At 39.4% G+C, this 52500-nt stretch overlaps 2 protein-coding genes across 4 annotated transcripts in view; both read left to right on the plus strand.

Moving 5' to 3' along the window:
* Positions 1-15424: 15424 nt before the first annotated feature.
* On the plus strand, positions 15425-45055 carry LOC127655342 (interleukin-1 receptor type 1-like). Of its 2 annotated transcripts, none has more exons than XM_052143102.1 (11): positions 15425-15595; positions 17084-17227; positions 22291-22516; positions 22876-23038; positions 27833-27992; positions 33456-33512; positions 37277-37391; positions 39041-39171; positions 39671-39814; positions 41287-41445; positions 41829-45055. In XM_052143102.1, the coding sequence occupies exons 1-11, from the start codon at positions 15577-15579 to the stop codon at positions 42239-42241; spliced, it is 1731 nt and encodes a 576-aa protein (XP_051999062.1). In that variant the 5' UTR covers positions 15425-15576; the 3' UTR covers positions 42242-45055. The 2 variants fall into 2 exon arrangements, with proteins under 2 accessions (XP_051999062.1, XP_051999063.1); XM_052143103.1 differs by having other exon boundaries at positions 15586-15595; positions 17115-17227.
* Positions 45056-47592: 2537 nt separating this feature from the next.
* il1rl1 (interleukin 1 receptor-like 1) overlaps positions 47593-52500 on the plus strand; it is a 24984-nt gene continuing 20076 nt past the window's right edge. Inside the window, exons 1-3 of one of the 2 annotated variants that reach the window (XM_052142025.1) lie at positions 47593-47702; positions 47806-47835; positions 49538-49946. The gene's annotated coding sequence lies outside the window, so the exon portion shown is untranslated. Of the gene's footprint in view, positions 47703-47805; positions 47836-49198; positions 49947-52500 lie in introns of those variants that run through there. The other variant, XM_052142024.1, reaches the window with a different exon arrangement.

The following is a 52500-nucleotide window of genomic DNA, read 5'->3' on the forward strand; positions in this document are numbered from 1 at the left end:
CTAAACTGTTGTACACATTTTACTTCGATATTTATTCTCATTTTGTGGCTTTAATGAGTATTCATTATTTTCTTTGTCTACAGTTATGGGTCATTTGCACCTCATTTAGTTTGTTTGTTTGTTTATTTATTATCAATATTATTATTATTATAAAAAATATATTTAAAACAAATTTGAAAACATGCATCAAGTTGGTAGAAGTGTATTCTTTGTGTCCTGTTTGGTTTCGTAAAGGTTAAAAGACCTAAGATAATTTATTGCCTTTAAAAATGTCATGGGGTGTGACCGTCAAGTAAAAGGTATTAAAAGACTTTCCTCTTGAATACACGTGAATGTACCATGACTGTCATGGATTTTTGAGTCCGGATTATCAATACGTTTTCTCAGTGTCACATGACCTGAACAAAATATGCCTTTTCATAAACATTTCAAAATATCACGACTCTGGCAGCGGCCCTGACAGCTCCAGGTGGTCGGTTAGGAGCCCCTTCTCCCTTCACGGTCGGCGGCCGTTCGTCCACTCTCAGGCGGCCGGGCTCCTCTGTCTCCTGGCGGATGGCCGCGGCTGCTCCGTTGGGGTGGATGGTAGTAGCGAGGACTCTACAACGGCACATCCCTCCTCCTTCCCGGGTTTCGGCACCAGTGTAAAGGGGTTAATGGAAAGGAGGCGGCGAGAAACTGCTTGAGAATATAAATAATATTTGAATAATAAACTGAACCAAAAAGACAAACACACACACACACACAGGTGTCGGACAGCTGCCCGTAACACTGCCGTCTTCGGTCGACCTTTATCCCTCTTGAGTGCTTATTAGCCTGAATAGGGGCCGGATGTGTGGAATCACGACCCGCCCTCCGTCCCGTCACATCTATATATTGGCATTTTATCAGCCATCGAGGAATCGATCGGCTCTCGATTGTCATTCGCCATTAAAAAACCCGTAAACTTCGACTTATGCAATATGAGTGAATCATATAAAGTGAAAGTGAGTCAATTAAATGAAGCATTTTGAACCAAATAAAACTCAATTATAGCTCATTGAGTATGTTTGAGGTGCGTGCTGAGACGCTTATTAACCAGTCCCAATTCATCCAATTGAAAGACATAAAGGGTCCTTTTGTAAAGACATATATGTAGACAGAAGGCAATTAATGCGCGTGATTGCATCAGTCAAGTGCATTAACTGCAAGGTAAAGGCAATCCAGTTGGAGAATACCCACACACACTATCCAGACACGAACGTTTGAAACAGACTTGAGTAGATGAGAACTGAAGAAAATTGAGGCTGAATGTGAGAAGGACCGAAGCTTTCTTCTAAATGTGAGCAGGGATAGGTTGGTAAGTTTTACTCATAATGGGTAAAAGATTAAACATGAGCAAACACACGGGAGAGGTTGGGGACGCCCCATGGATTTAACTGAAATGCCGAGAGGGGTGGGGGAATTCAGGAGGAGTTCAGAGTTTTATTTGACACATGCAGCTGGAGTATATAAATGTATATAAACATATATGTAAGATTGTTTAGATTTCCTAATTCACAATATATTTTTTGATTTTGGTATGTTTTGTGATCTGGACATGTTTTCCATGAGATTCACCCTTCTACTGCAGCCGTCTGTTGACCAAAGAGATAAATGGAAAGATCAGGAAAGGTTGGTATATGGAGTTTCCAGGATGCTGTGCTGTTAACCTGTTGAACAGAGGTTAAGTGTTTGGCTGGTGTGAAGATGGTGACCTTTAAACAATCTGCTGCTACTAAACCACCACTCACTCACTGCAGTGCAGGCAATACATGTAAACAAGCACAAGGTTAAGAAAAAAAGCTTTCTATGTTTTTAAAATGACAAAAATACAGATTTTAAAATGAAGCATTTTATTTGTTAATGCTTTTTCTGAGAAAAGTTGAGACCACACTGCTGGATTCCTAACTTCTTATTTACAGTACTGTTAGAGGTCAGTCACACGGAGCATGATTTTGCATCTGTCTTTGCTGTTTTTCAATAGTTTTTCTATGTGAACATGAACTAGAAAGATTGACTCGTTTTTGCCTTCACTCGCAATATGTTTTGCGTTCACTTGCAATGTGTTGCCTTCACTCGCAATATATTTTGCGTTCACTTGCAATGTGTTGCCTTCACTCGCAATATGTTTTGCGTTCACTTGCAATGTGTTGCCTTCACTCGCAATAAGTTTTGCGTTCACTCGCAATAAGTTTTGCCTTCACTCGCAATATGTTTTTCATTCCCTCGCAATATGTTTTGCCTTCACTCGCAATATGTTTTTCATTCCCTCGCAATATGTTTTTCGTTCCCGCGCAATATGTTTTGCCTTCACTCGCAATATGTTTTTCATTCCCTCGCAATATGTTTTTCGTTCCCTCGCAATATGTTTTGCGTTCACTCGCAATATGTTTTGCGTTCACTCGCAATATGTTTTGCGTTCACTCACAATATGTTTTGCCTTCACTTGCAATATGTTTTGCCTTCACTCGCAATATGTTTTGCCTTCACTCGCAATATGTTTTGCCTTCACTTGCAATATGTTTTGCCTTCACTTGCAATATGTTTTGCCTTCACTCGCAATATGTTTTGCCTTCACTCGCAATATGTTTTGCGTTCACTTGCAATGTGTTGCCTTCACTCGCAATATATTTTGCGTTCACTTGCAATGTGTTGCCTTCACTCGCATTATGTTTTGCGTTCACTTGCAATGTGTTGCCTTCACTCGCAATAAGTTTTGCGTTCACTCGCAATAAGTTTTGCCTTCACTCGCAATATGTTTTTCATTCCCTCGCAATATGTTTTGCCTTCACTCGCAATATGTTTTTCATTCCCTCGCAATATGTTTTTCGTTCCCTCGCAATATGTTTTTCGTTCCCGCGCAATATGTTTTGCCTTCACTCGCAATATGTTTTATGCTCACTGCTAATATGTTTTTCGCTCCTCGTAATATGTTTTATGCTCACTGCATAATATGTTTTATGCTCACTGCAATATGTTTTATGTTCACTGCAATATGTTTTGCCTTCACTGCAATATGTTTTGCCTTCACTCGCAATATGTTTTGCCTTCACTGCTAATATGTTTTATGCTCACTGCAATATGTTTTATGCTCACTGCAATATGTTTTATGCTCACTGCTAATATGTTTTATGCTCACTGCAATATGTTTTGCCTTCACTCGCAATATGTTTTGCCTTCACTCGCAATATGTTTTGCCTTCACTCGCAATATGTTTTGCCTTCACTCGCAATATGTTTTGCCTTCACTCGCAATATGTTTTGCCTTCACTCGCAATATGTTTTATGCTCACTGCAATATGTTTTATGCTCACTGCAATATGTTTTATGCTCACTGCAATATGTTTTGCCTTCACTGCAATATGTTTTGCCTTCACTGCAATATGTTTTATGTTCCTCATAATATGTTTTATGCTCCTCATAAAACATATTTTTATGTTTTTGCCTTCACTGCAATATGTTTTGCCTTCACTGCAATATGTTTTGCCTTCACTGCAATATGTTTTACGTTCTTTCATAATATGTTTTATGCTCACTTGCAATATGTTTTATGCTCACTTGCAATATGTTTTATGCTCACTGCATAATATGTTTTATGCTCACTCGCAATATGTTTTGCCTTCACTCGCAATATGTTTTGCCTTCACTCGCAATATGTTTTGCCTTCACTCGCAATATGTTTTATGCTCCTCGTAATATGTTTTATGCTCCTCTAATATGTTTTATGCTCCTCGCAATATGTTTTTCGTTCCTCGTAATATGTTTTCGTTCACTCGCAATATGTTTTATGCTCCTCAGATTATGTTTTATGCTCCTCGATTATGTTTTATGCTCACTGCATTATGTTTTATGCTCACTGCAATATGTTTTGTGTTCTTAATTTAATTAATTTAATACATTTTGGAATAATAAAACATAACAAAATGTGGAAAAAGTGAAGTGCTGTGAATACTTTCCGGATGCGCTGTATGTTGTTGGAAAGCTCTCAAAGAGAGTAGAATATGTTGGTGTTGCTTATATGCAGCATTTTCAGTCATAACTTCATGAAAATTAAACAGAACATAACATTTCCCATACTAGTATTTAGAGGAGGTGATTATCTTTCAATCGAGTCCACACACAAGATAATCAGATGTATAGATCATTAGATAATCCACATGAAGCACAAAGTTACATATGGCCACCAGGAGATGGCGCCAAATACACGACACAGACTCAATGATGACTCAAATGACACAGACTCGGGGTGTGCTCCATTCTGAAGAGCTCATCTCTATGCCCTAATCATATCAGATGTTTCACCCTCCAGAGTGAGAGCTTCGGAGGATTGAAGGGTGTAGGGCTAAAAAACAGGTCATTCGGAACGCACCTCAGCATCATCTGTCCAAGCAAAATGAGCCACTGCTGTCGCACAAAGGCTGACACTAATGAACATCAACTACACATTTAATTACATTTATGCATTTGGCAGACGCTTTTATCCAAAGCGACTTACAGTACTATTATTACAGGGACAATCCCCCCGGAGCAACCTGGAGTTAAGTGCCTTGCTCAAGGACACAATGGTGGTGGCTGTGGGGATCGAACCAGCAACCTTCTGATTAACAGTTTAGTGCTTTAGCCCACTACGCCACCACCACTCCTACAACTACACCTAATCAGAAATATGATTTTAAAACACAGGAAAGGGCGAAGGGCACACTCACAAACCTATCGGCTCCAATTTAAGTTGACCTCTAATTTATATTAAAGCTCTAATTACATTCTTATCATTCTTTTAATTTGGTCATTTTAAGTTATTGATTACTCTAAATCCTCTTAATTTTGATTATCCTTTCATTCAGGTCCCAATTGTCACTTAGAGTCATATACTGTACCGGCTGATTAATTGCATAGATCTCACAGACACAAAATCGCCAGTCCCGTTCATAGTCAGCGGTTGCAGGGTTTAATAATATCATCTGATTCGGCCACCTACTGCTCGCTCATAACCACATGATGAGTTTTATTATTAAACCAATTTCACAAATTATCAGAATAAACAAACATTACTAAAAATAAGAATCAAGAGACATACTTGACAAAACAATTTCACACCTCAATATGTGAGATCGTCAGACTACAGAGAACCATGAACAGTGTGTCACATTTCATTAAATACCCAAACCATAAACAAAGGGAATTTTGGGAGTGGTTAGGTTTGGAAGCTTTTGGGTCATACCTCATTAACATACAGGCAGGGATGGGGACAGACCTCCAGAATTATACAGCAGTTGGCAAAGACCTTAGTTACCATTAGTTTTATCAACATGGGAAAGAGACCATTATACCAGTCGCACTGAGACATTTTAAATGATACCAAACATGCCTATTTATATTATTTGTTTTCATGGTTTTCTTTGATATATTTCTCACAGGTACATTTTGTGTGTCTGTGTGTGTGCTTTGTGGGGGAGACAAGGGTGGAGAGAAAATACAGATGAGTGAGTTTTAGCAGAATGAGGTGAGATTTATGATTTATGGTCTTTGCTCAGTAGGATGCGTTGACTCAGGTGGAGATGCTCATCTGTGTAGGAGTTTTATGACGTTGGTTCTTGCAGAGTTCTTTGTCTTTTCCGGAAGTGATGCAGACAGTTTGAAGCCAGTCCTACAATCACTATCTACTTGAAGAATGCAAACTGAAAATAAATTTTTTAAAGCTTTATGAAAAATGTAAATTTCATTTTTAAAATGTTGTTTTATGTACTTTTAAAACACATTGACAAAATATTAATAATTACAGTCGTGACCAACACAAAAACTTTACAATGCATGTAGACATTATGAACAAAACACAACATGTGTTTTGAAATTTACTGACAAATCAGAATTGTTCAGTTTTGATCATTTATTAAAAAAGAATGCACTGTACATATTATTACAATCAGTAACGATATCAAACTGATGAAATAGTTATGTGTCATATATCATTGTATAGCTCTTATAAAACCAGCATATTGTTTTACTTACAGACACAAATATAAAGTAATAGCTCTGATGTTTTTGACAATTATGTTGATGTTGCTTATATGCCGTATTTTTGCTTATAACTTCATGAAAAATAAACAGAACATGAAATATCTTACTATTACTATTCAGAGGTGGTGATTATCTTTCAATCGAGTCCACACACAAGATAATCAGATGTATAGATCATTAGATAATCCACATGAAGCACAATGTTACATATGACCACCAGGAGATGGCGCCAAATACACGACACAGACTCAATGATGACTCAAATGACACAGAATGAAACTCATTCTGTGAAATCTCATGACTAAAATCATGTCTGCATGCTATGCAAACCTTTAGTCATTGTTGTGTTTGCATGTGTAATTAGTTCTTATGTACAATTATTATCTTTTATTTGTTTGGAGATGTTTTTGGACACCATGATAATTATTTCTCTAATGTTGTAACTTTTAATTGCTTTATTGTATCAACACAATTTTTTTCTCAGATACAGTCGACATGATTGAGAACAAAACAAAAGCAGTTTTTCAGAGCCCCCTTATTTACACCCGGAGATATATAATGACAAATCAGGAAAATATGGGAAAAAAAAAAGTAAATTTTTGGCTCAATTGTTTTTGTGATTTTTCCGCAGGCTGAGAGTCTCAGAATGTATCATAATCTACATCATTGATGTTTTCTTTTCAATGATACCAATCCCACACCCTCCTTGTTTTTTGTTTGTTTTTTTAGTTATAAGCCAGGAAATATAAAGTGTTAAACTGTATAGGCTTGGGCGGGGCAGTATGATGTATAGCATACAAGAGTAGAAATGTGTCAACTGATTTTGCTATAACGTTTACAGCGGTATATGAGCACGGCTGTCATGCGATATAGCGAATATTCATAGTATATTATGATGAATTTGCTCACAATCTAAAATTCCACAACATGAATTTTACAATATTTTTAATGCGCTTTTTAGAGCACGTCATTAGTTTAGTTTTGCAATCCGTCCTGGAGTATAAAAACTGATGTTTTAGTAGCATTCCGGATTTAAATGTCAATAGCAATAATGCTATTATAGTTGGGAAGTTTAATTAGTTTCATTGAATCAATTAATGACTATGATTATAAATTGATTTGTGCTATTATTCAATAATGTTTAAGGAAGTGTCCTAATGGTATTTTTCTTAAAAATAAATATATATATATATATATATATATATATATATATATATATATATATATATATGTGTGTGTGTGTGTGTGTGTGTTGCATATGAACTAAATGGTTTAAAGTTTTAAAGCTATATTCTTGGATCAATACAAGTTTAGCTCAATCAACAGCATGTGTGTCATAATGTTGATTATCACAAAAAAATAAATAAAAAAACATTATTAACTCGTCCCTTTTCTTTAAAAAAAACAGAGGCAAATTTTGAGGTTACATTTACAATGGAAGATTTTTACTGTATTTAAATTGTTTGCATTCAATTATTTGAATTAAGCAACACTGGCTGTTTGGTTAAAATTATGATTCCTCTGATATAATTGTAATTTTATTTTTTAAATCACCTATTTAAGCTGTTACAAAATACATAAAAGTAGAGATATATTTTGAGATATTCAGCCCACCCGTAGATGACACTCCCAATCATTATTGCAAACTAATCTAAATATTAATCGAATTTTCACGCATTATTGCATCATTATGTCTGCAATGACACGCCTCTTCAACATTGCGTGGAAATCTGGGACAGTGCCTAAGGAGTGGCAGAACGGGGTGGTGGTTCCCCTCTTCAAAAAGGGGGATCAGAGAGTGTGTGCCAACTACAGGGGTATCACACTTCTCAGCCTCCCTGGTAAAGTTTACTCCAAGGTGCTGGAGAGGAACAATGCGGTTTTCGTCCTGGCCGTGGAACGACGGACCAGATCTTTACTCTCGCAAGGATCCTGGAGGGGGCCTGGGAGAATGCCCATCCAGTCTACATGTGTTTTGTGGATCTGGAGAAGGCGTATGTCCGGGTCCCCCATGAGAGACTGGGAGGTGCTGCGGGAGTACAGGGTGGGGGGGGGTCCCTTCTTAGGGCGATCCAATCCCTGTACGTCCAAAGCGAGAGCTGTGTCCGGGTCATCGGCACGAAGTCGAGTTCATTCCATGTGGGGGTTGGTCTCCGCCAAGGCTGCGCTTTGTCACCAATCCTGTTTGTGATATTCATGGACAGGATATCGAGGCGTAGTCGGGGTGGGGAAGGTGTGCGGTTCGGTGGGCTGGGGATCTCATCGCTGCTTTTTGCAGATGATGTTGTCTTCATGTCATCATCAGTCCGTGACCTTCAGCTCTCACTGGATCACTTGGCAGTCGAGTGTGAAGCGGCTGGGATGAGGATTAGCACCTCTAAATCTGAGGCCATGGTTCTCAGCAGGAAACCGATGGAGTGCGTACTCCAGGTAGGGAAGGAGGTATTGCCCCAAGTGAAGGAGTTCAAGTAAGAATCAGGGCAGCGGGGGCGGTATGGCACTCGCTCTATCGCACCATTGTCACGAAAAGAGAGCTGAGCCGAAAGGCAAAGCTCTCGATCTACCGGTCAATTTTTGTTCCTACCCTCACCTATGGTCATGAAGGCTGGGTCATGACCGAAAGAACTAGGTCGCGAGTACAAGCGGCCGAAATGGGTTTCCTCAGAAGGGTGGCGGGCTTCTCCCTTAGAGATAGGGTGAGGAGCTCAGTCATCCGTGAGGAGCTCGGAGTAGAGCCGCTGCTCCTTTGCGTCGAAAGGAGTCAGTAGAGGTGGTTTGGGCATCTGGTAAGGATGCCCCCTGGCCGCCTCCCTAGGGAGGTGTTTCAGGAGGCCTCGGGGAAGACCCAGATTAGGTGGAGAGATTACATCTCCTCACTGGCCTGGGAACGCCTCGGGGTCCCCCAGTCAGAGCTGGTTAATGTGGCTTGGGATACGGAAGTTTTGGGGCCCCCTGCTGGAGCAGCTGCCCCCGCGACCCGACTTCGGATAAGCGGTTGAAGATGGATGGATGGATGGATATGTCTGCTCTGTGAAAGTGTTAATGTGTCATTTCCTTTTAAAGTGAAATTCGAGTGGATGACGGTATGAGAGGATGATTATAATCTGAATTTCGCCTGTATGGCGTTCAGCTCGCGATGACTGATCACTGGTCAATTCACACTCTTCCCTGCAGGTGCAGGAGTTCAATTTACTATACTAGCCATTTTATCACCAGTCAGTACCTTAAAACACCCTTTGCTTGGAGTAAAATCACTGTTATTTATTGCTTTTTTTAACTGTGTTTAATTCATAAATACTACTCTTTGGGAATTTTCTCTTTTTCAACAGATCCAAACATTGTTTGGAAACACTGCTGTTCATTATCGGAGATCTTCGGTGCCGATCAGTCAAGGTGGAGCTGACCTTGAGGGTCAGGAAGATGTTTCCATTCTTCTACAAAGCCACCGGTAGGCATATAAACAGGAAATGTCTTTTACACTGTCACAGTTACTTGGAATTTACCTACATTACACCAACTAGAATTCACACCTTCAGATGCACAGCATTCTTAACTGTTGTAATGTGTTATTACTATGTTATAAGTATAGTTTTGGAATCAAGAACTTGTTCTTATTCAGAACTGGTTCCATATTTAAATATATATACATATATATATACACACACCGTATGGTTTTCATGATGTTCAGTTTGGATCGTCTGCATTCTGTAACAGTAATGAAATATGCAATAAAAGCATCAGTGACATTGTCATGTGCAGTTATAATCGAGCAACAGCTGTTTTTAGCCTGGTCGAGCAACAGCCGTCCGAGTATACACGAAACAATGCATAATCGAATATTCAAAGGAAGGAGAAGTGACTCGAAGTGGCCGTCCAGCCAAAATGACTCAAAGGGAACACTGCAGAATGCTCAATGAGGTAAAGAAGAACCCTAGAGTGACAGATAAAGACTTGAAGGAATCATTGGAACTGGTTAACATCTCTAATCATGAGTCTACTATATGGAAAACATTAAACAGGAGTGTGTTCATGGCAGGACATCACGAAGGAAGCCGCTACTTTCCAACAAAAAGCACTGCATGACTGAAGTTTGCCAAAGACAACCTTGGAAAAAAAAACACCTTGGGGAAAATGAATTCCCAAGTTTATCAAGATGTCCTACAGGATAATATCAGGGTGTCTGTGCACAGCTGAAGCTCAGTAGAAGTTGGGCGATACAGCAGGACAATTTAAAGTTATGAAATCCAAGGGTTCACTTACTTTTTCCACATCACTGTGAATGTTTCATGGGATGTGTTCAATAAAGACATGAAAGACTATAATTGTTTGTGTGTTGTTATCTTAAGCACACTGTGTTTGTCTATACTTGTGATCTCATCTTCATCAAAGTCACATTTGATGACCAATTAATGCAGAAAACCAGCTAATTCCAAAGGGTTCACATACTTTGAACCAAAAACACACCGTAGTTTATGCACCTGTTATTTTACCTGTATGTAATAATATTCTTAGTTCTGTTTAAAGTATTCTTAATTATTTTACCTGTTTAATAATTTTCCTACTTGCACTGTAATAAAAATCCTGTTGTTTTTACAAAAACAATTTGTGAGCTGTGGTTGCCAGAATAATTCTGTATAAAAATAGTTAAATGTAAACCACTTTACAGAACAACCTGTACATGTTACAGTTAAAAATGGTTGTAATTTACATGCTGGCACTGTAAAAAAAAAAATGTAATCTGTTAAATTTACAGTTAAATAAAATAGGCTACAATTAACATGCCTTCTTAAACTGTAAAAATCAGTTGTTTACTTTATAATGTTTTGTTAATCACTGTAGTAACTTCAGAAGGTCACATGATGACATGAAGGTCATAAATAGAGTCTCTTCCAGGAGCAATGATCCATAAATATATAGTGACATCATCACTCACACAAACACTGAACACCATCAGAGCAACACACAGTAAACATGAACTAAACTACATTAAATATAATACAGAACACCCCGATGTACAGACCCCAACTGATATTACAAATAAGAAAAAACACAACTATTTAAAATATAATGAAATATGACGGGTCATGCAGGGAAATGTGGGAACAATCGATTATTGTTTTTTACTGTAATTTTAACAATAATTTACTGTAAAAAAAAAAGTACATCTACTCTTGTTCTTTTTACCATTAATTATACAGGAAAATTGTTCTTTTTACATTTAAATTATTTAATTTTTACACCATTTTATTGTAAAAACTACTGTATTGACTTTTAAAATATATTAAAACGTTTTACTGTATATTTTACAGTTAATATTTGTTAATAAAGCATTTTTACACTTTTACTGTTAAAATGACTGACATTTTTTACCGTGTACAGTTGAAGTCAGAAGTTTACTTAGGTTGAAGTCATAACAAACTATAGTTTTGAGAAGTCGTTTAGGACAGCTAATTTGTGTATGATAGGAGTTATTTTTCCAACAATTGTTTACAGACCGATTGTTTCACTTTTAAATGACTATAACACAATTCCAGTGGGTCAGAAGATAACATACAGTAAGGTAACTGTGCCTTTAAGCATCTTGGATAATTCCAGAAAATTATGTCAAGCTAGTTAGCCAGTTAGGAGGTGTACTGAATTGGAGGTGTACCTGTGGATGCATTTTAAGGCCTACCTTCAAAGTCAGTGCCTCTTTGCTTGACATCATGGGAAAATCAAAAGAAATCAACAAAGACCTCAGAAAAAAAATGGTGGACCTCCACAAGTCTGATTCATCCTTGGGAGCAATTTTCAAACACCTGAAAGTCCCACGTTCATCTGTACAAACAATAGCACGCAAGTATAAACACCATGTGACCGAAACAGAAATTGAACTGTTTGGCCATAATGACCATCGTTATGTTTGGAGGAAAAAGGGTGAGGCTTGCAAGCTGAAGAACACCATTTACATTCACATTTATGCATTTGGCAGACGCTTTTATCCAAAGTGACTTACAGTGCACTTATTACAGGGACAATCCCCCCGGAGCAACCTGGAGTTAAGTGCCTTGCTCAAGCACACAATGGTGGTGACTGTGGAGATCGAACCAGCAACCTTCTGATTAACAGTTTAGTGCTTTAGCCCACTACACCACCACCACTCCATTCCACTCCACCACCATGACACACCATCCCAACCGTGAAGCAGGAAGGGAAGAAACATCTCAAGACATCAGCCAGGAAGTTAAAGCTTGGTCACAAATGGGTGTTCCAAATGGACAATGACCCCAAAGCACACCTTTTTACAAAAACAAGGATTGAGGCGAGTTACTACACCAGCACGAGGACTTGGAGTGCATTGGGATTTAGGCATTCCAAATTGGGGAGAAAAAAACTAATGACAATGAAATTTGAAGTAATCTCTACAGTAATCAAAACAGTTTTAGAATGTAAATGTATTCTGAATTAAATTCAGTTGCATAGAAGAAAGAAAGTGTCTTTCAAACAGGTTCTATAATGTTCTTACACGTCTTCTTCATCGCTGAACCGTTCAATTGAAGTTTCACAGGTGGTTTTAAAAAGTTCAGTAACCACAAATAAGTTGAGAAGCAAGAACATGTTTTTGAGGTCAGTATCTGAACTGTCATTTGAAGCCTCGCTCACATTTGTTAACCGCAGAACAAGTAAAACTTTAACACCTTCATAATCCGAAGAAGGAAATAAGTGCAATTCGACAGAATAAAAAAATACAAAGAGTCACATTTGAGCACTTTCAAACTATGCAATTAATCTCGATGAACTATGAAAAATGATGTGATTAATCACGATTATTTAATTGACTCTCAGCACCAGTAAAATCAGACCGAGATAAAGAAGAAACCTCATCCATCCGACTTCAGTAGCTGTGCTTAATAAATAGAGAGGATAATAAAACTATTATTATAACTATAAGATATAATGGCAAGTGATTTTCTAGTACCAAATTAGCAATTTAGCATGATTGCGCAAGGATACTCATTTTTATTGTCTCTGACAACCTTATTTTTAGAATATATTAGGGAGACTGTCTCAGTTTCATGGAAGCAGATGAACTTTGACTCTGATTTCCATTTTACATTAACAATGATTACTCTAATTGGTTTGAGATCACATCAGAATCTCCTCACTGGGAATTTGGAAAAGTTAATATCACTCTGGCTTGTGGCTTCTACAGAAGCATATATCAGTGCTATAAATATATAGTCTTGGTTACTGTAAATGGCCATCCACACTCACATTCACACACCAATGGCGGCAGAGCTGCTATGCAAGGCGCTAGCCTGCCATTGGGAGCAACTCGGGGTTCAGTGTCTTGCCCAAGGATACTTCGGCATGTGGAGTCATGTGGGCCAGGATTCAAACCACCAACCCTGCAATTGGTAGCCGACCCACTCTACCATCTCAGCCACAGCCGCCCACAACTTACTATGGTAACCTCCGTTCCCTGAGGGACGGGACGAGACGTTGTGTCGATGAAGTGACACTATGGGTCGCTCCTTGGAGCCCCAGAAATCTCTGATCTTTGAGAAAAGTCCAATGAAATTGGTGAGTGGAATTTGCATGCCACTCCCCCGGACATACAGGTATATAAGAAGCTGAAATGCATACACTCATTCAAGTTTCGCACTGAGGAGCCGAGACAAGGTCCCGGCCGATTCAGTGGGTAGTTCGGTGTTGTGGCAGGTGGGACACAATGGCCTTATATACCTGTATGTCCGGGGGAGTGGCATGAAAATTCCACTTGTCCTTGTCCAAATTTCATTGGCCTTTTCTCAAAGATCAGAGATGTTTGGGGCTCCAAGGAACGACCCATAGTGTCACTTCATCAACACAATGTCAAGTGAGTGACATAAGTGGAACTACAGTATTCATGTATTTATTTGTAAACAATGAATGCAATTTTCACTTTTGGTCGGACTCCACTGTTGCGCTCCATGTACATGTACAGTCGGCTCCGATCACAAAACTTTCCATACGATTACTCCAGAACATTGTTGTCTAATGAACACAAATCCAAAGCTCCACAAAGTGAGAGTTAAAGCATCTGTTTTTAGGTTTACACGAGAGACGTGTTGAAAACTTGGAACTGTTGCATAACCAGAATTTGTAAATATGTAACAAAGAAAGATCAGATGTGAAATATCACACAAACAATTGAACTTTTCTTTCTTTTCTGTTTGTTCTGTTTGGGGAAACTTGTTTGAAAACACTAAATTGCACCAGTTGCCTTTAAATGCAACATACAAATATTTTCAGAAAGCCACAGATCACAGTTTCCTCTAGTTTCAGTTCAGTGTGGCCTGATCTTTATCTCTCTATTGGAGTTTCTGTGGTGTTGCGACGCACAGATTTCAGTCAGATCATGCAAAATATTCCCAGTCTTGAGGTATAAATCAGGATAAGCTTTTGATATACTAAACATCATATAGATTTATACAACTGATCTCTGAACAAGGGATATAATTAGAGGCTAAAGAGCAATAATCTATGAATCTCTTTTAAACTGAGAAACCTCTTTCCAATGACCATTTTTCACTATAACTTAAGCTAAATTGAGCTTTACAGCTTGACATTCTTGATGTTTCATCACAGGTTCTTCAGTTTGAACATAATATAGTGGGTTGTTACCCATAGCAACAAAATTGCAACAATTATTTTGCTCTATTTTTAAACAAAATATGGGTTAAAACTACATAAAACATCTGATTAATCATTGCAACAAATTTGGAAGAAAAATATTTCCCAACATGCAAAAGTCACACATGGTCACTAGTCTAATCACACTGTTTTGAGTCCATCTTATTGGACTTATAATAGCCTATTTATTTACTTAAAGTATTTGACTAGCAAGCTAATATTTTCCCCAAAATGTTTAGTTAGATAAATGCATTTAAAATTGCATTTGAGATGTTGCAAAAAAAAAAACATAAGTTATTTTTCCACTAAATTATTTTAAATGTTAGCCAATGAAACTTTAGAGGTGTCAGAGGGATGCTCAACGTCAAAAGCAACCATACAGATCAAATTCTGCAACGTTTACCCCCTGATTTTATATCCAGTGTCTTGCTTGAAACACTTTTAAAAGGGGGAAATAAATCTGTCAAGCAGTGCTTGGGCTCTCCGTTGAGGTTAAAGCATGGACTTCTAAAGGACTAAAGGATAAGTTATTTGAACATAGATTCTCTTATGTCAAAAAGCAGTAAAATCCTTTTGGGTTTAAACTGGAACATTTGATTTCCATGCCCTCTCAGGATCCTTTTATGATTCAAAAATCCCCTGATTGAGCATTTTCATAAACAGAAGTCACACACATATTTCCTGAGGTAGCAGGAACGGATGCTGTACTCTCCACAGATGGGGGAGTGAATCGTGGTGTCTAAACCACCGCAGTATTGTGAAGAAGTGCAGGACATAATGCAGTGTGCTGCAGCGGAAAACAGTCGAAACGAATGCGGGGGGAAATTCCAAGAAGGCACGAGAGCAGTTTTGAAAGCGCGCGCATCTACAGTGAGTTCACTGTATGATCATTACAACACAAGGTAAGACTCTTTCCCTCTTACACGTGTTTGCAATGTAATTTTTGTTATTGTATTTTACTTGTAGTATTATAACTAATCATGTTGCATTTATGTGATTGCACATTTTATTATCTTTTAATCTATTAATCCGTAGCGCGTTGAAACCAACGGAGAACGTTTCGCAACATCATACTTTAAACGCGTTTTTGTGCAACAACATCAACAACAACAACAACAACAAAGCTAGTCGCAGGTGTTTCGAGACGCGTTTTTTGACAAGGAACGCGTTTTTGCATCAGTCTGTGCTAACATAATCTTAAAGTTCTCAAAGTTATGAGCAGACGTTTTTTCAATGTTTTCCGTTTATAAACGTTCTCAAAACGGTTGCATGAAAACGTTATTCATACTTTGCTAGTGGAACGTTTTTTTAAACGTTACTAAATTACTGTAGCCTATATATATTTCCACAATTTGTCATCACAACTTTTTTCTTGAGTTAAATTTATACTTACAGCTAATGTTTTTAATGCTAATGTTGTTCAACTAACAAGAAAATGTTTGTACAATGAGAAAATAATGTTTTAATAACGTTCCTATAATCATGCAACGTTCCCCGGGAGAAGGTGAGGGAGCGTTTGCAGAACGAAAAAAGTAACGTTCCAATATATTTTCCAGAACGTTCCTATAACAAAGAAAAAACATTTCTTAAAACGTTTAAAAAACTGGACGTTTATAACGTTCTTAGATCTTTCAGAAATAAAGTTTTCATAACATAATTGTAACGTTAAGAAAACGCTCTTAGAACATAAAATTGTTAGCCGCTTAGACGGGCGTCTCGGGAAGGAGCGCGTCTTTATTGTTGAACGGCCCTCAAGTTCTTTTTAACCTGTTAAAACCTGTCTTTTGAAATGTGGCATTTCTGCGCTCGATGCTAAGAAAACAATAAGTAGACGCGTCACAATGGTAAAAACGTCCCTCTAGCGCATGTTTACATAAAAGAACAATATAAAAACAAATCGGATGGACACAAAAAACGTGTTTGGTGTGAACGGCCCCCGAGTTCTTTTTAACCTTTGACAGCACTTCTAAAAATGCAGCGTTTCTGCACAAGATGCATCGCAACGGTTAAAACGTCCCTCTAGCGCATGTTTACACAGAACACCAAATGAAACCGAATCTGACGCCATTAAGTTCTGAACAGCCCACAAGTTCTTGTGTCATGCTAATGTTTCATTTTAGGTTTTATTCTTTATTACCAAAAACAAACATTCTTAGAACGTTAAAGAGAGATTATCCAATATGAGAACTTGGGAGGGTAACCCCCAAATAATCAAAACAAGCAGATATACATTTGCTTTGTCAAATTCCTCAGAAGATAAGAGGAAATAACACAAGTAGATATTTTTATGAGAAAATTGTCAGACTCCTCGACGGATGAGGTGTCTTTGGACGATCTTACATTCAAAGAGTAATGAATAATAGGCTAATGTGCTTTCTGACACTTTCCAGGCATTGTGATCACTCTCTTCAAACCCGACAGATCGCTTCTGAAGGACGTTTGGGATAAAATGCTCCTGCAGCCACAAAAACCCGAAATGAGCTTCAACACATTTTACTTTCGGTGGATTCTAATATTCGTGCTTTGTGTTGAAGGTAAGAGTTTATTGTCATGTTGTTTGTTTGTCTTGTCCAGTAGTCTGAACTGTCTTTCTGTTTTCATGTATGACATTCCAGAGCGAGGAATATTCCGGGTTTAACACAAGTTCAGCTCAATCGTGGCATCATGTTGATGACCACAAAAATGTCATTAGAATTGTCCCACCTTTCCTTCAAAATACAGTGAATGTGGCCGATCTGTAAACGTTAAAATACAAGATGTCAACAATACGATTACTGACCTTTTAAGTGCTGCACATTTCTACTTTTAAACCCTCCAAAAGTTCCCAAACTTGGCCACCTTCACTTCCATGGTAAGTGCCCCACTGGGACCTTTTTTGTTTTTAAGAAAAGGAGGGACAAGTCGAAAATTAACCTTTTGAGTTAATCGACATTATGCCATGTATTCTGTTGACCAGGGTTCGAATTATGATTTCATCTTTGTGGGGGTCTCTTAAAAAAAAAAAAAGTAGCCTATAAGCAGGCGTGGTGTGTGTGATAAATAATTGCTTAACACTGCACTTGATTCTTTTTATTTTTGGTGGCATGGTTGCTGGTTCTGAACTTTACACTATTTCTAAAATATTCTAACTGATCCCCCAGCGTGAGTTATTCTAGGTGACCGTTATTTAGAACCTGTCACTTTAATGTTTCCATGGTGACGCATCATTGCTTGTCACGTTACACAGCGCAACCACAACACAGCGCTGAATGAATGATGATCTGCTTTTATGTCATTTTTCCTTTTTTATACAAAATATTCACAAATGTATTAGCTATAACATGAAACACTGATATTCCGATTGTCAAATATGTGCAAGTGGATGTGTTTTGTTGTTTAAACGCCTTTATAACGATCGCGTTAAGTTAGTTGAGCTGTATGTGCGGTGGGCGGCGCCATGTTATTTTACAACACGTCATTTCCTCAACTTCTCACGAAATACATGAAAGTAAGTGGCCGGTGAACTGGGAGAAGAATAGAGTAAAATGTAAAGCTACTTACACAATGTGTATCTGATATGAAAACGTGTCTTATTGTAACGTAACGTTAATGGAAAGGATTATTATTGCCGCTTCCCTAGACATCAGTGTGTATTTTACAAACTCAAAATATTTTTTTGCTAGTACTTATGTGTATTTAAATGTCTGAAACCTAAAATAAACATTATGTGGTTGAAAACACAGAACAGTTGATCTGTCTATGGTTGTGATACATGACAGCAGTACTGAGCGCGTCTGTCTCTGGCTCAGCGCCAGCCAAAGCGCGAAAGCACGTTTGAATTTAGCAGTTGATCACGTGATGCACTGACCGTTCTAATCACACCGGTGTTGATCGATCATACGTGCAAAAGGGTTAACATAAACATTGAAGGAATATATTGAAGGAAAAAATGCTTTATTTGTAATTTAATATAATGGTGCTGATGATTTTTAGAGACCCCCACAGGTGTATGATTTTACTGCTTTCATGGGAGCTCATCCTCTCTCTATGGGAGCTCAGCTCCCACTGGCTCCCACGTAATTCGAACCATGCTGTCGACTGAGTTTAACTTGCACCCGGAATATTCCTTGATAAAGAAATAGTTGATAAAATGTCATCCATCATATACTACAGTACTCATCCTCATGTCGTTCAAAAACCATATGCCATTTTTGTACATATTTTGATGGGAGATATTTTGAAGAATCTTTACGCAGCTCTTTTGCATACAATATCAGGTCATAGTGACCAAAGAGGGTAAACAACTCCATTAAAGTCTTCCAAAGTCGTACGCTAGTTTTGCATGAGAGAAAAAACTGAAGATTGGGTTTGGAATTACATGAGGATGAGTAAATAATGACAACATTTTCAAAGCGGTCATTTCCTTTAACCGCTTTGCACCCATCCAGCAATCATTACTGTTAAAGATTGAAACAACAAGGTCTACAGGAGTTTTTTTATTTATTTATTTATTTATTTATTTTCTCTGTCGAAATGCACTTATTTCCTTCTTCAGACAGAAAACAGTTAAGTGCATTTTACTCCTTAACTCCGACAGCTCTAGTTTCGACAAGGGTTAGTTTTGACAGCGCTGGTTGCATGTTTAGCATACTGTTCCAAACATAGCCTGAGAGCGTCATGCTGTCATTAGATAAGCGAGTAAGTTTTACTTGTTCTGCGGTTAACAAATGTGAGCGAGGCTTTTCACCAGTTCAGTTTCAAATGACAGTTCAGATACTGACCTCAAAAACATGTTCTTGCTTCTCAACTTATTTGTGGTTACTGAACTTTTTAAAACCACCTGTGAAACTTCAATTGAACGGTTCAGCGATGAAGAAGACCGTGTAAGAACATTATAGAACCTGTTTGAAAGACACTTTCTTTCTTCTATGCAACTGAATGGTGACTGAGACTAATATTCTGCCGAACATCTCCTTTTGTGTTTCATGTGGGTTTTCATTTTTGTGTGAATTATTTCTAAAAACACCTTTATTGCATTTCAGACATGTTAAGGTTATTAAAAAAGCAATTATATAAGAGTAGTGGAATACATGTAATGAGATTACATACTTAAAATACTAAATATTAGTGTTCCACTACAGTTACAATTTAAATCGTTGGTAATTTATTTACATTTACATTCAAAAACTGTTTTAATTACTGTAGAGATTACTTCATTGTCAATTGTTTTTTGTTTGTTGTTGTTATTTGTATTTTTTTTCAATCATAATTGCCTTCGTGTCTAAGACTGTAAATCCGTGCATCTCATCACGTGGCTTGTTGAGCGCATTACCGCGGAGACGTAGCGCGTGTGGAGGCTTCACGCTATTCTCCGCAGCATCCACGCACAACTCACCACACGCCCCACCGAGAGCGAGAACCACATTATAGCGACCACGAGGAGGTTACCCCATGTGACTCTACCCTCCCTAGCAACCGGGCCAATTTGGTTGCTTAGGAAGCCTGACTGGAGTCACTCAGAACACCCTGGATTCAAACTCACGACTCCAGGTGTGATAGTCAGCGTCAATACTCTCTGAGATACCCAGACCCCCCCTGTCATTTAATTAATGTTTAGACTATTCAAATGGAAAACATTTATCCATATAAAATACTGTAAACGATGCGATCCGAGGAGCGTTTGAACAGCGGTGAAACACTTTCTTGTGATGTGTTGCATTCATACGAGCAGACAGAGGGCACTTTTACACTGCTATGAGTGAAAAGGGGGATTTGTTGTTCTTGAGGAACTTTGGGAGCTTAATAGAGAAACTACAGCATATGTTTTACAGCTTAACAGAAAACAGTCAGAAACACTTTGATAGATGAAACACAAATCCAATAAATAAAAGATCAATGTTTTGTTTATGCGGTTATGGTATTTTTTACAAGAAATGCTAACTCACTTAGCCTTTAACAACTTATAGAAAGCTACAAATAATATATATTCTGCCTCATTCATGAACAGAATCCACATACGATCAGAAAAAGATGTCGTCATGTACAATCTGTGGGGTTTTAAAGTTTGGAGCAGGAGAAATAATTAACCTTGTGTAAATTGCCATTGGAACAGTTAGCTTTATGCTAAGCTAAAATGTTATTTCTTGCCTTTACATGCAGCTGTTACCAGACACGATTATATTTTATAGTGAATTCTATGACAAATATTCACGCTGGGGCATCACTTCTTTTCTCTAGTAAGATCTTTGATATTAGTGTAAAAAAAATCGTATTCTTAATGTGGATTTAAATATTGTTTTTCTGTAAAAAAAATAAATAATAATAATAATTTGTAATAATTTAATCTTTAAAACAAGATGAATTTACTAAAGACGCAAAACTGCATAAGATATGCATGCTTTTTTTTTTTTTAATATAGGTGTATTTTCTTAATTTATTTACTTGTTTATAGTCAAAACAAGTGAAAAAATCTGCCAGCGTTGAAGAAGTAATCCATTTATATTATGTTCCTGAACATCAGTAATCTAACTGAATGTGTTACTTACATACGTTATTTATTACAGCATGTGTTCTTTAATCTGTAGCGGTATACTTCTTAAAAGTAACCTTCCCAACACTGTGTATATTATACTGACCTACAACACTGATGGAATGAATGAAACATTTACAGTGTTTAATAGATGGGAAAATCAATGTAACATTAAATGTAACGTTTGCTTAAATCTTAAACTTTACATTTGAGAATGTTCATTATGATACTTTGCATTGCAGGTATGCATTTTATTATTGTGTGTCCCCTGGAAATTAAACCCAATACATTTGCATTGCTAACACCATCCTCACTGTATAAAATGTAACAATAAATAAGAATAAAAGAATATAAAATGCAACAATAAAAATGTTTTTATTAATTAATAGATAGTTACCTTAACATGCTGTATGTATGGTAAAAAGTCTGATTTTACTATAAAATTAACAATAACAAAATGTATATTATGTTTAACGTTTAAAATTACGGTAGAAAACAATAACAAATACCAGATAGTTTACAGTACAGTTATAAATTATAATATATTTAATAAGACAGTACATGTAAACTAGTTTTACAGTAAAATATTTGTTTAAAATATTGTAAAAGAAATATATGTATGTATATTTTATTTAACGAGAGACTACATGTAATTTGTTTACTGTTAAAATGACAGTTAAATTACAGTATAATAAAAACGTATGATATATTTAACAAGACAATACATATAAACTATTTTTACAGTAAAATGCTTTTTAAAAAATATTGCACAAAAAATCATTTTAGATCTAAAAGTGTGATTTTACCACATAATTAACGGTAAAAAAATACATTATGTATAACAATTGACAGTTCCCAGACATTTCTGCTTGACCATCACATTCGATTATACCAGTCGAGATAAAGAAACATTTTATTTAAAATTACATTTATAATTCATATTTATGAGCTAATCATTACCATATCATGACATTATAAACTTTTTTTTTTTTCAGCACCTCAGTCCCTCACTAACCTTTATTACTGAATATATTAAAACAATAATCAATTCCATAAAATCTAATTTTATTGTCATTTTTCCTCTTCAAGGGATCTCGATGCACATGACGCATCTCAGAAAATTTAACTTCACTGCTGGTTTTGCATTTCAACTTCAATGCAACAGAAACCTTAAAATATCGAATGTGAGTGTGAGCTGGAGTCAAATGACGAATCGCAGCTTGGAAAACGTCAGAGGAATAAACGTTAATCACAGCACACTGTGGTTTCTACCTGCGGAGTTGTCCCACAGCGGAAATTACTCCTGTTTCTGCAGGTATGGATCACAAAGTTCCTGATCATTTGTCGCAAGAGATCGCATTTCACTCAGTGTCATGCAGTTTATTCTTTATGCAGTTACTGAGGTATTAAAAGGGGTCATATCATGCAATATTTTATTATTGAGCCCAAAAAAGGCAAACTTGCTAAATTAAATTTTCTGAACAATACCTGTCAAATGCAAGGGATGTATGTGGAGCCAAATATTGAAAAGTACTTTATCACTACAAAGATCAAAGCCCAAATGTCTAGCTCTAGTAAAAATATTTATATGACTAACTGTATGTTTTGTATCCAATATTGCGCTGTCGCCGGTCTTTCATCCAGATTGTTGTTGTTTTTTTGTGTTCATGTCAGAGATGGCAATGATACATGGGAAACCATCTTTATGGTCTCCGTTGAGAATGGAACATGCCCTCATTGGAACAGAGTAGACTACGCAAAGAGTACAAAAGAACTTCGTTGTTTCCTGGATAACATCTTTGAATTTGACCCGCAATATCATATCACCTGGTTCAAGGTAAGACATGACATAACAGAACTGTGAATGACCATAGACTGTAAAAAAAGATGGCCGACGCCCTTCGCTCTTTTCCATTGGTGAGAACTGAAGCCGCCAGTGTCCCGATATGGCGCTGACATCTTGGGACTTGAGTCTGCGCAGTTGCGATTTCGGGACCAGACCTGCGCAGTAGTGAGCAGGAAGTAAAGCCGCGAAATCAAGGCCCCGCCCTTACTCTCGCTGAATCAATCGCAAGCACACGCCCCTGCACTTTTGACTTATGACGGTGTGAAATAATTAATTATAGAAATTTAGATAATACATTTAAAGCTCCAATCTCCTCAGTCCTCTGAAGATCCCGAAAAAAAGTCAGTTGGTGCTTCAGTGACTACTTCGCTCAGAGAACCTGTCAATCACAGCTGTCAATCATGATGTCACAGCACCATTTTTATAGCATCAAATAACTAAAAACAAACTTATTTTGAAAACAAACACTTGAAATGACATCAACGTGATAGAAACGACAGTAAATGACAGAAACTATCTTTGGAAAAAAGATATGTGAAGTGTAATTTAATTGTTTAGTTGGTCTCACGTCCCGTTGAATAACATGGGGAGGCGGGGCTTATGACCTATACTAGGACTAGTCACCGGGGGGCGATCGAGACGTTTTGGCTTCACTTTTGAGGGCTTGTGTGGCACACTTGTGAATGACACATCATGTGTACATCTTATCAAGGGCTTTGGCTATGGCATGCTTATCGCTAGAGCGGATCGCATTGTGGAGTTAACGGGAAAAACGAGAGACGGTGGAACATGCTTTTACATCAATGAATGTTGGTGTACAGATGTAACAATGTTAAAGAGTTTGTACTGTCCTAATTTGGAAGCGCTCTTTATTAACTGTAAGCCTTTCTACTTGCCATGGGAGTTTTCCTCATTATATATAATAAACGTATATTTACATTTCTGCATTTGGCAGACGCTTTTATGCAAAGCGACCTACAGAGCCCTTATTACAGGGACAATCCCCCCGGAGCAACCTGGAGTTAAGTGACTTGCTCAAGGACACAATGCTGGTGGCCGTGGGGATCGAACCAGCAACCTTCTGATTACAATTTTAGTGCTTTAGCCCACTACGCCACCACCACTCCATTGTGAACACAGCGCCAAATACAAACAGAACATAACATGCCCCACTAGAGACAAAAATACAGTACATTGGATCATTGCTACACATCAATAAAGGATGCATATTGCTCTGTCCCTGAAGCAGCTTTGGGACTCTCTGATCACCGTCTGATTCATCTTCTTCCAAACTGGTGGAACAGAGGTGGAACAGAGTGCATTTGAGGCTGAAGTAACAGACTTGGATGAGCTCACAGATACTGTGACATCATATATCAGTTTATGTGAGGACATGTGCATCCCTACTAGGTCTTATTTATCATTCAATAACGATAAACCATGGTTTACTCAGACAGCTTCGTCATGCCAGATAGGATGCTTACAGGGGTGGGGATAAAGTATTTTACAATCAGGCCTGAAACACACTGAATATGGAAATCAGAGTGGCTAAAAGAAGTTACTCTGAGAAGCTGAAAAACAAGTTTTCAGCTAACAACCCTGCATCAATGTGGAGTGGCAATAAACAACTCACAAATTATAGGACTCCTACCCCCAACCCTGTGGTAGACCAACAACTGGCTGAGGACCTGAATGTGTTCTACTGCTGATTTCAAAGGACCAGTCTCACACCCCACACCCACTCTGACCTTCACTTCACACAAACACCAACACCTCCTGCAACCCCCCTCCTGCTACTCAACCTGCACTTAAGATCTGTGAAGATGATGTGTGCCAGGTGTATCAGAAACAAAAGACAAGGAAGGATTCAGGCCCAGATGGCATCTCACCAGTTTGTCTTCGATCCTGTGCTAACCAACTGGCCCCCATCTTCACACAGATCTTCAACAGATCACTGGAGCAGTGTGAAGTCCCATACTGCTTCAAACGCTCAGTTATTATCCCTGTCCCAAAGAAACCCCAAATCACAGGACTTAATGATTACAGTCCTGTCACCCTGACGTCTGTAGTCATGAAATCATTTAGAGACTGGTGTTGGCCCACCTGAAGAACATCACTGGACCCTTTCTGGATCCCCTTCAATTTGCTTATCGAGCAAACAGGTCTGTGGATGATGCAGTCAACATGTGATTGCATCACATCCTGCAACATCTGGACAGACCAGGGACATATGCAAGAATCCTTTTTGTGGACTTCAGTTCGGCTTTCAACACCATCATCCCAGCTTTTCTCCAGACTAAATTACACCAACTGTCTGTTCCCACGTCTATATGTCAGTGGATCACCAGCTTTCTGATGGACAGGCAGCAGCTAGTGAGACAGGGGAAACTCGCTTACAGCACCTGTACAATCAGCACTGCCGCCCCCCAGGAATGTGTGCTCTCCGGACTACTCTTCTCCCTCTACACCAATGACTGTATCACCAGGGACCCCTCTTTCGAGCTCCTCAAGTTTGCAGATGACACCACTGTCATCGACCTCATCCAAGATGACGATGAGTCGGCATACAGAAGGGAGGTTGAACGACTGGCTCACTGGTGCAGTCAAAACAACCTGGAGCTGAACACGCTCAAAACAGTGGAGATGATAGTGGACTTTAGGAGGAACACCCCAACATTGGCCCCCCTCACCATTCCAAACAGCACTGTGGCAGCAGTGGAGTCATTCAGGTTCCTGGGCACTACCATCTCACAGGACCTGAAATGGGACACCCACATTGACTCCATTGTGAAAAAGTCCCATCAGAGGTTGTACCTTCGCCAGCTGAGGAAGTTCAACCTGACACAGGCGCTGCTGATACAGTTCTCCTCCGCAGTCATTGAGTCTGTCCGCTGCACTTCAGTAACTGTCTGGTTTGGTTCAGCTACAAAACCAGATATCAGAAGACCACAAAAGGACAGTTCGGTCTGCTGAGAGGATTATTGGTTGCCGCCTGCCCTCCCTTCAAGAACTGAACACTTCCAGAATGAGCAAAAGGGCTGGAAAAATCACTCTGGACCCCCCCCCACACACACACACACAGCCCACTACCTCTTTGAACTGTTGCCTTCTGGCCAACACTTCAGAGCTCTGAGCACCAGAACCGTCAGGCACAGGAACAGATTATTCCCTCAGGTTAAACAATCTCATGAACTGTTAAAATTGTCCCATTGAGCAATAATTATGTGCAATACACAGTTTAGTCTTTTTATATATTTATCTAATACATCTACCTCTTCTGCCATTTCATTCCTCTGGGGGGGAAGACAATTTTCACTGTACATAAATTATTTATTAATATTATCTTTGTCTTGCTGCTTTTTTTGTATTGTTGTGCACTAGAATCTCCTGTCACAGAGACACATTCCTTGTATGTGTAAGCATATTTGGCATTAAAGCTGATTCTGATTCTTATAGGCCACATAAACAACACAAAGTTTTGGGAGTTACAAATGCATCAAAATGCAGAAGTGAATCCCCTTTACACTTAGTCATGCATTTTTACTGTTCAGATGTCTTTATAATCATAAAAAGAGTGTACATCTGCATACAACTACATAAGTAATTAACCGTCTTATTGTATTTGAGTCATTTTTGACTGAAATAAACTTCTTAATTTAATTAAAATGGTTTCCTTTATCTGAGCAGTACAAGACTTGGTGACTTTTCCTACATTTGCCATCTGGACATACAAAAAAAATAAACAAATCGGGCTTGATTCGATTCTTCAGTATTTGCAGTCAAAACTGACCGACCATTGAACATGAATGGGAACAATGTGTCAGTCACAATGCGAAACACACACTTTTAGAAACGAAGGGGTGAGATGATAACACACAATGCAGAACACACACACACACACACACAAAACAAGAGCATAAATAAGTGGAGCTCTACAGCCATCTTTTGGTCATTGTTGGCATTACAAGTCACCTGTTGTTTTCCAGCTGATGACCGCAATCTGACACACACACACACACACAAGTCACACACAAACACACACACATAAGTTTGCTAAATGTTTACTAAAGGAAGTTTGAAATTGCAAAGAGAGCCTTTTGAAAATGAGTGGTGGTGGTGTAGTGGTCTAAGCACATAACTGGTAATCTGGTAATCAGAAGGTTGCTGGTTCGATCCCCACAGCCACCACCATTGTGTCCTTGAGTAAGGCACTTAACTCCAGGTTGCTCCGGGGGGGATTGTCCCTGTAATAAGTGCACTGTAAGTCGCTTTGGATAAAAGCGTCTGCCAAATGCATAAATGTAAATGTAAATGTTTTGTTTTATATTCTAATTTTCAGAATTTTGCAGTTCATTTTCTTTACATTATTATGTATATTTATTATGAGTTATAAAACGTTTGTGTTTGAAATAAACGATTGGTAGAAAAATGCTTATTCTGTGTCTTCTCTTTGTAACATCATGGTCAGGTTTGATTGCAGCATAATGACATTAACTGCAAAAACTGACACTTTGAATCAATTTAAAATGCTAAACTTTGACAAATAATACTTTGATCATTTCTAAATAAATATCCAAATGTATAACTTGTGATAAAATATAAAATTAGGTGATACTGTACAAGTCATCAGATCTGATCGCACTGGAGACAATCATCCATGTACTATTCAGATTCAAAGTGCATGTTTGTGCCATTTCTGGCCAGAGCTGCAGTGTGAATGTGACCATTGACTGTATTTTAATCAACTTTTCATTAAGTAAATCTTTTTTTTTTCTCCCTCTGTAGGACTGCAGCCCATTAAATGTGACTAACAGTACATATGTCCAGATCAACAGATCATCAGAGATGGCTGGACTGTACACTTGCTTTGTGACCTTCACTTTTGAAGGGCAAATCTACACTTCTGCCCAGACCACACAAATTGAAAACCACTCCTTATTTGATAGTAAACACACCCATACACACTGTTATTCTGTTTTATATCAAGTTTGCTGTAATAATAATACTTTTCAAAACTTACTGCGAGGGAACGCAAAACTTACTGCGAGGGAACGCAAAACTTACTGCGAGGGAATGCAAACTATTGCGAGGGAACGCAAACTATTGCGAGGGAACGCAAAACTTACTGCGAGGGAACGCAAACTATTGCGAGGGAACGCAAAACTTATCGCGAGAGAACGCAAACTATTGCGAGGGAATGCAAAACTAATCGTGAGAGAACGCAAACTATTGCGAGGGAACGCAAAACTTATTGTGAGAGAACACAAACTATTGCGAGGGAATGCAAAACTTATCGTGAGAGAAAGCAAACTATTGCGAGGGAACGCAAAACTTATCGTAAGAGAACGCAAACTATTGTGAGGGAACGCAAAACTTATCGTGAGAGAACGCAACTTTTGGGAGGGAACGCAAAATTTATCGTGAGAGAACGCAAACTATTGCGAGGGAACGCAAAACTTATCGTGAGAGAACGCAAACTATTTCGAGGGAACGCAAAACTTATGGTGAGAGAACGCAAACTTTTGCGAGGGAACGCAAAACTTATCGTGAGAGAACGCAAAACTTATCGCGAGAGAACGCAAACTATTGCGAGGGAACGCAAAACTTATCGCGAGAGAACGCAAACTATTGCGAGGGAACGCAAAACTTATCGTGATAGAATGCAAACTTTTGCGAGGGAACGCAAAACTTATCATGAGAGAACACAAAACTTATTGTGAGAAAACGCAAACTATTGCGAGGGAACGCAAAACTTATCGTGAGGGAACGCAAACTATTGCGAGGGAACGCAAGACTTATCGTGAGAGAACGGCAACTATTGCGAGAGAACGCAAACTATTGTGAGGGAACGCAAAACTTATCGTGAGGGAACGCAAACTATTGCGAGGGAACGCAAAACTTATCGTGAGAAAACGCAAACTATTGCGAGGGAACGCAAAACTTATCGTGAGAGAACGCAAGCTATTGCGAGGGAACGCAAACTGTTGCAAGGGAACGCAAAACTTATCGAGAGAGAACGCAAACTGTTGCGAGGGAACGCAAACTGTTGCAAGGGAACGCAAAACTTATCGAGAGAGAACGCAAACTGTTGCGAGGGAACGCAAAACTTATCGAGAGAGAACGCAAACTGTTGCGAGGGAACGCAAAACTTATCGTGAGGGAACGCAAATTATTGCGAGGGAACGTAAAACTTATCGTGAGGGAACGCAAACTATTGCGAGGGAACGTAAAACTTATCGTGAGGGAACGCAAACTATTGCGAGGGAACGCAAAACTTATCGTGAGGGAACGCAAACTATTGCGAGGGAACTGAAAACTTATCGTGAGAGAACGCAAACTATTGCGAGGAAACGCAAAACTTATCGTGAGAGAACGCAAACTATTGCGAGGGAACGCAAAACTTATCGTGAGAGAACGCAAACTTTTGCGAGGGAACGCAAAACTTATCGTGAGAGAACGCAAAACTTATCGCGAGAGAACGCAAACTATTGCGAGGGAACGCAAAACTTATCGCGAGAATGCAAACTATTGCAAGGAACGCAAAACTTTTCGAGAGGGAAAGCAAAACTTAACGTGAGGGAACGCAAAACGTATCGTGAGAGAACGCAAACTATAGCGAGGGAACGCAAAACTTATCGTGAGAGAACGCAAACTATTGCGAGGGAACGCAAAAGTTATCGTGAGAGAACGCAAACTTTTGCGAGGGAACACAAAACTTATCGTGAGAGAACGCAAACTATTGCGAGGGAACGCAAAACTTATCGTGAGAGAACGCAAACTATTGCGAGGGAACGCAAAACTTATCATGAGAGAACGCAAACTTTTGCGAGGGAACGCAAAACTTAACGTGAGAGAACGCAAACTTTTGCGAGGGAACGCAAAACTTATCGCGAGAGATCGCAAACTATTGCAAGGGAACGCAAAACTTATCGAGAGAGAACGCAAACTTTTGCGAGGGAACCCAAAACTTATCGTGAGAGAACGCAAACTATTGCGAGGGAATGCAAAACTTATCGTGAGGGAACGCAAACTATTGTGAGGGAACGTAAAACTTATCGTGAGAGAACGCAAACTATTGCGAGGGAACGCAAAACTTATCGTGAGAGAACGCAAACTTTTGCGAGGGAACGCAAAACTTATCGTGAGGGAACGCAAAACTTATCGTGAGAGAACGCAAACTTTTGCGAGGGAACGCAAAACTTATCGTGAGAGAACGCAAAACTTATCGATAGAGAACGCAATCTATTGCGAGGGAACGCAAAACTTATCGTGAGGGAACGCAAAACTTATCGTGAGAGAACGCAAACTATTGCGAGGGAACGCAAAACTTATCGTGAGAGAACGCAAACTATTGCGAGGGAACGCAAAACTTATCGTGAGAGAACGCAAACTTTTGCGAGGGAACGCAAAACTTATCGTGAGAGAAGGCAAAATTTTGCGAGGGAACGCAAAACTTATCGCGAGAGAACGCAAACTATTGCGAGGGAACACAAAACTTATCGAGAGAGAACGCAAACTTTTGCGAGGGAACCCAAAACTTATCGTGAGAAAACGCAAACTATTGCGAGGGAACGCAAAACTTATCGTGAGGGAACGCAAACTATTGCGAGGGAACGCAAAACTTATCGTGAGAGAACGCAAACTATTGCGAGGGAATGCAAAACTTATCGTGAGAAAACGCAAACTATTGCGAGGGAACGCAAAACTTATCGTGAGAAAACGCAAACTATTGCGAGGGAACGCAAAACTTATCATGAGAGAACGCAAACTGTTGCGAGGGAACGCAAAACTTATCGAGAGAGAACGCAAACTGTTGCGAGGGAACGCAAAACTTATCGTGAGGGAACGCAAATTATTGCGAGGGAACGTAAAACTTATCGTGAGGGAACGCAAACTATTGCGAGGGAACGTAAAACTTATCGTGAGGGAACGCAAACTATTGCGAGGGAACGCAAAACTTATGAGGGAACGCAAACTATTGCGAGGGAACGTAAAACTTATCGTGAGAGAACGCAAACTATTGCGAGGGAACGTAAAACTTATCGTGAGGGAACGCAAACTATTGCGAGAGAACGCAAAACTTATCGTGAGGGAACGCAAACTATTGCGAGGGAACGTAAAACTTATCGTGAGAGAACGCAAACTATTGCGAGGGAATGCAAAACTTATCGAGAGGGAACGCAAAACTTATCGTGAGAGAACGCAAACTATTGCGAGGGAACGCAAAACTTATCGTGAGAGAACGCAAAATTTTGCGAGGGAACGCAAAACTTATCGCGAGAGAACGCAAACTATTGCGAGGGAACGCAAAACTTATCGTGAGAGAACGCAAACTTTTGCGAGGGAACGCAAAACTTAACGTGAGAGAATGCAAACTTTTGCGAGGGAACGCAAAACTTACCGTGAGAGAACGCAAACTATTGCGAGGGAACGCAAAACTTATCGTGAGAGAACACAAAACTTATCGTGAGAAAACGCAAACTATTGCGAGGGAACGCAAAACTTATCGTGAGGGAACGCAAACTATTGCGAGGGAACGCAAAACTTATCGTGAGAGAACGCAAACTTTTGCGAGGGAACGCAAAACTTTTCGTGAGAGAACGCAAACTATTGCGAGGGAACGCAAAACTTATCGTGAGAGAACGCAAACTGTTGCGAGGGAACGCAAAACTTATCGAGAGAGAACGCAAACTGTTGCGAGGGAACGCAAAACTTATCGAGAGAGAACGCAAACTGTTGCGAGGGAACGCAAAACTTATCGTGAGGGAACGCAAATTATTGCGAGGGAACGTAAAACTTATCGTGAGGGAACGCAAACTATTGCGAGGGAACGTAAAACTTATCGTGAGGGAACGCAAACTATTGCGAGGGAACGCAAAACTTATCGTGAGGGAACGCAAAACTTACTGCGAGGGAACGTAAAACTTATCGTGAGGGAACGCAAACTATTGCGAGGGAACGCAAAACTTATCGTGAGGGAACGCAAAACTTACTGCGAGGGAACGTAAAACTTATCGTGAGGGAACGCAAACTATTGCGAGGGAACGAAAAACTTATCGTGAGAGAACGCAAACTATTGCGAGGGAACGCGAAACTTATCGTGAGAGAACGCAAACTATTGCGAGGGAATGCAAAACTTATCGTGAGAGAACGCAAACTATTGCGAGGGAACGCAAAACTTATCGTGAGAGAACGCAAACTTTTGCGAGGGAACGCGAAACTTATCGTGAGAGAACGCAAAACTTACCGCGAGAGAACGCAAACTATTGCGAGGGAACGCAAAACTTATCGCGAGAGAACGCAAACTATTGCAAGGAACGCAAAACTTTTCGAGAGGGAACGCAAAACTTATCGTGAGGGAATGCAAACTATTGCGAGGGAACGTAAAACTTATCGCGAGGGAACGTAAAACTTATCGTGAGAGAACACAAACTATTGCGAGGGAACGCAAAACTTATCGTGAGAGAACGCAAACTATTGCGAGGGAACGCAAAACTTATCGTGAGAGAACGCAAACTATTGCGAGGGAACGTAAAACTTATCGTGAGAGAACGCAAACTATTGCGAGGGAACGCAAAACTTATCGTGAGAGAACGCAAGCTATTGCGAGGGAACACAAAACTTATCGTGAGAGAACGCAAACTATTGCGAGGGAACACAAAACTTATCGTGAGAGAACGCAAACTTTTGCGAGGGAACGCAAAACTTATCGTGAGAGAACGCAAAATTTTGCAAGGGAATGCAAAACTTATCGCGAGAGAACGCAAACTATTGCGAGGTAACGCAAAACTTATCGAGAGAGAATGCAAACTTTTGCGATGGAACGTAAAACTTATCGTGAGAGAACGCAAACTATTGCGAGGGAACGCAAAACTTATCGTGAGGGAACGCAAACTATTGCGAGGGAACGTAAAACTTATCGTGAGAGAACGCAAACTATTGCGAGGGAATGCAAAACTTATCGTGAGAAAACGCAAAACTTATCGTGAGGGAACGCAAACTATTGTGAGGAACGCAAAACTTATCGTGAGAAAACGCAAAACTTATCGTGAGGGAACGCAAACTATTGCGAGGGAATGCAAAACTTATCGAGAGGGAACGCAAAACTTATCGTGAGGGAACGCAAACTATTGTGAGGAACGCAAAACTTATCGTGAGAGAACGCAAAACTTATCGTGAGAGAACGCAAAACTTATCGTGAGGGAACGCAAAACGTATCGTGAGAGAACGCAAACTTTTGCGAGGGAACGCAAAACTTATCGAGAGAGAACGCAAACTATTGCGAGTTGGCGTGAAAAGTTCAACGCTTTAGAAGGGGAATGGTGCAGCTTCAGAAAATGAATCATAACCAAAAGAGAGATTTATCTGTGGTTTAATGATGGCTTACGTGTCTGCCTAATGTTAATAGGAGATACGCCGCCCACAATTATCTACCCTAAGAATGAAATGCACTCCGTAAGACTTGGTGAGTAATGATGACATTATTATATTAGGTGATGAATATAATAATCATGTTTTTATAGCTTTAATTTAATTTATTCATTTTATTGCAGTTTTATTTCTAATTCTAATTCGTTTCATTTTAGTAAAATTTGTATTAGTGTCACGCTATGACTGTTGGACTGTCAATTAATTTCATTTTTTTTAATATACAGTATTTTTGTTTTTTATTTGTATTTTTGTATTTTGTCATTGCCAACTGATAGAATTTAAAATTGTTTAACACCAATAAGTTTCCCAGTATTGTCTTATTATCTAGTAATATTTTCATATTTAATGAAGGCAGGTAAAAATATCAAATGTTTATACGGTATAAATGTGGAGGGAATGAGATGTTTTGCCCTCTTGACACAACACTGAACTAAGCGCTGAAATGGAACTGCGAGTTTTTGGCTCGGCTACTCAGTGAGCAACCTGAGTGTGTGTTTTCAAGTGGCACTCCTTTTATACCCGTTTGTCCGGGGGACTGGCATGCACCAATTATACCCGTTTGCCTTTTCTCAAAGATTAAAGATGTCTGGGCTCCCAAGAGTGAACCCCTAGTGTCAACTTATCGACACAACATCTCGTTCCCTCCATCAGGGAACGTCTCGGTTACTAGTGTAACCCCCGTTCCCTGATGGAGGGAACGAGACGTTGTGTCGATTGTAGTAACGCTAGGGACTTCTTTCTAGAGCCTCTTTTACCACTGAATATGAGAAAAGGCCAATGAAAATTTGGCGAACAGAATTTGCATGACCCGCCCCCGGATATACGTGTATAAAGGCGGGGATCGTGCATCTGTTCAGTCAGGTTATGCACTGAGGAGCCGAGAATAAGATTCTGCCATTACAGTGGCTTGGTAAAGTGTGGTAAAGTCCATCAGGGAACGGGTGTTCCACTAGTAACCTAGACGTTCCCCTTCTGTCACTCACTTGACGTTGTGTCGATTTTAGTTACACTAGGGGTCCCAATAAATAACGCCACTTACACTGAATCGTGTTACTTGATCTGAGTTTGCCGGTCGACTCCCCAGTGGGCGAGCCTCTGTTTGGAGACAGCGTTCCCTTTCCGCTGTCCGTCAAAGCAAACAAAGAGCTGCTCAGAGAGTCTAAAGCTCTGTGTGCGGTCCAAATAGCAAAGCACGTTCCGGACACAGCAACGATAAGGCTGGGTTTGCCTCCTTGCATCGCTTGGTTTACTACCTGGTCCCTGAAAGGGGTCGCAGGAACCTTGGGCACATAGCCCTGTCGAGGTGTTAGGATGACATGAGCATCTGCCGGACCGCAAGTGTTGCTGATGAGGACCATGGAGAGATCCCATGAGGGGAACAGGCATGGCCTGTGAGGATTCTACCTCGGCCTGTCCAGAGGCCTTCTGAGCTTTCGCTGTCAGCGACAACGTCATCCTACAGACCTTGGTGGGGAGTGCAGGGTGATCCCGCCAAGTGGCTGTGCTTTGTGGGCTTGACATTGAGCTCTGCCCTGACCCGAGGAATCCCGACCAATCGTCTAGCCGTGAGGGTTGAGGGGAGGACGGAGGGTTCCAGTCCAGCCCCGTGCTCACGGCGGTCCGGGCAAGCATATCGGACATCTGTGCATCAGCCTCAAACTGGGCGGGCAGACCCGAAGGTGGCAGCCCAGTTGAGTCCCCTGCATCAGATACTGCGACACTCTCCGATGCAGCAGCGACGCCATCATCTTGCTTCATGTTGCCAACGGAGACATCAGACTTGCCATGAGCCGAGCCGATCTCATGTCGAGCCGGGACGGAAACAATCGAGCGTGCTGGGGGGCGGGTGGTTCGTGGGGATTTACCCAGCAAAACCGTACCTGAATCGCCTCCATTGCCAGCCGGGTCGTCCTCAATCCCGTGGGAAGAAGGAGCAACGTGGGGAGCGGCTGGAGTGGCATTCCCTTTAAGGAATGAAAGCTGTGACCGCAACGATGCCATGGTCAGGTTCTCGCAATGAGAACATGAACTATCCACAAACGCTGCCTCAGTGTGATCACGACCCAGACACATGAGGCAACGCCTATAGCCGTCAGAAGCAGAGAGATATCTGCTGCATCCAGGAACAACACGTCTTTAAAAAGACGTTATATGCTCTTTTAGAGGATTATTGCTCTTTTAGGAACGCTGTCGAAGCGCCAGGGGCATGGATTGCACACGGCTCCGAAGAAAGAAGCTGACTGAACAGATGCACGGTCCCCGCCTTTATACCCGTATGTCCGGGGGCGGGACATGCAAACTCTGTTCGCCAATCTTTCATTGGCCATTTCTCATATTCAGAGGTAACCAAGGCTCTCGAAAGAAGACCTTAGTGTCACTACAATCGACACAATGTCGAGTGAGTGACAGAAGGGGAACGGTTTATCTTCGAAGGGTTACATCAGTAACCATGACGTGTGGTAGACGTATGATTTTTTTTTTTTTTTTTTTATAAATCAAGTCAAGTCAAGTGGTTTTTATTGTCGTTTCAACCATATACAGTTAGTACAGTACACAGCAAAACGAGACAACGTTCCTCCAGGACCATGGTGCTACATAAAAACAACAAAGGACCAACATAGGACCACATGAGACTACACAACGAAATAAAATACCTATATAAACTACCTATATATACCTATATAAAGTGCACGTGCAAACATGTGCAAAAAGTACAGGACAGTACAACAAATTTCTGACAATGAACAGGACAATAGACAGTGCAGCACCGACCAGTACTCAGTAGTGCAAAAAGATGACAGTTTCTAAAAATGTAAACATAACATACTATGCGATAATGTTCTATGCACATATTGAGGTAGCAGACAGTTATAAAGTGACAGTTATTAAAGTGCAACTCAGGACACGTGTGTGTCAAACCAGTCTCTGAGTATTGAGGAGTCTGATGGCTTGGGGGCAGAAGCTGTTACACAGTCTGGCCGTGAGGGCCCGAATGCTTCGGTACCTCTTGCCAGACGGGAGGAGGGTAAAGAGTTTGTGTGAGGGGTGTGTGGGGTCGTCCACAATGCTGGTTGCTTTGCGGATACAGTGTTTTTTGTAAATGTCTTTGATGGAGGGAAGAGAGACCCCAATGATCTTCTCAGCTGTCCTCACTATCCTCTGCAGGGCTTTGTGGTCCGAAACGGTGCAAGTCCCAAACCAGGCAGTGATGCAGCTGCTCAGGATGCTCTCAATAGTCCCTCTATAGAATGTAGTGAGGATGGGGGTGGGAGATGTGCTTTCCTCAGCCTTCGAAGAAAGTAGAGACGCTGCTGGGCTTTCTTGGTGATAGAGCTGGTGTTGAGGGACCAGGTGAGGTTCTCCGCCAAGTGAACACCAAGGAATTTGGTGCTTTTGACGATCTCCACAGAGGAGCCGTCGATGTTCAGCGGAGTGTGTTCACCTTGTGCTCTCCTAAAGTCAACAACCATCTCTTTTGTTTTGTCGACATTCAGGGACAGGTTGTTGGCTCTACACCAGTTTGTCAGCCGCTGCACCTCCTCTCTGTATGCTGACTCGTTGTTCATACAGCGAGTCATCAACATTTTTAAATGTGTTAATGGATGAGTTAGAGTGAATAGTGAAAGAAAAGCAGCCAATAAGAGTCCAGCATACATGGAAACTCCATTAATATTGTTTAATATATAGTTCCCTTTGTGTTATTTTAAAGTTTTAATGACTTGGCTATTATTTTCTATTATTATCATGGGCATGTGCAATGTGTGTTTGAATAATGCATTAATATGTGTATCACTACAGGTGAAAGTTTTAAGTTCACCTGTAAAGCGCACATTGGGAAGAACAACATCAATGAAATGTTGATGTATTGGTGGTGGGACTCTGAATCTATAGCTCTAAACTACAGTGGCATCACGTAAGGACACAAGAAATATTTGCACTTTTATGTAGGCAATGTCTAGATGGTAACCTTTGCTCTGCAAAACATTTATCGCAAACCTACCTGTAACCACAGTCATGAAATGCCCACAGTCTGTTCACTAACCATCCGATGTACTGTACATTGCTGCAATCGCCAGTTTTGCCATCGCCAGACCGTGATACTGTTCGAGGGGGGGCGGGGACTGGCCCGTTTTATTATTTAATTTTTTCCGGTTTATTATCGTCATATCTACTATATCAGATAAACTAGGCTCTATATGGCTTGTAAAAACAAAATGAACTGATATTGGTCACTTTACATAATACAGTCTCTTCCTGTCTTAAGTGGCAGTTCTTGCATAACCAGCAAATACAAATCTCACTTTGAAGAGCAAGGGTTACCATCAAAAAATTACAGAAGCCCTGAATCACACCATTAAATAATTATATAGGTGAAAACATTTTTTTAGGTGTCTAGTGCCTTCTAGAGATAAAAATACAAAAATTATATTGTTTGGTCTCTCAAAAAAAAAAAATTATCTCTCAAAAAATTTCTCAAATTAATTAAATTAGAGAGAGAAAGAGAGAGAATAATAATAAAACAAAATTTGAGAGAAAAGTGTTTGTTTTTTTTTTTAGATAATTTTTTTGAGAGAGAGAGAGATGAGCGAGTGAGTGTGTGAGTGAGTGAGTGAGAGGGAGGGAGGGAGAGAGAGAGAGGGAGAGAGATGGAGTGAGTGAGTGAGAGATGGAGTGAGTGAAGGAGTGGGAGAGAGATGGAGTGAGTGAGAGAGAGGGAGAGAGATGGAGTGAGTGAGTGAGAGAGAGGGAGAGAGATGGAGTGAGTGAGAGAGAGATGGAGTGAGTGAGTGAGAGGGAGAGAGATTGAGTGAGTGAGAGAGATTGAGTGAGAGAGAGGGAGAGAGATGGAGTGAGTGAGTGAGAGAGAGGGAGAGAGATGGAGTGAGTGAGAGTGAGTGAGTGAGAGAGAGGGAGAGAGATTGAGTGAGTGAGTGAGAGAGAGATTGAGTGAGTGAGTGAGAGAGAGGGAGAGAGATTGAGTGAGTGAGTGAGTGAGTGAGTGAGTGAGTGAGTGAGTGAGAGAGATTGAGTGAGTGAGTGAGAGAGGGAGAGAGATTGAGTGAGTGGGAGTGAGTGAGAGAGAGATTGAGTGAGTGAGAGAGAGATTGAGTGAGTGAGTGAGTGAGAGAGAGATGGAGTGAGTGAGGGAGAGAGATGGAGTGAGTGAGGAGAGAGATGGAGTGAGTGAGTGAGTGAGAGAGAGATTGAGTGAGTGGGAGTGAGTGAGTGAGTGAGTGGGAGTGAGTGAGTGAGTGGGAGAGAGAGATTGAGTGAGTGAGCGAGAGAGAGAGAGGGAGAGAGAGAGATGGAGTGAGTGAGTGAGGGAGAGAGAGAGAGGGAGAGAGAGAGATGGAGTGAGTGAGTGAGGGAGAGAGAGAGATTGAGTGTGAGAGAGAGAAAATATATATATCTGGGACCTGCTGAATGTTGTTTTTTTTTACAGTGTGGTTCAGGGCCTCTGTAAAAATGGACCCTTTTTGCTTGTAAACAGATTGAAATTCCTTTTCATTATGCATTATGAGCCACTCATAGAATGTGTGCATTTATCTTTTTTTCTCCCAGTGTGGAAGGGGACATGTTGCTGTGTACATTAAACATCCCCGAAGTCACAGAAGAATATTTGAATACTAATCTTCAGTGTTATGTTGAACACTCAGCAGGAGATGATTCTGGAATATTGCGGCTTACTCAAGGTGGTTATTTTACACAGTTGCATTTAGTGTCAATTAGGCATTAACCGAAAATGCAATTTAGCCCAAGAGACATTTTAATGTTCAATAAAAAAATGTAATGGACAATATTATAAATCTTCACTGTTATGTCTAAACAGAACTATTTTGTAATATTTGTTCCAGGTGAATTCTGTGGAACCCAAAAGCATTTGTTATGTACAATGTTAGTCTCAGTCACCATTCACTTTCATTGCATTTTTTTTTTTTGTTGTTGTTTTTGTTTTTTCCATGAGAGTGAATGGTGACTAAGTCAATATCCATTTGTGTTCCACACAGGTTTGGAACAACTAGAGGGTTAAATATCCATCATCTGCTGATAAATAACTTTGATCCATTTTAAATCCTTCATATGGACTGTTTAGTAATAGACTAATGAAATTGTGCATCCCTGCTTATATCTGATGTATTTCTGGTAATGTCTCCTCTTTTCTAACCTACTCTATTCTCTTTATCCCTGTAGCCAATCAGAGTGAGCTTTATTGTTGGATAGGTGTTGGTGTCGTCACTGTGCTCATATTATTGGCTGCGGTCCTTTTCTATCTGTTTAAAGTGGACCTGGTGCTGACTTACAGGAATCTCTGCTTGCCTTTGTCTGTACAGAACGGTATGTCTTTAATTAAGAGAATTTAAAATAACGAGTGTGTTTACATGCACAGCAATACACTTATAACTATCAGCTATCATCACAACACTAGCGGGCATCGGATAAGCTCGTAAGAATGGCGGTAAAGGTGTTTATATGCAACGTGGTAATGGGCAAAAATCGGTTTATGCTTAAATCGTTTATGATCGTATACTTCGATAAATGAACACTGTTTAATGCGTTTACATGACCACACACACATTGTCAGTTTATTTAAAAGTAACGCTTTAAAAAATGTGTGCAATTAATCATGCAAGCGAAACCGCAGCTGTATAGGCAACGTGCAGCTTATCAGAGAACAAACCACACTTACCAAGAGCAGACAACACAAGATGAGAACATGTTCTTGCATTTACACACAGCTTGATGACGCACATATCCGAACTTAGGAATCTCAAGACGTGATTTTATACGTTTTAAACTACGTTTAATGATGTTTTATGATGCAACGCAACTAAAGTAAGACGCTCAAAGCATCCGTCTGACGCAGGTGCACATTGACGCGTCCTTAGAAAAGCCCTCATAATAAATCTCAGATTAATTGATTAATTAAATTGCAAAATGTATTGCAGTGAACTGAAGGCCAATGATTGGCTTATGTTCAATAATATGCAAATAAACAATATATCGGATTCTGAAGCCACTTTTTGCAACTGCTCTGCCACAATAATGTAATGCATTTTAATTATCTGAATAGCATTTTTTAGAATATATATATATATATGTATAGTATGTATTATTTAGTCATTTTTACAAATATATAATATATAAACAATATAAAATTATTGTTACAATATTACAATAATAAGAGATATTCACACACACGCACACATACACATATACACACATGCACATACACACACATACACACACATATACACACATACACACACACACATACACACACACGCACACATACACATATACACACATGCACATACACACACATACACACATACACACACACACGCACACATACACACATGCACACATACACACATGCACACATACACATAGACACACATGCACACACACATATACACATGCACACATACACAGACACACATATATACACACATACACACACACAGACACACACACACATACACATATACACATACACAGACACACACACACATATACACACACACATGCACATATACACACACATATACACACACACATGCACACACACACACACACACACACACACACAGACACACACACATACATACACACACACATACACACACACATGCACACATACACACACACAGACACACACACATGCGCACACACACATTTTCTTCATGCAAAATATTTTTGTGTTTTATGTTGTTGTTGCATGTGACCTGGATAAGTTTGATGACATTCACCCTCATCCATTACAGTATATTTTAAAATATATATTTTTTTATATTCTCATGTTTAAGATGGAAAGTGTTATGATGCGTATGTCAGTTATCTCCATGGTGACCAACTGAGCTTATCTTCGACCATGACCTTTGCCCTGCATTTCCTTCCAACGGTCCTGGAGGATCTTCATGATTACAAACTGTTCATCAGTGGACGTGATGACCTTCCTGGAGAAGGTAAACATGCTGTCAATCACGTGAACACACAAACACACGTGCGGGTGATGAAACACAAAATGATCTTCTTTTTGCTCTTTTAAAATAACACGTTTGATTCAGTTCTCAATATATTTCTGTAATTGCTCTGAAATGGCGTCACACCTTAAACTCTGGTGCATTTTTGGGCTGACGTCACTCAAATTTAAAAGCTCACCATTCACACATCCTGTGGACTAATTGCACAAACATTGGTCTCATTTGTCAGAGAACAACTTGATTTCAACCTTTCAAAGCGTTTTGATATTCATGATGTCACTTAATTTTTATATCACCAGTAAAGTGCCTTTACAAACACTTGCATTGCACAAACACATTTTAATAATGCAAACGTTGTTTTGCAGCGGTGCAGGACACCATTGCTGATAGAATGAATCGATGTAGAAGGCTGATCATCGTTCTTACGTCACAGAGCTTTGCAAAGCCTCAGACTGACACCAAAAACAGTCTTTTATCCGATTGTGAGCTAGCCGTGATGCCAACAAATCCTGTGGAATTATGGGGCACGTACGAGCAGCGAGTGGGACTGTATGACGCTCTTGTGAAGGAGGGTCTGAAAGTGATCCTGGTGCAGGTGGACGACGGGGTGGAAGAGTCTCTGCTGCCAGAATCTCTGCAGTACATCAGCCGCACCAAAGGCATCCTGAAATGGAGGACAAACAGCAGCGAAAGGGCAAACAGAAAGTTCTGGAAGTATCTACGGTACCGTATGCCTCCAGCCCGACTGCAGAAGTGCAAACAGAGTCCGACGCTTTGAGAACTGTCTATTCTTGAAGAGACCAGCATGAGTTTCAAAGCTGGTCCTGGCTGGTTTACACTGGTTTGCTGCTGGTCTAGCTAGTGGATAAGCATAGCCATGTTGTTCACCAGTTAAACAAATAAACCAAAAATATATTAAACTAGTCGACTAGTCCGACAACCAACTAGTCAACTACTGAGGTAACCAGTACTGCAAAAAATTCAATACAAATATTAATTACTCAATCATTATTTTTGTTTCCCTAGATTCTTAAATCAAGAAAAACTCAGTGGAGAAGCAAAATTGCGTACAATATTTTCCTTCATCAATTAAATATTATATCAAATAATTAAAATTGCATTTATGCTGATAAGGGTAAGGTTTTTGGCCTGTCCCTCGCTATGATTGTTCTTATCCGCAGGACTTTTAATTTGAAAATTGAAGGCAAAATTATAAATAAATCACATTTGCATATTGTTCTAAGTATAGTCTCATGGTTTGCGTAAGTATATATTATTTTTTATAAAATATCAGTGTCCCCTGATTTCATATCAGCCCTGTTACCCTCAACAAAAACCCTTGTAAAATAATGGTACATTCCAGTGTCATCACTTCCAGGAAGTGACATCATCTCTCAACCAGTATTCCATCAGTTAATACACAAGACAGTTTCTCTCTCTCTCTCTATAATGTTCTATTTATGATCATTTATGAGGTTTGACTGAGGGGGGACATCATGCAATGTCAAAACTGTCATTATTTTTAAAGTATAAATTGAAACAATTATTTATTTAACGTAATAAACTCAATATCTGCGAGTAATATCCTTTCAAAGTGTACAACGTGTGCTTTTGTGGACTTTATCTATTAGCTAGCAATTAGCAAATTTGATGTGAATCGTCAAACCTGTTACTTTTCCAGCGTAACAGGTTTTGATGTGGGTAACAGGGATGATGTAGATTAGTTGTCACCTTAGGGTTAGGTGACCTCACCTTAGCCACACTGTTTTTAAAGTTTATCTGTGTAAAATGCAAATATTTTTAAAGGTCATCCTGGGTGTACTATGGGGATTTTCTACTGCACGGTACAACTCCACTCAACTCTGCTTGCTTTTTTGGGGTTTTCCACTGTGGATAGTACCTGATACCTGGTACTTATTTTAGTACCACCTCGGTCGAGGTTCCAAGCGAGTCGAGTCGATAATAAATGTGACGTCAAAATCCTGCAGATCACTGATTGGTCAGAGAAAATCGTCCCTAACCCGGTCGTCACTGGATATGCGACACGGGACATCAACCCGCTAGTTTTAAAGTTAGCAACAGCGATAGCAGTATCATTTGTTCACGCGACTGTCGAATTGTAAAAAGAAATGGCTGTGTGCAAAACCACGCCATGGTCAATAAATGAGGTGCAGACGTTCCTCTCGTTAGCGACGAACGAAACGTTGTGAAACGATAAAGTCTTTCAGGACACAGCTACCACCGGACCGACCAACAGTGCAGGGAAAAGTAAAACAAACGTAAAAGTGACTACAGAACCATCAAGGAAAAGTGGAAGCGGTTTGACCAAATGGACGCCATCTAGACCGGCGAGCAATGGGACGGACGAGTGTCCTGGACTGGCATTAATCTACGATGGAGGATGAGACGTTTTGTTACGTTAACTCTATACTCTGCTTGAAAGCTTCACTTGATTTAGTTGATCAGCTACTGGAAGCTTCTAAAACAACTAGACCAATTTAACTGTTACACTTGTGTAAAATCACCATGCAACAACTGCTTCATGCAGCACAATGAGCTAGCAGCTAACAGCTAGCGGTCGTGTTATAGTTATTGATTTGTGTCACGTTTAAGATGATGTCACGGCAGTAGAGGCGGCGCAACTATGACGATCATCCTATAATCCCGCCCACATTGAGGCGGCACTAAACTGCAGTGGAAATGCAAGCTCAGAAAAGTAAAGCGAGTAGAGGCGAGGCGAGTCGAACCGTAGCGTGCGGTGGAAAAGTGCCATTATTGAGCTAATGCCTATATCATTCAGTGTGGGTGACATATGAGCATCAGTTACATTTTAGCTAGCATTGTTGGTATTGTTAGTATCAGTATTGTTGGTACATGCATCTGGTATTTAAAGTATTAACTATTTAAATAGTTTTAACGTTATTGTGTTGATTTCTATTTGATTTTATATTTGCACTATTACACACTTTTACAGATGATAGTAGTATTCCATTAAGTGCAGCAGAAAAACAAAAGGCGCTATCGTGCTCGCCAAGCCGCAGATCCTGAAGGAAGGGCAAAATACCTTGAATGGGAGAAACCGAAATGGAGGAGAGACAGAACGCATTTGTTTTAATTGCTACAAAATATAAAGTTTTCATTGTAAGTTTTGAAATGTGTTCCCTCCTTCAATGTGAAAACAAGGTTTTGGATGATCTGGATTCAGCTTTCGCCCGTCTCACTTATGAAGCCTGACTGATTGTCATCCAGCAGTTTGTTCTGTGAGAGATAGGATTTGATTAATTGAAAACAGCCCTTTCAAGTGTTTTTGCCATGAATGTGATGAGAGAGACTGGTCTGTAGTTTTCTGTCTGTGTGGGGTTAAATTCAGGTTTCTTCTGCAGTGGGGTAAAATTGTTGTGTTTTATTATATTGTTGTTATCGTGTTATTGAAGCACAGTTTTGGTCAACAACATTGGAAAAATTTGAAATATTCCCTCATAATAATAATAATAATATATATATATATATAGTGCTGGCGCTATTGTGACTACACTTTATGTCAGACTTGTTATTGTTAATTCAATTAAAAATGAATAAAATAAAATGTAAATACAAAAACAATTTAATCATTGATTATTTTTTGTATTATTTTATTATTATTATTTTGATGCTGTAGTTTATAAAAACTATATTGGTTTATTTAAGTGTAAATATAAATAACTGAATATTTCTTCTGGAAACTTTTACAAATATTATGATGACATCGATTATAAAACTTTAAATTCTGATTGAATAAGAAGAGTTTGAAGCTGTTTTAGAATGCAGATAAATATGGACAAAACCTGCAAAAATAATAAATAAATAAATCAATAAATAAATGTAATAATAAGAAAATAAATAAAGGAATAAATGTATTGATAAAACAAATATAATTCGTTTTTAATGAAAGTTATTCCTCAATTTATTTTTGTAGACTTTTTTCCTTTATTATTTTCTCTTTTAATTTTTTTCTTTAAAACTTTTTTTATTCTTACATTTTTTTTTTTTTATGATTATTTGTTAATGAATTAATTATTTTTTATATTTATTTATTCCCACCTGTATTTTTTTTTATATGCATTATTACATTTCTGTCTCGTGTATGATAATGATGTGGGCGGGTCCTGCTCACCATTGGTTTATTGAAGCGTGTGCTCGATTACTCTTGACTTGTGTTGATGTGACGTCAGGTCATATATCGTGTTAACTATAAACATAAGAGCTTTAGTCAATCCAAGATTTATTGGTTATACTACAATCACAAAATAAATGGGGAACTGTGGGAAAATTTGCAAGTTTCATAAATATGATTTAACCTTATGCTTTTTCATTTTTGTTGCAGGTTTGGGCCTCCATTTTGCATTGTTTTTTATTTATGTGTTAATTTATTTTTTATATTTATTTATTCCCACATATATTTATATTTATTTATTTTTACTTTTCTGTGTGCAACATGTCGCAAGTTGCGCAACTCTCTAGATATATGTGAAGCGTCAGCTATAGATATTTTTTTAAATAAAATAATTTTTTTATTGCAGAATTATATATATATATATACACATACATAAGCGATCAGGGAAATGAAGCATGGTTGTATCTTTTACAATGAACAATCATAACAACAGAAATCAATATTATGGATTTGCGGACATATGAAGTTATATACACAGAAAAGAAAAGCATAATGTTAAATCATATCATTTATGAAACTTGCTCATTTTGTGGTTTTGTTGAAGAAACAGTTCTCAATTTTGCGACTGTAGTATAACCAATAAATCTTGGATTGACTAAAGCTCTTATGTTTATAGTTAACACGATATATGACCTGACGTCACATCAACACAAGTCAAGAGTAATCGAGCACACGCTTCAATAAACCAATGGTGAGCAGGACCCGCCCACATCATTATCATACAAGAGACAGAAATGTAAGAATAAATATAAAAATAAATACATGTGGGAATAAATAAATATACAAATAAATGAATGCATAAATTAATAATAATTAAAAAGAAGTTTTAAAGAATAAATATAAAAGGAGAAAATAATAAAGGAAAAAAAGTCTACAAAAATAATTTCAGGAATAACTTTCATTAAAATCGAATTATATTTGTTTTATCAAGACATTTATTACTTTATTTATTTTCTTATTATTACATGTATTTATTTATGTATATATTTATTATTATTTGCAGGTTTTATAAGTAGGTTTTGAAAAGTAGCTGCACTTTCTATATTAATGTACCAACATGATGCGTTGCTTGACAACCATATACAGTCTAAAGTAAGACTACTGAAATGTATTATTTGTGTGAAGAACTGTTTATCATTATTATTATTAGTAATACAGTAAATGTAACTATTTATTGAAACTTGTTGCCTTTAATTAAACGGTTGTTTACCGTGTTATTGTAGCAATTAGCTTCAGTAATGTTCCATGCAGAAAGGATCTCAGTCTTTATTTTACATGTGAAAGCAGGGATGGATTACTGACCGGGCCAATGGGGCCAATGCCCAGGGGCCCTTGACTGGGGTCTGGACTTGAAGGTAGCATGATCCAGTTTGGCGACCCCCCTCCCCTCCCCCTTGGATATAATTGGCTGTGTGAAAGGGATTACAAATTAAACTTCTCTTTGTTAAGGGATCAATTTTATGTGCACTTCACCTTATGATATCCTGTCTTTTACTTACGAAAAACGAGCAGGAAGTCTTTGCCCTACTTGTGGCTTTTTTCTTTGAAAAGTTTGGCAATCTTGTGTTTGTGTGAGGATGTATTATCTTGCTTCCGCACCTACATTACAACACAAGAGAATGTCATTATACGTCTTGCATGAGTGACTAAGCTTTGAATGCTCTGCAGTCATATTGTAAATGGGTGTTTTATGCCATAGCTGTTATTATATCATGTACGCACAACAATTGCCCAATTCAGTACCATAACTGTCCGTTTTGTAATTCTCTAGTAATGCTGTGTATTGGATGGTTGAGGAATGAAGTGTATATCTGAGACACAGTGTTGACTATAGTGCACACTCTCCAGATAATATCACACATTTATTGCTACACAGGACATTTCCCCCATGTTCTCTTATCTGCATTGACCTTCACCAAACACACAGACAACATACAGTCATTGGTGAGGTTAATGAATAGAACTTGAATTATGGTCTAGAACGGGTCCACATTTGAAACTGCGACTGAGAGAACTTCAAAGCTTTGTAAGTACTGATGTAATCCACCAAATCAGCCAAAAATTCAAATGGTCAACATTTACTCACTCTCATGTTGCTCCAAATCCATAAGAATATCTTTCTTCCTTAGAAAACTTAAGAAGAAACAGACTGACAAAAGGTAAGTCATTTATTTTACACAAAATTAGACAAATGTGCAAGATGATAACTGACCACCACGTGCTGCAGTGTGATGTCTTGTGACAACAATGTAGCATACGGCAGTTTAAAATGTTTAGTGTTGTATAATGTTTGTTAAAAATGACTATTAAAAAAATTGTATATACAGGTACAGTATATATATATATATATATATATATATATATATATATATATATATATATATATATATATATATATATATATATATATATATATATATAAATACAAATGTATATACAGTAGAGTTGAGGTACTCGAGTCGAATCTCAACGAGTCCAGCTATAATGGGCTTGCACTTGTCATGGACTCGAGCGTTTGGGACTCTGGAGTCCAGCCGAGTCCATGACATTCCTGATGCAATGAAAAAATAATAAATAAATAACAAAACAGAAATGAACATCTCTGTCTGCATGCAGCTGTATTTGCCCCTGAAGTCGTAGACGCAGCCTTGAGTTGTTTCACTGTGTTTAAGCAAACACACGCACACACACACATATACACACATACATATACACACACACAGACGCACACATACACACACACACACATATACATACACAGACACACATACACACGCACACATACACAAACGCACACATACACACGCACACACATGCACGCACACATAAACACACACAGACATACACACGCACACACACACACACACACACCAAATACACACACACAAACGCATACATACACACATACACACAACAAAGATAAAGATCCCCCATTTAGCCTTAACAGACTGTAGGGAGAAGTGCTGTTAGCGAGCACCTTACACATACACATACACACACAAACATACACATGCACGCACACACTCACACATACACACGCACACACACATGCACCAGCACACTCATCAGTGCTACAGAGATTAAAACATAAAGACGGGTATGTATCCAATGTATAGACACGAAACAATGCAGTTTCACCCGACACGGGACCTCACAACTGGTCAAATGTTGTTTTGATTGTTGATGGGTTTTCGAGCAGGGGATCGCCAAACTGGATCGTGCAACCTTAAAGCCCAGGGCCCCCCCCGGGGCTCTTGGGCACTGGCCCGGTCGGTAATCCATCCCTGGGTCCACGCAGTGTTGTCAGCTTGAACTGGTGCATAATAGCTTTACATTGAATTCTGTAACTTTGAAATATGCACGTCTTTATTTAGCCTGCATCTCTGACACTTTTGAAAGACAATTCTGTTCAATTTCTCAAAATTATTATTTTCCATGTTTTTGCATTTAAAGAAGAGCTCAATGAAATTTTCTTTGGTTGGTATTTAAAGATTTCAGACTGATTGCAGACCAACGCGGCTGCCGCTCAAGCAAATGTCAATTATTATTATTATTATTATTATTATTATTATTATTATTATTATTATTATTGAATCTTCTGTGGCAGCAGCTGCGAGACGCACATGGACGCACAAGGGATTTAAGTAAGTGCAAATTAACTAGAAAATCAAGTCCATGATTGGACATGGCCCCAATATTATCAACGGGCTTTTCCGGTGTTTTCAGATGTAGCGTGTTCAGTCAAATCATGATACGTAACTTCTGAGCGAGTGATAATTACTGCTGTGTCGGCAGATAGAGAAAAAGTGTGTTTGTCTTTTTGATTACGTTTTATATTAAACTATTATTTATATTATCAAGCCGGTTCTCGCCTCCTCCTTTCCATTAATCCCTTTACACTGGTGCCGAAACCCGGGAAGGAGGAGGGATGCGCCATCCACCCCAACGGAGCAGCCGCGGCCATTCGACGGGGGACGGAGGAGCGGCCTGAGAGCGGAGGAACGGCCGCTGACCACGAGGGGAGGAGGGGCTCCTAACCGACCGCCTGGAGCGGTCAGGGACGCAGCCAGGGGCGGAGGAGACCCCAACCAGCCGCTGAAACGTGCCGGGGTCTGAGACGCCGACTGCGAGCGGGGAGAGGCTCCTGGCCGACCACCTGGAGTGGGAGGACCGCTGCCAGGGGGGGTAGAGACCCCTTCCATCCACCAGAACGCGCCAGGGTGTTCCGTCCGCCAGGGGCCGGAGGACTGTCTTCAATCCTCCCGGGGAGGTGTGTTGATGTGACGATAAAACAGTAATGTCTATAAAGTCGATTAATCATCATTGTGTAATTTAGATAAAATACGTTTTTTAATAGTGTTTAAAAATAATTAAATGATAATTGTATTAATAACCCCAGTGAGCAAGCTGTAGGCGACTGTGGCAAGGAACACAAAACTCCATAAGATGTAGATTAATGGAGAAAAATAACCTTGGGAGAAACCAGACTCACTGTGGGGGCCAGTCCCCCTCTGACCAACCCCACCCTAACCCTAAACCAGACTCACTGTGGGGGCCAGTTCCCCTCTGACTAACCCCACCCTAACCCTAAAGCAGACTCACTGTGGGGGCCAGTTCCCCTCTGACTAACCCCACCCTAACCCTAAACCAGACTCACTGTGGGGGCCAGTTCCCTCTGACTAACCCCACCCTAACCCTAAACCAGACTCACTGTGGGGGCCAGTTCCCTCTGACCAACCCCACCCTAACCCTAAACCAGACTCACTGTGGGGGCCAGTTCCCTCTGACTAACCCCACCCTAACCCTAAACCAGACTCACTGTGGGGGCCAGTTCCCTCTGACTAACCCCACCCTAACCCTAAACCAGACTCACTGTGGGGGCCAGTTCCCTCTGACTAACCCCACCCTAACCCTAAACCAGACTCACTGTGGGGGCCAGTTCCCTCTGGCTAACATTATGAATATAATGTAAATATTAATTATGTATAGGTAAAATCATAGTTTAAAATTATTAAACTAAGTGTTAAGGGTCAGTGATTAAACATCGATTGTGTTTGAACTGTAAGATTAATGACCAAAGTCTTTGAAGTCCATCTTGATTAATTGCAGAAGTTCACATAGATGCAATTGTCCTTGTTAATTGGCTGATGAAGGCTTTTGTTGGCAATAGTTAGTCTAAGCATTTCATTTCAAGATCGTAGTCCATAAATAGACCGAGGTGATGCAGGTTGGAGTTGGCATCATTTCATCCTCTGAAGTCCATCATAATAGATTGAAGTGATGTTTGGCACCGGCTGCATTTAGTCATCATCATTCAGCGACATGTAGCAGTGGAGTCCAACATGAAGCAGGAATGGTGCTGGATCCAGCCGGTTCTGGTGACCTCAGGATAGGAGTCCCGAGGTTGAGACAGGGAAACAAATAAAAAGATGTAAGCGTAGATGCCATTTAATTTATTGCAGAGTAAGAGCTCATGCTCAATGTTTCTGGTTTCTGGTTCCGGCAGACCCAACTAAAGCAGCCTAATTGTGTGTTGAGGATAAATGAGGTGTATGCCTGGCTAAATAGATGAGTCTTTAGTCCAGACTTAAACTGAGAGAGTGTGTCTGCATCTCGAACATTGTTTGGGAGACTATTCCATAGTTTAGGAGCCAAATATGAAAAGGATCTTCCTCCTTTAGTGGATTTTGATATTCTAGGAACTATTAACCGGCCAGAATTTTGTGATCGTAATGAACGTGATGGAATATAGCGTGACAGAAGATCACTTAAGTACTGCAGAGACATTCAAAGCTTTGTATGTAGTTAACAGAATTTTAAAATTAATACAGAATTTAACAGGTAACAATGTAACGATGATAAAATGGGGCTAATATGATCATATTTCTTGGTTCTCGTTAGCACTCTGGCTGCTGCATTTTGAACCAATTGAAGTATATTTATTGATCTTGCTGGACATCCTCCCAGTAATGCATTACAATAATCTAGTCTTGAGGTCATGAACGCATGAATTAGTTTTTCGGCATCAGCAACCGAGAGCATGTGCTGTAATTTAGCAATATTTCTGAGGTGGAAGAATGCTGTTCTACAAACGTTGGTAATTTGATTTTCAAAGGACAGATTGGCATCAAATATAACACCTAAGTTCTTCGCTGTGGTAGATGATGTAACAGTACATCCATCTAGAGTCAAATTATATTTTAGTGGCTTTGGTCCAATAATTAGAACCTCTGTTTTGTGAGAATTGAGTAGAAGGAAATTTCTGGCCATCCAATCTTTTATTTCATTAACTCTTTCCCCGCCAAACACGGAATTTTCCGTGTTTTATGAAAAAACACTTCCCCGCCAAACACGGAATTTTCCGGGTTTCCGTGTTTTAGGTGTTATACGGTAAGGAAGACCCCTGCGCATGTTTTGAAAGAGTATGCAACTCTTTGATCAAAGAAACAGACTGCGATCGTCTCAAACATGAAGAAGTGGAGTATTGAGAAGCTCAAAATATCAGACATAAACATGCCTTTTTCTCAGCTTTTTGTCTGAAATGTTGTTTTTTGACAAAACCTACCTCTGTTCAAGTCGCAATAAAAAAAGAACAAATGAAGATAAAATAAAATCGTTTTTTTTGCCTAAAAGCAGAGGCCCAGATCTTTATTGTGATATATAGCATCTTCATATATTCATGGAAGAAAATATTCTGCGGGCCATTAAAGTTTAGCGAAAATCGTCAAAAACCCTGGCGGTGGCTGGCAACTTTTTTTTAAAAACGCTGGCGGGGAAAGAGTTAATACACTCTGCTAATTTTGAGAATTGTGAAATCTCATCAG

Source organism: Xyrauchen texanus, chromosome 14 (genome assembly GCF_025860055.1).
Source record: "Xyrauchen texanus isolate HMW12.3.18 chromosome 14, RBS_HiC_50CHRs, whole genome shotgun sequence".
Taxonomy (NCBI): Eukaryota; Metazoa; Chordata; class Actinopteri; order Cypriniformes; family Catostomidae; genus Xyrauchen; species Xyrauchen texanus.

Coding starts and splice junctions, on each gene's coding strand:
- LOC127655342 (XM_052143102.1), top strand. Junction 33,513..37,276: donor AATGCACTCCGTAAGACTTG/GTGAGTAATGAT, acceptor GTATCACTACAG/GTGAAAGTTTTAAGTTCACC. Junction 41,446..41,828: donor TGATGACCTTCCTGGAGAAG/GTAAACATGCTG, acceptor GTTGTTTTGCAG/CGGTGCAGGACACCATTGCT.